General features: G+C 40.3%; 1 long non-coding RNA gene across 1 annotated transcript; it reads left to right on the top strand.

Annotated features, from left to right (window-relative positions):
- Window positions 1–15,971: 15,971 nt before the first annotated feature.
- LOC137223125 (uncharacterized) lies at window positions 15,972–57,794 on the top strand. Its single transcript, XR_010942727.1, has 4 exons — window positions 15,972–16,099; window positions 43,981–44,073; window positions 51,361–51,527; window positions 57,654–57,794. It is a non-coding gene; the product is annotated as an uncharacterized lncRNA (long non-coding RNA).
- The last annotated feature ends 14,295 nt before the right edge of the window (window positions 57,795–72,089 follow it).

The following is a 72,089-nucleotide window of genomic DNA, read 5'->3' as shown; positions in this document are numbered from 1 at the left end:
AATCTGGTCTAAAATGTCAGTGCTGAGGCTGAGACACCCCAGTAAGAAATTTTTACCAGGAGTGAAGGAGAGCCAGAAATAAACCAGCTCTCACAAAGACTGAAGCCCAGCTTCAAATCGCCCAAATCTCTGAAAATCTCTGGTTGGATTTTCAGCCTAAGTTCCTGACAGAAGCAAATCTGAACCCTTCCTGGAGCAGGATAACATAACCCAGAACCTCAAATATATACCGAACACCACACATAATGTGGGAGGGGGGGAAATGTATTGAAGTCAAGGATTCTAAATTTCTTGCATTGTCCACTGGTAAAATGCTCATTTATGTTAGCCTTTAATCAAATAAGGATGCATATGGTAATCTTTAGAGTAACCACTGAAAGAATGATGCTACATATAAAATATATATAATAAATTATATATGTAAATTACATGCATTTAGAATATATATTATATACTGTACATATATAAATATATATATTTAACAGAGGAGGAAATTAAACACTTAATATATCCAAAAGGAAGCAGGAATTCAAAAGCAATAGAAAAAATAACAGTATGGTACAATTAATCCCAACTATATATAGGTAATACATTAAATGAAATTTACTATTCCCGTTAGAAGGCAAAGATGATCAAACTGAGTAAAAGAAACAAAAGACTGATTCTTTTCAAACTTCCTGATTCTGAATAGGAAACTGTCACAGAAGAATACTATTTATAATGGCTAACATTACAATGAGTAATTTCTCTTTAAGCCCTTTATATCTGTTTTGTCATTTAACCCTTGAGGTTGCTCCTATTATTTTCATCTTCTTGTAGATGAGGAAACTGTGGCACACTTGCTTAAGGTCACATGGCTAATACATGACAGGGTGAGGCCCTCTGACCCCAGGACTCATGTTCTTATCAAACTGCTAAAGCAACTGAGATATTAGGACCATTCTGTGTTTTGTAGCATTTCTAGGAGAGTCTCAACTGATGGTATTTTTTCCTCCAAAGAATTAAATGATATTTTTCAGAACATGTTCCCTTATTATTTTGTTCAGATAATATATAATACCTTTCACTGTCCCTATACTTTAAAAAACAACAACAACAACAATAGGATTTATTTCACTCAGAAGTCTACAGACCACCTGGGTAGTCCTGCTGCTCTGGGATGAGCTTAGCTGATCTTGGCTGGACTCACTGGTGGATCCTCAGTCATCAGGAAGGTCAGCCGGCAGTGCCAGTCTAGTGTGGCCTCAGGTAGTATATCTCTTGTCTGATTCTTCGATTAAGCAGACTAGCCCTGCCTCATTCTCCTGGAGCAGGCTGGCATCTAAGAAAGCAAGTGGATGCACCCAAGGCCTCTTGGGGTCCAGGTTCAGAATGGGCACATCCTCACTTCTGCTGCATTTTGTTGGCCAGAGCAAGTCACAAGGCCAGCCCAGTTTCAAGGGTGGGGAAATAGACTCTACCTTTTTATAAGAGATGCTAAAATTTCACATTGACAGGAGACTGTTGATGAAGGGGTCAAAAATCATGTCTTTAGAGCGATCAACCTATCACACCAAAATCTTGGCAGAAGAGACTTGATTCTGTAAGTCAGAAGAACTTGATTAAAGGCAATGTGCTATCCTGGGAGGAAGACAGTGCTTGGTAAGTGGTACCAAAGCAGCTGGCAGATTTATCCTTTTTAGCTACATTTTCACTCTGGATTCTTTGGTTGTAGGCAGCAGAAATGAACTCTTCTTACCTTAAGCAAAAAGGAAATTTGCTGAAAGGGCATGGAAGAATTCAAGTAGTCTCAGGAGTCAAGGTATTTATGGAGGAGGTTGGGGGTATAGAGGTGGCAAGAACAGTGTAACAGTCTTATTTGGAAATTGCACTGGGATGTATGAGCTTCCTTCCTTCCTTCCTTCCTTCCTTCCTTCCTTCCTTCCTTCCTTCCTTCCTTCCTCCCTCCCTCCCTCCCTCCCTCTCTCCCTCCCTCCCTCCCTTCCTTCCTTCCTTCCTTCCTTCCTCCCTCCCTCCCTCTCTCCCTCCCTCCCTCCCTTCCTTCCTTCCTTCCTTCCTTCCTTCCTCCCTTCCTCCCTCCCTTCCTTCCTTCCTTCCTTCCTCTCCTTTCTGTTACTTTATTCTACGCTCAGATTTCAGCAAAGGTGCATCCAAGCGGCCTAACTTGCTCACATTCCCTCCCCAGTGGTTGGGGGAGCATAGGACATTCTAAGTGGAATTTTCACCAGGTATAGTCAATGAAAAGTAATACCTCAAATATAATATAGGCACAATTATCACAGGAAGGTGAAACAGATGCTGGGCAGCCAAGAATAACCCATATATATAATATATATATATATATATAATATATAATATATATATATATAAAATCCAATATGTTCTTTGAAAAAAATTCCAAGTAGCTCTACTATGATTACTGATTTTTTAGGAAAGAAATTTAACAATGGAAGAGTGTATATATAGGGATGAAAAGACTGGGAAGATTTATAAGATATAAATAATTTTCTTTGAGTTGTGGGACAATGGTTGGTTCCATTTTTCTTCTGTTTTTTTTTCCTATAGTGTGCATTTATGATTTTTTTAACTAAAAAATAAGCTTTATATTTTAAGATGAATGAAATGAGGGAGAAGTGTCCCTTCTGATGGTCTGAGGACGTATTCACTAGTTACTCTATATTAATATCAGACCCATATGTTCCTCTTGAAATGCAACAAGGGTCTTATATATTAAACTCTAAACAGAAACAAAAAGGACAACGAAAAGAATCCCACCCAATTTGGAAAGGACTTGCGCTTGTGGGTTGGGTGCAGAAGGAAGTAATTTCCCTCCATTTTCTGCCTGAGCTATCCTTTTGCACTTTGATATTTCTTTCACTAATAAGGTGTTTCATTATTTCTCCCACATAAAGAGCCCATGCTGTTATGAGATGCTGTTGAAGACTCTGGTTTACCCAGATGCATGTCAGTGAAAACAGCCTTTCTGTGAAGAGAATGAGACTTCTGAGGATGAATGGACCTGTGGGAAAAGGAGATCCTTTTGCAGAGTTTAGAAAAAGAAAAAATAAAGCCATTTGCCCTGCAGGGATGACAGAACACTTTCTTTCCTAATCAGTGGGTCACCACCTCTGTGCTATGTTGGGGGAGACATCATCTAATTCTAAGCCTAAGGCTGGGTCATCAGATACACTGTCTTCTCTGGACCCTTCTCTGAGCTTCCTGTACCAGTTTTCATCAACAAATTTCTCTGCTTCCTTGGACCAGCTGAAAAGAAGTTATGAGCTCTCTCCATCATTTGCCAAACTCCTAGGCCTTTCCTCCTTTGAAATCTTCTTATTTGGGGTCTTTTTTCCTTTCCATGTTTCTTCTCCTCTCTCCACAACCTTTTTATCTCTGGAGAGTTCTGTCTGTGCCTCTGGGCCTCTCTCTTTCTATTTAGTTTTCAGAACCCATTCTGGGATTCTATTTTAGTCCATCTATCTCTCCAACTGACCATGGTTGAAACCAGGGAGCGTAATCAGTCCCAGCTGCTGGAGGCGTAGGCTTTGGTTCTGCCCCGCATCATCGCCTCATTGTGGGCTGATATTTTCTGTTTCCCATAATGCTCCAGGAGAACTGCCTGTTCAGAGCTCAGATTGTGCTTTTTCTCCTCCTGCCAAGGAGCCCTGCTTTCAAAACCCAGATTAGAAAAGATGGGACATTAAAAAAAAATGAATTTGTACTATCTCAGCATTTCCATTTCCAATAGCAGAGTTCTCATGCTTTGATAATTCCAGAGTGAGAACACAAATTGTTAAGTGGATTGTGAGGGAGGATTCTAGTTGGAGATAAAGCTTCTCTCCTTTGAGGTCTCTTGCTGTTCCCTGCACCCCCCTCCTAGATTTTCTCACTCTGTACTGATATGGTCTATTTACATGACCCTGTTTCACCCTCCAGTCAGAGGGCTTGGAGGACAGGGACTCTGTCTCTGAGGCTTCCAGCCCCATAGGTGATCAACATGTATATGGATTAAAGATCTTTTTCTCCTCCTGAAGATTTGTCTTCAAGCTGAGCCACCCACTGAATATGTCTTGAGATCCTGGGTGGTTTCAAAGGATTCCAGCTGAGAAGAGCCTTGCTGAGGGGGAGGCAAGCAGAGAAGGAAGATGTAGGAGAGAAGGAGGAGGGCAGCAGAGCGTGGCCCCAGAAGTCAGGACTGGAGTGAATGCTGCTGAAATAGAACCAGAGGGAAGGATCCCTTTAGTCCTCCCATCTCAGAGGACCTGACTGTTTCCTTCAAATCTCCCCATTTTCAGGGATAATAAAATTGATAACGAAGATGATAACAGTGGTGAATAATTGATACTGATACCATCTTGCAGGAACTGTTCTAAATGCTTTACTAACTCATTTTGTCCTCACAATAATCCTAAGATGTGTCCTATTCTTGCTGCCCTTGTTTAAGATGAGGAAATGGAGGCTGAGAAACTTGCCCAAGGTCACATTGCTAGTAAGTGGTGGACCAGAAAACGTGAGTCCAGGTAGGTGGTTCCAGGGCTTGGTCTCGAAACCACCACACTCTCTGATGATTGTGGCGATCATCAGAGAAAAGGTTGATCTCCAAGACGGGCTTGTCTCCTGAGGGTCTACTGACTGCAGCCTCTCTGGGATGACTACATGCTAGGACACTGAGGTCCTATATTTGCACTCCTCTGAGGTCATCTAGAACTGCTCAGGGATGAAAGAGAATGAGGGCCTGGGAAGATGGGGGAAGGAAGGAAGGAATGGGGAGCCCCTTAGTCAAATCTTCTTCTCTTCCTCCCCTACGTCCAGCAAATGGTACCTCCTTGCAACCAACCTAGGAACCAAGGAGCCTGTGAATTTCTTTGTGCCTCCTCTGCCCTCCCTGTATCACCATCACTTGCTCCTCTGGCCTCCTAATGCTACTCACACCCTCCCCTGACACCACCACCCACCTTTGGGCCCACCCATCACTCTCTAGGGCCCCTGCAGCAGCATCCTGATGGATGTCCCTGCCAACTAGACCAGTGTCTAACCCACTGCTTCCCACACTTGTTAAAGCAGAGACTGCTGGGGCCCTGCCCCAACTCTGGTTCACCGGGCCTGAGAATTTGCATTCCCAACAGGTTCTCAGGTATCTATGGTACTGCTGGTTGGAGGCTGACTGCTCTTGGAGAACCATCATGCTAACCTGTTCTCTATACAGCCTCCAGAGAAATCACCTCAAACCAGGGAATGCCCATGCTTTGAAGCTGCCATGGTTCCCCATTGCTTCCAGGAGAAGGTCCAAACTGCCTAGTGCAGGCAACAGACTCCTTACCTCTGCAGCCTCATCCTGCCTGGTGGGTTATTAGGCTGCTTCAGTGAAAAGCTGCTCCTGACACTGCGCCCACACCCCCAAGACTGTGCTGTTCCCCAGTGCCCCCAACCCCATTTCCCACAGCACTGGGAACACAATACATGACAGCTACTGTTCTTGTAGGGTCAGAACTGATGTCTGCAGAGGTGCTATTGCTGGCAGTGTCTGAATCTTCCTTTAGGTTCCAGCCCTGACTGTCCCCTCGCATGGCCTGGCTGCTGCTATTACTCCCACAGGCAGAGTTTGCTCCTTGGTTTCCCCCTCCCCCTTGCCCAGGCTGGGCTAGCCCCCTCTTTCTCCCTGGCCCTTTGCTTTTTGGATCTGACTTTACAAGTGCACATGGGGCCATCTGAGATGGATGACATGCCAGCTTTGTGGTGGGCAGCTTCTTTCCTGGGACTTCTGCTAATGATACTATTGATCCAGCAAGCAATCTTGGCTGGATAGGATCTGTGTCTGCAGCCTGTGTCCCAGCCCCTTCCAGGGGGAGCTCCCTGCTAATTTCCCAAGAGATTATTATTGTCACTCTCTCATGTGCTCTTTTGCTGCCAAACCAGTGGAAGAAGGAAATGCTGAACTGGGAGAAGACTCATGGTGCTTTTGAAGAAACTGCAGTTAATGTGTTGGTTCCTGATTTGCTCTTATCTTAGGATCCAGGTAAATATTCTACACTTTGGAATGGATCTAAAATTCCCAAAGACACCGGGATGGCTCCAGTGATTAAATTCCTCCACCCTCCCTCCAAGCCATTGGGCAAGTCCTAGCATTTCCCCAGAGGCTCCTGTTCCTTCTTCCATGGAATAAGAACTTTGGAGTAATGAACACTAAGGACTTGTCCTTAAAAGTCCTGACTCCTGTCACTGTGGGAATTTTGCCAGTTCCTAATTAACCCTGACCTTGTTCTCCCTGTAGCCTCAGGCTAAGCCTGTGCCTTGAGCTCAAAAGCTCCATGACGCATTAGAGCTGGGTAAGAGGGTGAGGCGTTCTCTCTTAGGAAAATCCGTTTGGATTCAGCAAATATTTGTTGAGCCCCCTACTCTATGCCCACTTCCTGTGCTAGATTCACCTACAGATACACAGGTTCTTCCTCAAATCCTGCCTTGCACCAAGATGGACATGTAAATAAGTAAATTTTTTAAAAAAATGAGATAACAAGATTCCGTTTGTCTTCATGACCCTCCCTAACCTGTTGCTTTCTTTGTTATATTTTAATGGAATTTGCATTTTTGATTTAGTTTTCTTGGGTCTTTGGTTTTCTCTGACCATACAATTTAAGCATTTACTTTTAGATTGAAGACATTTCACTAGATGATCTCTTATTTAAACATCTTAATACGACTCAGGGAAGAGGCCCAAATAACAGAGAATCTAGAATCTACCCACAGAGGCTCAACTCTGGCTGTTGTGAAGCCAGCTGCATGTATGAATTTCTGCTGCAGGAGTAGAGCTCTCCAGGGATACGAACGAGACCCCACACTCTGGTGGCTCATTGTTAGGCAGAAGGACAATGCTCAATAAAGTCCTCTTCACTTTGGGGGTCTTTCTTCTCCACTCAGAGCATCTCCTGGAGAATATAACAGCAAAGCAATCAGCCGCAAATGTAAATGAAACAAACAAAAAACCCAAAACAAAAGGCCAGACAGAATACTCTCCCTAAACCTTCCATCACCTGCCCTGGTCCCCAGCCACTTCTCAGAATCTAAGGGGCTGATTTCCTTCCTTCTTCCCTATTCTATACAGCAGCCTGGCTGGTCCCTCCCACCATGGGTTTGGTGACGGCAGCCGCCCTGTGCTATCTGCCATGACTCTATGTTCCAGGCATCTGTTTGATGTCTCTACTTTTTAAATCATAGACACTTAGGGTTTGAGGAAAGTCCATAAACTTGGAATTATTGTTTGCAACTTTTGGATTCCAATGGGAGTCGACTACAGGAATTCAGGAGTGAGTTATTCAGTAGAATTTAACTTTAATAAAGGATAGGTCTTTGGGCTACTTATTCCTTGCCAATTAAATATTGCCCCAATTCAGCAGAGGAGGCTATTTCCCAAAACTTTCTCTATTACCACTCTCAGTGCCTTCTTGCCAGGGTAGAGGGAAAAAAGAGCTTACAATGAATATGGTGTTTTGTACGTACCAGTGCCCAGAGCACTGTAGGCACTTAATACATGTGAGTTCTCCTAGATATCGTCTTAAAGTATGGTCTTTCTATAGAGTTTCTGAAGCAGAGGTTCTAACCTTAGTCCATGAGCGTGGAAGGAGGAGAACTGTGCCATTATTTCCACTATTTCTAACTGAAATTTACATTACTTGATCTTAAATTTGTGGTTTTGGTAACTGCATTTTAATATAATTGGTTTCTTTTGTAAGCTTATGCATTTTACTTTATGTATTTAAGAACTTTATTTTGAGAAGTGCTCCTTAGGAGTCACCAGACAGCGTTAATCTTGGCACAAAGATTAAGGATTTCTTTTCTGAAGACATTCTTCTGCTGTTTATATGGCTTATACGTTTCTTGTTCTATCCCTTCCTCTTTAATGTTGCGTAGGATACTTAAATACCTCCTTTTCTTTCTCTCTCCGTCTCCCTCCACCCTCTCTCTCTTGGTAAAAATAAAACACGCACATAAAAAGTTTCAGGGAATAGAGAAAAATGCCCATTATTTAAGATGTCAACATCTTGGTGAAATCTGAGAAATATTTACTTTTATGTGTACATTTTTTTTTCTTAACATATTTGTAATCAAATTCCAATTTTGCAATGCGTTTCACTTTTTTTAAACTAGTGAAATATCTTGTACCATCTTAGCTGAGACACCCTCTCCCCTTATTATAGTAGATGATTATATTGTTGCTTATTTGTTCTGAATTACAGCTGACTCTTCTTCGCCTTTTGGAATTAGTTAAGGACACTGTCCTTGGAACATATCAACATTTGGCCTCCTTCAGGTTTGTCTATTCTTGGTTTATATGTAGTTTTGGTTCTTGCATATTTAACATCACTTTCAATAATGTTTTTATCAGTCTAATAGGATAAACTCTGCCAAGAATTGTTATGGGAAATTTGAATCCATCACAGCTTAATTGGAGGGGTCATTAGTTTTTTGGATACATTGTTTGATCCCCTCTCTCAGATAACCAGGCTCCAGGACTCTGATGTTATGGGAATTTAGGTCAGTCATTGGTGTGAGAGGTGGATATAAGGCATCTCTCTCCTGAAACTGTCCTGCATGGAGCTTAGAGATAGAGGTGAAAGGCAGCATTTCAGAGAGATGACAAATCAAAACCAGACAAGCCACTGGCATGAACAAGTGGCTTCGTTCAATCCCCAAGAAGCTAGACCAAGAGGGAAAAGGGGTGGAAAAATCATACACTTTTGAATCCAAAGATTTCACTTAAATCCATTCACTCATTTAGTGACACTGAGAGGGCCAAATTATATGAAGCTCAGTTTTCTCATCCATAAAAAATACAGTCATGTGAGCACCCATCTTTCAGAGTTGGTTATGTGGATCAAATGGGATCATGTACATGCAAGCATTGTGTTGATGTTATTTTATTAAAACTATTAACTGATTGGTTGGTATACAGGTAAATGTGATGGATGTTTGGATAAGATGTTATAAACTAATCAAATAACCCCCTCTTCTATGAAGACTTCTAACCGCCCCTCCCCCCCCCCCCGCCAAGGGATTGGTTGCTCTTTATCTTCTATGTCCTCAGAGTACTTTGTTCATGTCACTGTAGTAGCACTTGCCACACTGTGTTGTCATTTCTGGTCTGTGTATCTCTCTCCCTCTATGAGACTCTGAGATAGGTGTGTGTCTCATTCACTTCTCTAACTCTAGCACCCAGCACAGTACCTGGCACATAATAGGTCCTCAATAAATGGAAGAGTAATGAGGCAAAGTAAAGATGCAGCCGTTTACAACCTGGCAGAGGAGAGAAATTGTACCCAGATACTACTCCAGGAAGGTTGAAGATACTTGGAAAGGCTGATGGCATGGGAGGTCTAAGCAAGGAGAGACTGACTAGAGCTGTAGGGAGAGTTCAGGGAAGCCTTCCTGGAGGAAACAGAATTTGAGCTGAACCTTGAATGTTATTTGCATATCAACTGTGCTATAACATATATAGATACAAGTTTTGCATATATTTTCACAGGAGCCTCAAAATGTCTCTCAATCCAATGTGCATGATATTCAATGTGCATGACTGTGCCTGGTTAAACGAGTCCCAGAGGAGCACTGTTAGGATTGTTATATGGTATTAAGAGACAATGCACATTCTGGAAGCTCTTTATTTCACAAATCCAATCATTGAAAACCCAGCTCTATACACTTGACATGGGAAAAAACCCACCAAAACTCTATTAATTAGGATAAAGGCTAACCTGCTGTCACAAAGATACCCCCAAATACAATGACATAAGGGAGATAAGTTTACTGTACTCTCAATGAACCTTCCCAAGGTGAGCAATCAAGGCTGGGCTGCTCCTCTGTTTCATGTGGCCATTCGTGGACCCAGGTTCCTTTCTTTCATGATAGTGCTCTGCTTTCCTTAGGGCTTCATCCTCATCTGCATGGTCCCTCTGTGATGCAGTTCATGGGACAGGAAATAGAGGATCTGCAGGGCAAGTGGCTCAGAGACAGTGCAGAAGTTCCACGTGTTATTGCCATTGACATCCCATTGGTCTAAACTTAATCATACACTTAGTAGACATAGCTAGCTCTCTGGGAGCCTGGAAGTGTGGTCATACACTGGCAATACCCTGGCTTATATTCTATTCCTACAGAAGAAGGAAGAAATGGATGCTGGTGGATAGCCATCAGTGTCTACTGAGGGATGACTGTACACAAAACGATCAGCTATTTACAAGCATATCCAGGGAATTCTGGCAAACAACGAATCAGTCTTTTACTGCAGGCTAAAGAAATACATATGGTCCAAATTGTCCAGAATCCACAGGGTGGTAGAAGTTCTGATGGCTTCACTAGTCCAATTATATGTGGAAAGTTTTAGTCTTGGTCTCTCAGGACCCATCTGGAGCTTCCTCCTTTTTCTCCCCTCTTCTCCCACACACCCCTTGGCCATTTTCATCCTGTTGCTTCTTTCTTTAAGTTTCCTTCTCCCAGTGTCTTGCCTTTAATTTGTGTTGTTAGGCATCCCCTGCTCCATCTGGTCTCAGTGCTGGGAAGGGGGGCCAGGGTGAGGGACTTCACATCCTACCATGAGAGGTAGGGAGAGGGAAGAGGTCCTCACCAAGGCCTGGCTTCAGGCAGAGGGCCTCTGAAACATTTCACCTCTTGCACTGTGAGGGTCAATTCCTGCTGTGCAGTACACTTAAAGACTTTGTGTGTCTTTCTTCTCTCTGAGGTATAAGGCACAGTCCTCTCTTGCAGACTTAGTCACTGGGGGTAGCAGAGAAAAGGTGATGGAGAAAGGGGAGAAATGTCCACTCCACCACAATGGAAAGAATTGATTAATGAACGAATGAGGGAGTGGATGAATAAATGGAATTTTTTTGCCCCTTGTTCCCCATTGTGCAGGGAGATAGCGGGATGTAAGTCAGATGTGGTCCCTTCTCCCGTGGGGCTTCCAGCCTGGTGCTAAAGAGAGCCCCTGATCAATCGTTCCGAATGGACTGAATTTACAAGGGTAGAAGTACAAGGGGCTTTGACACCTGTAAGGGGTGGCCTAGGTTGGCATGTGAGGTGAGAATAGGCTCATCTTTTAAAGTAAAGGTTCAGCCTATGATTTCACTGACATGGCAGAATTAACTGGATGAGGGGTGAGTGGGTGGGTGGCGTGGAGGATGCACAGGGGAGAAGACCATTCTAGGACCACAGAAAAGAATCTCGAGAATCTTGCGGCCAGAGTGTGGCCCCCTAATGGGACCAAGAGATGGTCACTGTGGCTGGAGAGCAGGAAATGATAGGGTGAGGGAAGAATGGTGCCCTGGCCATGTAATTCTCTCTGAGGAGTTTGAAATGATTCTGAGGGCTAGAGGAAACGATTGAAGAATTTTAAGTAGTCAAGTGACATGAATAGATTTGCACTTTAAAAGAAATCCATCTGGAATCAGTGTGGAGAATAAATTGGTAGACGGAAGGGAAAAGGACAAAGCAGAGGCCATTGCTGTGAACTCAGAGCAAGAGTGGTGTGGGTGGAGAGAATGGGGGGAGGTCCTAGGGTCCCCAGTTTCCATCCAGAGGATGCCTCGGAGGCTAAGGAGATGAAAGAGGGGTTTTCCCAGCAGATCTACTTATGGGGAAGTGCGTTCTGAAGACCCCAACCTCTAGCTTGCACTCTCCCTCTCAACCAGCATCTTGTGAGGACAGGTCTTCTTGTGACAACTGCAATGGGTTGTTACAGATGAAGAAACTGACTCTGTGAGGGGTTAAATAATTAGCTCATCGTCAAATTGTTGGAGATGGCCGATCGGAGCTCAAACCAAGACAGGAGGGCACAAAAAGCCCACGTCCTTCTCCATCACAGCAATGTCTGGGGAGAAGCCCTGGGTCTATGCTGCCTCTGAGTCTGCCATGGGCGCATCCTTCCTTGCACCGTGAAGACCGACTCCTAATGTGTTATGCTTAAGGAGTTTGTGGTTCCTTCTTTGAGTTACAAGCACAGTTCTTCTCTTACAGATTTAGTTTCTGGAGATAGCAGAGGAAGAGTGATGGAAAAGGGAAAATAGTGATGGAAAAGGGAAAATGTGCCCACACCACCAAAATGGAAACTGTGCCCATCCTGGGGTTTGGATAGTGGACAGGAACCAACAAAGAAAAATTAGGAATTGGGGGAATGTAACAAGAGAGATGAGGGGATAAATCTCACCCTGAGTTTAGAGTACCATGACCCTTCCTTTTCCCCACTGCCCCCCATGATCCGACCACATGGAAGAATAGAAAGAGCGGGATTTTGTTTATTTATTTATTTTATTTTTAAGTATTTATTTATTTATTTATTTATTTATCTATCATCAGTGTATACATGTCAATCCCAATCGCCCAATTCATCACACCACCACCCCCCACCCCCCCTCTGCTTTCCCCCCTTGGTGTCCATACATCTGTTCTCTACATCTGTGTCTCAGTTTCTGCCCTGCAAACCAGTTAATCTATACCATTTTTCTATATGCGTTAATATACGATATTTGTTTTTCTCTGACTTACTTCACTCTGTATGACAGTCTCTAGATCCATCCACATCTCAACAAATGACCCAATTTTGTTCCTTTTTATGGCTGAGTAATATTCCATTGTATATATGTACCACATCTTCTTTACCCATTTGTCTGTTGATGGGCATTTAGGTTGCTTAGAAAGAGTAGGATTTTGAATCCCAGTGGTCTAGGATGTGTATCTAGTCTCTACCTATTAGTGGCTCTGAGGTTTTCAGCCTTTTATATAAACTTTCAGAACCTCAATGTCTTCATCTGTAAAATGGGGATAATAGTACCCATATTAAGAGTTTTGAGGTAGATTGACACAGAACATGTATGGAAAGAGCTGGTCAAGACAACTGGTACATGATCAATACTGAGGGCAATGGGTTTCCTCATTTCCAAGGTGACCATTTAATTTATCATCCAATGGGACACTTGTGAGAGTGAAAGGAGATGTTGTAATAATTACAGTAGGACAACAGGTGAAAGCTGGAACTGTTCACACCCACTGTCACCAGAAGCCACTCTAGTCGCTGCTACCCCAATTCTGCCTGGGCCCAGATTTCTGCTCTGGGGCTGTCAGAACTCTTCATTCCTTCAGGTTGTTCATTCATTCATTCATTCAGCAAAATAATGCCAGGTCTGGTGATAAGTACAATGGAGGCAACAGCTAACAAGACCCAGTTCATTGTACTTCTCCTGGAGGAGTTCAAAGTTTGATGGAAGGGCCAGGCAGTGACATCACACTGTGATCACTGCAACCTTAGGGGTGATGGCAGTGTGTCTGGAGGTGGGACATAGATGCTTGGAATTCAGTGTTGGAAGACACCCTTGAGGTTGCATTCCCTTCATTTTATAAGAAAGGATACTGAGCCCCAGAGAGGCAAACCTACTTGATCAAAGTTACCCAGCAAATTAGGGTTCACATGGGAGACTAGAGCCCCAAATTTTATCCTGATGCAGGACACCCAGGATACTGATGACACAACAGCTTTGGCCAACCATACATCCTTCCTGGGCCCTGCCCAGCAACTCCCCATCTCGTCCTCCATTGGGAGCTCTGGACCATCCCTTCTCCTCCTCTACATTCCTCTCCTCTACACGTTCCTCTCTTCCATGCCTTTGGTTGGATACCATGGGGGATGCCGACGTGAGTCAAAGAGCTCCTAGCACTTAAGGAAGATGGATAAATAAATAACAAATGAAAAAAAGCAGAAAGAAGAAATTGTTCACTAGCAGTAAAAGCGATGTGCATTGGTAGTTTAAGGTGATTAATTCTGGTGGAGGGATTGGAGATGACTACTTTTGGAAGGTGACATTGAAACTGAGCCAAGACACTTACTAGAAACTTTTTCCATAGGTGGAGAAATGGAAAGGCAGATCAAGACCAGCATGGATGAAAGCACGGAGAATGAAAACACATTTCCTATTTATGTGGTTATTGGTGTGTGTTGGGGGGCAGGCAGGCAGATACATGAGGTTTGAGGAACAATGAGGTAAATAGGTTGTAGATGGTCTGAGATGCCTTTTGGAAGGGGTATTTCTTTAATACCAATAACTAACACCAAAACAACTGCAATGCTACTAATACTAATACGAATATCAATACAAATACTATTACTTCAGTGCCCTCTACTAGCCATGTTGGCCATTATAGTTGTTTAGATTTAGAACTCGTGATAAATATTTGAGTTGGATGTTATAGTTTCATTTTGCAGATGAGGAACTCTAGGCTCACAGGGGTTACCTGTTCATCTAAGTTCACTGGGATGGTAAATGACAGGCAGATGAGCTATTCAATTCCAGACCTCTTTGCAGTAGGCAGAGGCCTCAGGGAAATGTGGAGTGAGGTGTGGGAATGGCCTTTGTCACCAAAGTGACCTGGGTTAGAATCTTGCTGATACTACCTCCCAACAACGTGATCTTGAATGTGTCACCTCACCTCTCTAAGCTTCAGTTCTCTCATGTCTTAGACAGGCATACTCATCGTGTATATTCCAGGAGTGGTATTAAAAGGATTTAACAACTGGTTGGCATGGCACTGACCAGTCAAGATGGATGCCATCTCTAAACAATCAGGATGGCCATTCTGAGGATCACCTCTGCCCACTTCATTAGGCTGTTGTGGAAACCAAGTGAAATTGTGCTTGTAAAGCATTTAGAACTGTGCTTAGCATATTGGAAGCACTCAATAAATCTTGGCAAATCAGAGAGTTTAGGGTAGAACAAGAATAGAGTTTAAAAAGGAGCGATCAGATGGAAGAGATGACGTGGGGTAGATTCTAAAGGGCCTGACATTTGAGTTACAGCTCCATATAAGGACAAGAAGTTAGGATTTAGGGTCCAACAGATCCAGGCTTAAATTTCGGCTTCCTGCTTGGCAACTAATCTGTGAAGTGACCTGAGACATATTACTCAACCTCTTTGAGCTGGAGTCCTCAAATGTGAACAAGATTAAAAACAAAAAAACACAATTCCTTCCTGTAGAGTGATTGTAAAGACCATGAATTATGGACTGAATGTTTGTGTCCCCTCAAAATTGATATGTTAAGATCCTAACCCCTAATGTAATAGTATTAGGAGATGGGGGTCTTTGGGTGGTAATTAGATCATGAGTATGGCCTCCCCAAGAATGGGATTATAAGAGACAGGAGATCTCTTTCTCTCTCTCTCTATTTCTCTCTCCTCCTCTCTTTTGCTCTCTCTGCTCTCCACCATGTGAAGATATATCAAGAAGATGACATTTGCAAACCAGGAAGAGGACACTCATCAGATATTAGATTGGCCAGCACCTTGATCTTGGAGTCCCCAACCTCCAGGACTGTGAGAAATAAATGTTTGTTGTTTAAGCTACCCAGTCTGTGGTAATTTCTTATAGCAGCCTGAGCTAAAGTACCATGTTAATGCCTAGGAAGGGTCAGCCTTCATGGGTTCACACATAGTCATAGAAAATGACTTCTCTCACCATGGAGTGGCTTACTGTTTATTTACAAGGGGGTTTGATTTGATTGGGATCTTCGTTTTCTCTTCCCCACTGTGTCTGGGAAGATATTTCTTTCCCAGATGGAAGCTTGAAATGACGCTTGAAAATATCTTGATCTATCATAGTAAAGTAGATCATTGTGATATTAAATATATTTTTCCTTAGTTTATTGTGCCCAAGACGGTGGGTGTTAAGTTGGTATTTTCTGTGTATTATTATAAATTGAAACATGTGACAAGCTTAGACCCAGGGAATGTATTTTGTGGCTGCTAATTTGTTTGTTACCTAAAATGGTGCAGAAAAGAACAAAGGTCAATTGGTGGCATTAAGCTTGTGCTTCTTCTTTTATCCAGGGCTGCTGGTTGCCTAGCAAGTTGTGGGTGGGATGCATGTATGCTGAGCTCCCAGGATGGTTAAAACTAGAAGAGACAGATTCTAGTGCGGGAGGTGAGGGGATGTAGGCAGCTGATCTGGGCTGAGTGGGAGCTCTGAAATGAGAGAGATTTCAGGTTGAATCCAGGCTCTGAAAAGTGTGTGTCCTTGGGCAGGTGGCTTTATGTATCTGAGCAACTGATCTTAAACACGGCATGAGGTGAGTGGTGGATGGGAGGAAAGAATGGGGCAGTATTGGAGGAAACATGCTGCCTTAAAGGACCAAAGTCATGTCTACATTTTACCATCATGTTTCAGCATCCCACAGAAAAAAAGAGTCCTTTGTGCCTTCCAAGATGTTTGAACTGGCTTAATCAGCTAGGATTTGAAACTGAGTTTTTCAGGCTCCAAAGCTGAAGTCCTAGGTTTTATTTTCTGAACTAATTTATGCCTTATCATTTTGGCATGTTTATTCATGAGTTTCTTTACTGGGGATGCCTTCATCTTTGCATGTCTAAATCTTACCAATCTTTCAAAACCAGCTCAAATGCTACCTTGTCCAAAAAGCCTCATCTTTTTTCTCTCTTTAAGCACTTGTTTGTTTTTATTTTTTGCTAGATTACACAAATGAGCTCTCCTGCTAAACTATAAACTCCTATGTAAGCTCACCTCTGTGTTTCCATAGCACTTACGGTGGTATAATTCTCATGATAGGTGTTTTATGCTTGTTTGCTGGATTGCTGAATGTTTGCAAAGAGAAAGGCTATTTGTTGAAAGGATTCAGGAAGCAAAGAAATGCCACACAGTGGATAGGAAGACAGTGAAGATCTGAAAAATAGGTTTAAGATGCTGCCCCTCAAAGCATTTGATTATTAAGACTTCTTAGATTACTCATTCTTGTGATGTTTGAAGGGCGAGATCATGCTTCTACATGGTGATTGTATTTGCTTTAATATTTTTTTCACTGCCAAGGCCAAGTGGATCTCCATTATATTTATTTCCTAATAACAAGGCCCTGCTTTGTTATTGGTTTCTCACTGTGGTGATCAGAAACTTCTTATACTTTGAATAATTTGAAATGAAGCAGGCAGGAAAGGAGAGCAGGACCTGCCTAAGAAATATTTGACATGATTCTCTTAAGGATTTTTTTCTTTTGCGTTTGTTATAGTACGAGTAAAATGATTAGAATTCTTAGTGAAAGCAAAGGCCAGAATTAAGAATAAAAGAAAGCAGATTTGGACTGAAACTAAACCTAGATGAGATGAATATTGAAAGTGAAAGTAAAACCCAAAGAGAGGCTATGTTCTGCGGTGTGTATATTTATATTAAGAATAATAGATTCAAGATGCATTACTTGGGGGCAGTCATTAACTCGTGATTTTATTTAATAAAAGCAGTTTTGTTTTTGCAGATATTCTCCTGTTTTTTGTACATACTCATTCCTAAAAACATGCATGTGCTAACCTCACATGTGTCAAAGATACAGACATTCAGGTTAGGGTAGGAGCTCCATTCCAGGGAGCTTAAAACACTATAAAATCCCTAATTACATCTTCACTTTTAGTCACAATCTTCAATAATATGTTATCAATGATATTTTGCACGTTAATCTTTCATTTCTTTTCCTTCACAATTAATCGCATGTCTGGTTGACCCAAGCTAAGTTCATTAAGCATTGAATTGAAGCGAAGCTTTGTTGCTTTGGGTGTGCTTGAAGAGTTCCATCTTAGTTTTCAATGAAACATGTATGAGGCTTATGTTTCCTATTGCTTGTGTCAAGAATTTTATTCTTCCAGTTTATCCTGATTTTTATTTAAAAAATAGGGACAAAATATAATAAAACAGTGGGTTTTTGAAACAAACAAGCAATGGAACTCTTTTTAAATAGCATCTTCCCCAGATCCTAGTCTGTAAAGCATATAGAAGTGAAACAACCTTGTTTAGAATTGGGAGAGTGACACAGGGATCTCAGAGGCACCTCTATGGGCTCCCTGGAACCCTGTTTGGTGTTCTCTGCAACATTATGTTCATATTTATGCATTAAAACCTATTGTACGCCCAAGATGGTGACATTGTCAGAAAGGAACTTGGCAAGTACTACTATTAAATAGTTCAAAGTGTTCATTTGTCAGCTCATAGAGGAAAGTCTTTCTTGGGTATATCTAAGGCAGTTCATGGTGTCAATATGTGTTGTATGAAAATACAGGTCTTCTGAAAGTAGAAGTTTTGGAAGTGGATGACTGAAGCATTTCACTGGTCTGGAACCACTCGTTCAGGTGCAGTGCTGGGACAGCTCTGTCCTCTTCCTTTCTCTGACAGGTGTTCCACCAGCCCCTTGCCCTGATTTCCCATCCTTCCACTCACCTGTTCTTGGCTCTGAGATAGCATTCCTCTGCCCTGTTCCGTCTGGCACCTAAGCAACTTTGTAGGTATGGAATGAAGAGACAGATTTTTGGAAGGATTTCAAGTCCTTAAGGCCTGTGTAGTATGTGACAATTTAGACCTTCAACACCAACCTCGCACCAGTTGTTACGTTGGAATTGCTGTGAGGTCAGTCATTTCCCCGAGTCTTTGCTCATTTGGAAAATGAGTTCTCTGTTCACATCCATTCATATTTTATTCAACACACATTTACTGAATTCCTGACACAGGTAAAGCACTGTGCTAAATGTTGTGGGCCCTCCTCCTCCTCTTTGAAATGCCTGCACAAACAATACCTCCTCTGTGAACTTTTTCTACCTTCATCATGTAAAATTAGGGCTTCTGGCTCTGAGCTGGTACTTTATACATAACTATATGTGGGTATTAATTACAAACTACAATCTAGCTGTTCACAGGACTGTCTCTCCTGGTTGAATATGACCTTCTCGAGGACAGGTGCTTGCCTTAATCATTTTTGTCTCACTTAGCACAGTGTGATTTGGACATATCAGGCCATCTACATATGGAAAGAAGGGAACCTGTTTGTGGTGGACACACCCTAATATGTGTCTATCCCCTCCCTTAGAGTGGAGGCAGAATCTGTGACTTGCTTCTAGACAACAGAAAATGGTAAAAGTGGTGATAGCTATTTCTGTCATTGCCTTGTATTATATAAGGCTCTAAGTAGATGGGAGTGAGAGATACTTCTGCTAGCTTTGAAGAAGTAATTTGCAATTTGTAGGAGGACCTATGGATGGGTCCATGTGGCAAGGAACTGAGGGTGCCCTTTTGGAGCTAAGAGTGGCCGCTGGCTAATAGCAAGTAAGAAATCATGGGCCCAAGTCTCAAACCTGAAACGAAATGAAATCTGACAATAACCCAAGTGGAAGTAGATTCTTCCCCAGTCAAGCCTCCAGATAAGAATGTAGCTCAACGGATGTCTTTTTTTTTTTTTTTTTTTGCAGTACGCGGGCCTCTTACTGTTGTGGCCTCTCCCGTTGCGGAGCACAGGCTGTGGACGCGCAGGCTCAGTGGCCATGGCTCACGGGCCCAGCCGCTCCGCGGCATGTGGGATCTTCCCGGACCGGGGCACGAACCCGTGTCCACTGCATTGGCAGGCGGACTCTCAACCACTGCGCCACCAGGGAAGCCCCTCAACAGATGTCTTGATTGGAGATTTATGAGACCCTGAGTGGAGGACAAAGATAGACTATGCCTGGACTCCTGGTAGAAACTGTAATATAATGAAGGGACATTTTTTTAAGCTGGTAAATTTGTATCATCTGTTATGCAGGAATAGAAAACATATACCCTGGGAGAGGATGTTCAGCAGGACATTTTCCTGTGGCTGCAGAATAGGCCACCAGAGTCCAGAATAGGGGGCAAAGAGGCAGTGTTTTCCTCCATCTAAAGAGAACTTCCAACATTCCCTAAATTTGAGCAAGAGAGACCCTCACCATAACCACTCCTTGGTTCTTCACCCAATCTATATAAGAGAAAACTTGGAGGAAAAAGGAAGAGAGTCTTTGTGGTTATTGTGCTGATGGAATTGTTCAGGTAGGAACTGACTGCCTCATCCCTCTCCACTTCAAGTCAAGTGCTAAGAGCTACCAGAGCATCCCTTGTAAGGTAGGGATCAGCTACAGGAAGCTGTGATGATCATCTTAGTCCTTAGTCACACCTGTACTTAGGTAGTGGATCTGCCTCTTGAATAGAAGAAAAAGGAATGAAAGTGAGTTGGTAAACTTAGGAAAGGCGGGCACTTGGGCAATCAGCACGGTCATCGCTTGGTAAGCCCAGAATTGTGAGTGTTCTGGAGGTTAAGAGGATGCTGAAGAACATACTGGATTTGATCAACTCAGGCTGTTCACTAGGTAGGGAGACTGCAACACCAGTGGGAGCTGAGTGGGAGAGTGAAGAGGCCAATCTAGATTTCCCAAGGAAGGGATCTGTACTTTGGGGAGCCTTCACAGGTCCCTGGAGGAAGCCACACAGGAGAGTCAGCATGTAGATGCTCACCATATAAAGGGCATCTGTGGTCCAAAGCAGTGAATATAAAGCGGGGATTCAAACACATCGAATTGAATAAGGAGACCTTTAAGCCTTTCCCATGCCTCCTATCTCTTCTCTATTCCCAACTGTTGAGGAACAAAGAAGCTGTCTTGAGGGAGAAGATGGGAGGAAGTGAAAAATTAGACCAAACAAACACCTTTCCACTCAAATCCTCTCAAACCACGTGTCCAGCCCATGAGAATGGCGGGGGTGGGGGTGGGGGGGGTTAACTTAGTAGCAGAGATGAAACTGAAGTTTTAAAATAGAAGGACTTTAAATACTGAAGGTAACCATGAAGTTATGTATTCTGCCCAGTTGTCATCAAGGGTTGGGAGAGACAGAATTAAAAGAGTATGCCTGAAAGCAGGGCTTGGGAAAGAGAATGATTGTCTCATGTATGTGACCCCAATGAGTTAAGACTCCTTAATACACTTAGGTTTGCCTTCAGTGAGTTCACAGGTGACCAGGGGAGATATAATAAAGTCAGAAATAACAAATACTAGATAGGATGAGATGAATGTACCACATCAAGCGTTCTGGGAATTTAGAGGATAGATGGACTTTTCTCACTGGGAGACAAAGGAAGGCATCACATGTTGTCCATAAATATTCTTTGATGTCATCTCAACAATGATGATATGTGTTTGAAAGCAAAAAGTTCTCCATGGCTAACATCCCAGAATTATGAAAGATGTTGGACTATCTTTGTTTCATTTATTTTCTACATTGATGGATTTTTACAGGATTGGACTCTGCACAATTGGCTGAGTATCAAGCTGAAACTCCTGAGTTATGCTCTAGCTTTTCTTCCACTGTTAAGTAATAGCCATTTAAAGTAACAGCTTAAACCGTCTTTTCTCTCTCCTTGTCCTCTCCCTTATTGAGGATGGAAAAAGCAGAAATGTAGTATGTTCTGGCTATTACAGTAATTCACGATAATAATGAACTTGATCCTTCTCTATAGCTGTGTTTGAATGCTGGGTCCTGGAAAACAAGAAAATATGCATCAAAGTAAGATAGAAAATTGAGTTGACAAGGATATTAGAATTTATTTAACATAACCTAACTAAGGCAGTGAAAGTGAAAATTGAGAGGAGGGGATGGATTTTTGATTTCTTCAGGACTTGACAGTTAGATGTGGGGGTCAGTAAAGGAGAAGGGAGAATGGGGTAGATACTGAAATTCTACCTTGGGCATCTGGGTATAATCATGGAATCAGGAAATACTGGAGAAGGAGCAAAATTTAGGAAGAAAGTGTTGCATCCTGTTTTAAACTCCCTGTCAAGGTTTGCTAAAATCATGAAAGACTTGTTCTATGAGCTCAGTGGCTGTCTCCCAAGGTTATGGTCACTGAAGTGGGGATGGTTTAGTCTTGGTGGGTTTTTCTGTTTATCAAGCTGAATATCAAACTACCACAAAGTGTGCCAAGGCAAAATGGGCATGGGTGTGGGCATATTCATTCAAAAATAGTCACTGTGTGCCTACTCTGTATCAGGCACTGTTCTGGTACTGAGGAATAGTCTGGTGAAGCAATGCACAAGGTCCTTGCCCTCGTGGAGCTTACATGTGCATGGAGACATCAGAAAATAAACAAATAAATGAACAAGAGAAATATGAGGCTAAAGTCCATTCTAGGCAGAGATGAGAAGGTCCACTGTGCTAGAGAGTAACCAGGGGCTAGTTTGAGCTGGACACTGTGGTGATTGTTTCTGCTCACGTCTTCATAGCCATTCCTTTCCCAGTCCTGGCCTCCCTCCGTGTACTTGCTGACACAATTTCAGTTTTCCTGGGGTGCTTGCCCTCTGGTCATCTTAGGGAACGTGACCCTTTTCCAGATCCCTCCTTAATATCAATCATGGTTATTTCTTCCTTCTTACCAGTGATTAGTTTCAGTAAAGCAGGTCCTGGCCAAAGGGATCTATGAGTTACCAGTTGGGGAACTTCTTTCTGGTAAAGGTTTTTCTACTAAAAAAAGCTGCTTGGAAGGAAATGTCTGTCTTCTTTACAAGACATCATTGTGTCCTCCTGTGATGTCTGGAGCAGTTGCAATCCCCCTGTGACCCTGAAGGGAGCATTGCTGACCTGCTGAAGATGACAGAGTAAAAACTTGGAAAGGACCTGGGTCTTTGCTGAAGTCCTAATGCTGTTGAATTATCCAACATCAGAATTATCCTTCCTCTATGCTATGTGTTGTGTGAGTTACCAAAGCTTTGTTTTAGCTGTTTCTAGTTGGGTCTTCTTTGTTACTTGTTGCTGAAGCCATCTTAACTGGTATGTGTGGGTTGGGGGAGGACATGTCAACATGGTGACTTTCAAGCTGACAGATGAATGTCATGAAGGAGCCAAGTTATGTAAAGAAATGGGGGAAGAGCGCATTCCAGGCAGTGGGATCAGCAAATAGAGATGCCCAGTGGGGGAGCAAGCGTGAAGCGTTTGAGGAAAAAACAGCGGGCCACTAAGGTGGTGTGGCGAGTGACGGGAACATAAATGGAGAGGAGGTCAGACATTACAACCTACATAAGGAGCTGGGATCCTTTTTTATTGTAGCACAATAGAGGAGTTTGGATTTTAATCTAAATACAGTGGAAATCATTGGAGAAGTAGGTCCATCTCTTTCATTTTTTTCATTCCCTAAACCCAACACATAGTTGAACTAAATTGTAGTTTACAGGTTTTCAGTTTGATCAAAATAATTCCAACATTAGAAAGATCATTTGAAAGAGAATATTTTTCTCTAATGCTCCAACGTAAAGAGGTAAACTCCTTGACAACAGTCAAAGGGGTTTCTCACAATTCTTTTTATCAGACACAACTTCAGAAACTAAGTTTACAGGTAAAGAAAGTCAGAAACACATGCAAAACTGCGGAGATGACGACTCTTAATTAGCTGCATCAAATGACTCTTGGCATTCCTAATTTTCACCTTTTTGTAACAATTCAGTTCATTCCAAGGTCTTACCAGAGTAGACAGGCATGAAATGAATTCTCCACAATAGGTTACCAATGGCAAAGAAATTGCAAGCTTTGAAATGGCTGGAAGAAATCACGTGATCTCCGGCTCTTGCTTTTCCCTAAACTGTGAATTCTGTCAACATTAATTCTGCGAAATATGTAGGCTGCATTCTTTGGGAGAAACGAAACATTTTATTTTCTCTAAGCCTTATGTGTATTCCATCTTTTCCCTAAGCCCTGCTCTCATGAGGAGGATATTCTCCGGTGGGCGTGTAGTATAGTGGATGAGAACTGGAAATCAGGGTACCTGGGCGCTAGTGGGTCTGGATGTGTGTAAAAGATAATAATATAGGGGGTTTTAGTAGACTGCATGTTCTCTGTGGATCAGTAGTGCGGTGGGGCTTTCCCCTCTCTCATACTCTAGCATGCCCCGTATGCTAGCCACTTGCTACTATCTGTACTCTCTTGAAGGGTCCACACAATTTCCTCCCGTTGGGTCTTTTGAAAACACCATGCCCTCTTCCCGGAATGTCCTTTCTCCACTCCTCTGTTCTTTAAAACCCAAAGCTTTCTCTGTTAAGCTTTCTGTGTTGGGTATAAACTCTGTGTGCCTTCTCAAATTCCCTTGACCATTCCCCTTTTTTTCATGCTGCTGCACACCACCTTCTGGATAATGCCATCCCCTGCTTTGCCGATATCCTTATGAACTCCGTGAGGCGACTGGGATCCGGAACGAAGCCCTGAATCTGCATTTCCTTCATGCCTCACATGCCGAGCCCCTCAGGCTTTTGAGACTGAGACTTAAAAGTTCTGCTTTGGGATCTGGGATCTGGGTCCTTGACTGGATGCTGAGGGGCTGGAAGATGTAAAGTGTGGAGGAATCAACTTGCTGTGGGTGGCCTTGTACCAATGGAAGTCGGCAGATGAGAGCAGGGAGCCAGGCTGATAAATTCCAACTCTTTTTGCCCTGTTTTGGGTTGCTCAGAAATGTAGTTTCTCTTTGCAAACTTTCCAGAGAAATCTTTCCAGAGGCTGAGTAAACATACCTCGAATCACTGGCTATATCTCTTTGTTGCATACTGTGAAGCGGTAGCTGCTGCATTGCATTGTATTGTTTAGTATCTTTCCTTACTACATTTCCCCCTTTCTCCCTACCCTTATGCCCCTGAGCTTGCACATCGTAAATAATAATTCTTGTCTTGTGACCTTCCTGACTCCTTCCCACTGGGCTTTGTTCATACCTCCTCTGTGGGACAGCAGAAGCTCTCTTAACCCATCTCCTCTTACTGACTCCTAGATAGTCCAATGCTTCCCATTCCTTCTGTAAACCACTACGAATGCTCATCACCAGTAGACTCCTTGCTGTAGTCTCATGTGCCCTTATGCGTCCACCTGAATTGTATGTTTATCCAGAGTGACTTATGTTTCCTCCAATTTTGTGTACACAGTGTTCCCTTATTACTATAACCATATAATGTAATTAAACGTTACCTAAGCCAATACATTATGGATGTGAAAATAATAGAGTTGTTTCTATGAAAATCTAGTTGAATAATTTAGATTTAAGGAAATGCTGCTTTAAAAGGAACTAGAGTCAAATTAGATATGATAAGATAATTGTAAAACTTTGGGGGAAAATTGTAACACCTAGAAGGGTTCTGTAATCATATGGCTTTCCAAGGACATTTAAATTCTTGTTCTACTACTTTAAATAAACCGAAGTTATCAGAGTTGATATATTATTGGTGTGGTTTATGCAAGAAAGACTACACAGAATGCCAATGGTGGACCAACAGTTACAGAAAAGGTCTTGGCTCTACACCAGAAGATTGGCAGCAATAAAAGCTTTACAGCAACTAATGGATGATTTAAGCATAGGACAAAAGCAGGGTACCCAGGCAGTAGGCCCTGGAGGGCCCAAATTACCTACAGATCAATCTGCTGCTTAAAAATTTACAGAGGGGTTAAAATCACTTATCAATAGGAAAAATTTTATTAGAGAATAACTCTCCAATAAGGTTGATATAGTTCTAAATTTTAAGATGTTTTCCAGAAAACTGTGGTGCAAAAGGTAAAGCAAGTACTACATGTAGACACAAAATTCAAACGAGGATTCTCAGCAGCCGCCAATAGCAGTGCAGACGGAATTCCAAATTCTGACTTTTTATTATTGGCAAAAGAAAAAGTCTCCAAGATTTAAGATAAATTGTTTGTTTTTACAAGATAAGTAGTCTTCACAAAAATCAGCATAGACAGACTCTGAATTATTCTATAAATTGAATTTTTCCTGTGAATGTACACATTCTGTGAAGAAACACTTGAAGAAAATAGACACCTAAAAAGCCTACACTTTCTTTATTAATGTTTTTTAAATTATGGGTTTTGACTCTCGGTGGGTCATGAAATAAATGTACTGAGTTGGGGAAAAGGATTTTAAAAAATCAAATGGAGTAGAAAAAAATAGAATAGAAAATATCAGTGTGAATTATATGTTACAATGGTATTTCATGAAAATTTGTCTTATTATGTGTGTGTGGTATGTGTATATGTGATATAAAATTTCTGTGATGTAAAATTTCTCTTACCTTGTATTTCTGGCCAAAACTTTGAAAGCCTTTGATCTAACATATGCTTCTTCATGTTTTAGTTTTGAATAATGTAAAGAAAGTGATTTAAATAAATGTCAGGTTTTTTTTAACATAATGTAACTTCTTTGTTCCAAGTTATGGATCATGGGGTTATAAAATGTTTCAAAGATAATTTTGGAGTTTAATTTCAGAAATAGAGGACATGAATATATACATATATATATATATACACACACACACACACACACATCTGTGTATATATGATACAAACAATCATTAAAAATCATTGACATTAAAGGAGATTTTCCTTTCAGTTTAGTGGGGAGTGAAATTCCCAGTTCGATATTTACTAAATCTCAGAGAAGAGAAAAATGTTGCCTGAGGTTGACAACATTGGAAAAATTCTGAACTACAAGAGGATAATTAAGAACATGGTTTAGTAACTGACCCCAGACAAATTGGAGGTGCCAATGATTTACAGAAAGATGATATATAACAATGAACTAATGATTCCTATTTGTTGCAATATATACTTAGCGTCAGGGATGAAATCCTTCAGGGCATGACAGAAATAAACAACTCAAAAAATGAAGAAGACAGGGAAAAGGAAGTATAATATCAAGTCTAGAGCCCAAATCTTCTCATCATGCAGAAGCTAAAGTTGTCCCAGGTGGAATTTTATTCTATTGAATTGGTAGTCAACTGTGTTATGACACATGAAAAATGCACATGCTTCAAAAATATGTCTCAAGAACTATGTTTCTTTTTCTAAACAACTTCCAAATATTAAATAAATGAATATTTATATATTTTAAATTAAAGCAAAATATTTAAACTTTACATGTATCATTTTCATGATTCTCTGCTTTAACTGACTTTCTATTTATAAAATCAATACTGGTCTTGATGGTTTGCATAAGACTGTTGTTATTGCCTTCTATTGCCAGCGTTTTTCTTTCTGTCTTTCATGCCAGGATCTGGTGTTAGTCAAGTATACAGTTTCTGGATTCAGACCTCTTGGGATGGACTGTAGCTCTTCTGTCACCCACTAATGAGACCCTGGATTTACAATTCAGTCTCTCTGGGCCTGAGTTCTCCCACTGGAAGGATGGAGCTGGGATATCACTTGATTTCATTAGATTAAAACTCAGATAACATATGTAAAGCCCTAAGCATAGGGTCAGATACACAATAAATATTCAACAGTGATAGTTTTCCCCACTCTGATGTCTTAAATTTACCATAAATATAATTTGCATTGTCTTTTCTCATTTCAAAACATTTTTCAGCATATATTTCAGATTGCCTGGCATTTCAACCATTTTCGGTGCTCCCCAAATCTTTAGGAGTTTTCTCAGAATAATAACAGTTAAAATGATAACATTAGCTTATATATTGATGGCATTTTATAATGTTTAAATTTGATGTGAGTGGCCTAATAGGGCTCATTTACCAGGTTTCATAGTTCAGGATTACAGTACTCAGAAACATTAATTTACCCACTCTCGGTCACCCAGCTCATGGATGGGAAGAGAAGACTGACCCATGCTCTCCTGACACTGAGCCCAGTTCTTTCCAACCCCTGTTGTCACATGCACAGTGCTCTGTGTGAGCCAACGTGGATCATACCGCATGGCCAAGCAGCCTTCCCTGAGAACGTGGAAACTGGTCCAACTTGGAGGAATCTCATTAGCACTTTTCAAAGCTTTACCCTGACTGCATTTTAAGTTGTATAATTTTTCTGGATCTGTATCTCGAATGGATGCTGGTTATTGGCAAGTACTATATCTCATTTGGGTGGAATTTTCCCCATAACATGATTCAAACTGTATTAAAAGACTAGAGAAAAAGGAAAAACAAAAACCCTTCAAATAAAAGGCATCCAGAGAGTCTCCTGCTATTTGACTTATAAAAATAATGGCAATGATTCACGAAGTTCATTATCTAATTCCTTCAAGACCCAAGGATTCATGCCATCTGGATCTCTTGGTTGGTCTCTGTTCGGTTTCTCCATGAAGCCTCTTGCCTCTTTTTTTGTCACAGCTGAAATAAATTATTGGGCTTCTCTTACTGTTCATATACATGACAATTCCAGACTTTAAAAAAATATACATAAAAAAGTATTTCAGTAGCTTGGAAATTTGCAATGGTTGTAATGTTTGGTATTTTTGTCTTGATTGTATTTTTAAATTACATCTACACTGTTGGCTGGGGTCAAATCATTCTGCATTTTTGCTGTGTTATTTGCTTTCTCCAGACTTCCTAGATTTAGAAAGCTTAGTTTTATTCCTTTCTCCATTTTATTAGGCTTAAAAGAATCAAAATCTCATCCAGAAACAACTGGCTGACTTCTTCCTAGAATTTATGGTTTTAGGGAGAGCAGCAAACTGATTTAATAAAATAGAAATTCCTTTTTGAAATTTGTTGTTTTGTCCATTTCTGTTCCCATTTTCCATATATGTATATATATTTAATTTGAAAATTTTTTTTAGTTTTTATTTTTCCTCAAACTATAGCATGAACCCAGGTAGACCTGGGTTTGAACCCCAGGTCCTTTTTCATCTTGTGCATTTTTAGGGTCCTAGAAAGACAGATACTTCTAAGAAGAAGTTATCCATGTCCTCCCCATTGCTTAGGGTAGCCTGCATTCCTTCCTCATGTTCTAGAATAATCCTTCACATATGACTATTCTGGGGAGTGGTGAGGGAAAGTCAGGGTCAAGATAAACCTGAGGAGGAAGGAGTGGGAGGATTTGGAAAAGATTATTTCTCTCAACAGCACATAATCATGTTATGCACAAAAGCTAACAAGCGGGATTTGCAGTTGCCTGAAGCCTAGAAGCAGAGAAAGACGCAGAGGTAGAGAATGGACTTGAGGACACGGGGAGGGAGAAGGGTAAGCTGGGACAAAGTGAAGGAATAGTATTGACATACACACTACCAAATGTAAAATAGATAGCTAGTGGGAAGCAGCCGCATAGCACAGGGAGATCAGCTTGGTGCTTTGTGACGACCTAGAGGGGTGGGATAGGGAGGGTGGGATAGGGAGAGTGGGAGGGAGACGCAAGAGGGAGGAGATATGGGGACGTATGTATATGTATAGCTGATTCACTTTGTTATAAAGCAGAAACTAACACACCATTGTAAAGCAATTATACTCCAATAAAGATGTTTTTTAAAAAAAGCTCATGCTTTTATTTTCTAAAAAAAAAAAAACAACACCCCATATCTTAGAGACTTAGGAAGTTTAGAGACCCTAAACCATGCCGGATTCACTTATCTTCAGCTGTAACTTATGAATTAACACCTGTCCTGCAAACACACAAAGCAGTCTTTCCTGGAAAATGAGCTCTTTAGGACTTTTCCTTCTACGGTAGACATGGAGTGCTCTTTTTTACATACAGTGCCTTTGAACATCCTTCATCTACTTGGACAATTCCACTCTGTAAAGTCCATTCCTCCTAAGATAGAAACCAGAAGTCTTTTGCCCAGTCACCCTTACAGCTTTGGTACATTCACGTGAGAAGAGTTTATCTAGAGACAGCTTAGCAGTTAGAAGCTAGTGACACGAAAATTGTGGGGTCCGCAAGAATCCATGCTGTAAGGATGGCACAGACATCCCAGGATCCAGGAGCTGAAGGGGCAGAGGTCCTGGTGGTGTCAGGGGCTGGGAGTCAGCATTGTAAACTCCAGCGCTTTCTCCATGGCTTTACAATTGCTGCGAGCTTACAGGCGATTTGGGTTCATGGGGGTGTCATCCTTACACTTGGTTCCCACATCCATATAAATGGAGCCGCTACCACCGACCTCATGGCATCACTGCTAGGATGAAATGGTAAGGGACATGCAAACACCTAGCACTTGGTCTCACCAATGACTGTGAATGTCAGTTTCTTTCCTTCCTTTCCCTACAGTTTCTGTTTCATTTCTCTCTCCAGGGTCGTGAGTTAATTGTCTCACAAATCCAAGGGAGCTGAGCTGACTGATCATGATTCTAGGGTGTTAAGTCCCCAGGTTCAGAGCAACGCCAAAGAGGGGCGGTACAGCAAGCCTAAGAGATGAGGGGAAAGGGCAGGGGAAGGGACTTCTAGGCAGAGGAAACTACAAGAGCAGAGGACTGGGCTCCAAACCATTTGGCTGCGAGAAACAGGAATAGTCAGTTTGCCTGGAGAATGCAGGGTGAGCTTGCATTTCTGCAGTCAGTTTTGATGTCACATAAACATAATTATTGACACGGAAAGTTGTTCACACTATGCTATTAAGTGATAAAAGCAGATTACAGAGTAGTAAATGCAATATGAAGCCATTTTTGTATGGTATATATGTGTATATGAATGTATGCATATATGTAATATATAGACACACATAAAAATCTAGAAGAGGATACATCAGTTTTTCTTTTCTTTAAACATCTTAATTGGAGTATAATTGCTTTACAATGGTGTGTTACTTTCTGCTGTATAACAAAGTGAATCAGCTATACATAGACATACCCATATCTCCACCTTCTTGCATCTCCCTCCCACTCTCCCTATCCCACCCCTCTAAGTGGTCACAAAGCACGGAGCTGATCTCCCTGTGCTATGCAGCTGCTTCCCACTAACTATCTATTTTACATTTGGTAGTGTATATATGTCCAGGCCACTCTCTCACTTCGTCCCAGCTTACCCTTCCCACTCTCTTTGTCCTCAAGTCCATTCTCTACGTCTGTGTCTTTATTCCTGTCCTGCCCCTAGGTTCTTCAGAACAATGTTTTTTTTTAGATTCCATATTTATATGTTAGCATACGGTATTTGTTTTTCTCTTTCTGACTTACTTCACTCTGTATGACAGGCTCTAGGTCCATCCACCTCACTACAAATAACTCAATTTCATTTCTTTTTATGGCTGAGTAATATTCCATTGTATATATATGCCACATCTTCTTTATCCATTCATGTGTCAATGGACACTTAAGTTGCTTCCATGTCCTAGCTATTGTAAATAGAGCTGCAATGAACACTGTGGTACATGACTCTTTTTGAATTATGGCTTTCTCACAGTGTATGCCCAGTAGTGGGATTGCTTGGTCGTATGGTAGTTCTATTTTTATTTTTTTAAGGAACCTCTATACTGTTCTCCATAGTGGTTGTATAAGTTTACATTCCCACCAACAGTGCAAGAGGGTTCCCTTTTCTCCACCCCCTCTCCAGAATTTAGTGTTTGTAGATATTTTTTTTTATGAGGGCCATTCTGACTGCTGTGAGGTGATACGTCATTGTGGTTTTGATTTGCATTTCTCTAAAGATTAGTGATGTTGAGCATCCTTTCACATGTTTGTTGGCAATCTGTATATCTTCTTTGGAGAAATGTCTATTTAGGTCTTCTGTCGATTTTTGGATTGAATTGTTTGTTTTTTTGATATTGAGCTGCATGAGCTGCTTGTAAATTCTGGAGATTAATCCTTTGTCAGCTGTTTCATTAGCAAATATTTTCTCCCATTCAGAGCGTTGTCTTTTCATCTAGTTTATGGTTTCCTTTGCTGTGCAAAAGCGTTTAAGTTTCATTAGGTCCCATTTGTTTATTTTTGTTTTTATTTCCATTTCTCTAGGTGGTGGGTCAAAAAGGATCTTGCTGTGATTTATGTCATAGAGTGTTCTGCCTATATTTTCCTTTAAGAGTTTGATAGTGTCTGGCCTTACATTTAGGTCTTTAATCCATTTTGAGTTTATTTTTGTGTATAGTGGTAGGGAGTGTTCTAATTTCAGCGTTTTACATGTAGCTATCCAGTTTTCCCAGCACCACTTATTGAAGAGGCTGTCTTTTTCCATTGTATATTCTTGCCTCCTTTATCAAAACTAAGGTGACCATATGTGCGTGAGTTTATCTCTGGGATTTCTATACTGTTCCATTGATCTATATTTCTGTTTTGGTGCCAGCACAATACTCTCTTGATTACTGTAGCTTTGTAGTACAGTCTGAAGTCCAGGAGCCTGATTCCCCCAGCTCCATTTTTCTTTCTCAAGATTGCTTTGGCTATTAGGGGTCTTTTTTGTTTCCGTACAAACTGTAAAATTTTTTGTTCTAGTTCTGTGAAAAATGCCATTGGTAGTTTGATAGGGATTGCATTGAATCTGTAGATTGCTTTGGGTAGTAGAGTCATTTTCACAATGTTGATTCTTCCAATCCAAGAACATGGTATATCTCTCCATCTGTTTGTATCATCTTTAATTTCTTTCATCAGTGTCTTAATAGTTTTCTGCATACAGGTGTTTTTTCTCCTTATGTAGGTTTATTCGTAGGTATTTTATTCTTTTTGTTGCAATGATAAATTGGAGTGTTTCCTTAATTTCTCTTTCAGATTTTTCATCATTTGTGTATAGGAATTCAAGAGATTTCTGTGCATTAATTTTGTATCCTGCTACTTTACCAAATTCATTGATTAGCTCTTGTCATTTTCTGGTAGCATCTTTAGGATCTCTATATACAGTATCATGTCATCTGCACACAGTGACAGCATTACTTCTTCTTTTCTGATTTGGAGTCTTTTATTTCTTTTTCTTCTCTGATTGCTGTGGCTAAAACCTCCAAAACTATGTTGGTTAATAGTCATGAGAGAGGACAGCCTTGTCTTGTTCCTGTTGTCAGAGAAAATGGTTTCAGTTTTTCAGCATTGAGAATGATGTTGGTTGTGGGTTTGACATATATGGCCTTTATTATGTTGAGGTAAGTTCCCTCTATGCCTACTCTCTGGAGGGTTTTTATCATAAGTGGGTGTTAAATTTTGTCAAAAGCTTTTTCTGCATCTACTGAGATGATCATATGGTTTTTCTCCTTCAATTTGTTAATATGGCATATCACATTGATTGATTTGCATGAATTGAAGAATCCTTGCATTCCTGGGATAAACCCACTTGATCATGGTGTGTGATCCTTTTAATGTGCTGTTGGATTCTGTTTGCTAGTATTTTGTGGATGATTTTTGCGTCTATGCTCATTAGTGATATTGGCCTGTAGTTTTCTTTCTTTGTGACATCTTTGTCTGGTTTTGGTATCAGGGTGATGGTGGGCTCGTAGAATGAGTTTGGGAGTGTTCCTCCCTCTGCTATATTTTGGATGAGTTTGAGAAGGTTAGGTGTTAGCTCTTCTCTAAATGTTTGATAGAATTTGCCTGTGAAGCCATCTGGTCCTGGGCTTTTGTTTGTTGGAAAATTTTTAATGAGAGTCTCAATTTCAGTGCTTGTGATTGGTCTGTTTATATTTTCTATTTCTTCCTGGTTCAGTCTTGGAAGGTTGTGCTTTTCTAAGAATTTGTCCACTTCTTCCAGGTTGTCCATTTTATTGGAATACAGTAGCTTGTATTAATCTCTCATGATTCTTTGTATTTCTGCAGTGTCAGTTATTACTTCTCCTTTTTCATTTCTAATTCTATCGATTTGAGTCTTCCCTCTTTTTTTCTTGATGAGTCTGGCTAATGGTTTATCAATTTTGTTTATCTTCTCAAAGAACCAGCTTTTAGTTTTATTGATCTTTGCTGTTGTTTCCTTCATTTCTTTTTCATTTATTTCTGATCTGATCTTTATGATTTCTTTCCTTCTGCTAACTTTGGGGTTTTTCTGTTCTTCATCCTCTAAATGCTTTAGGTGTAAGGTTAGGTTGTTTCTTTGTGATGTTTCTTGTTTCTTGAGGTAAGATTGTATTGCTATAATCTTTCCTCTTAGAACTGCTTTTGCTGCATCCCAAAGGTTTTGGGTCATTGTGTTTTCATTGACATTTGTTTCTAAGTATTTTTTGATTTCCTTTTTGATTTCTTCAGTGATCCCTTGGTTATTTAGTAGCATATTGTTTAGCCTCCATGTGTTTGTATTTTTTACAGTTGTTTTCCTGTAATTGATATCTAGTCTCATAGCATGAGGTCGGAAAAGATACTTGATACAATTTCAATTTTCTCAAATTTACCAAGGCTTGATTTGTGACTCAAGATATGATCTGTCCTGGAGAATGTTCCATGAGCACTTGAGAAGAAAGTGTATTCTGTTGTTTTTGGATAGAATGTCCTATAAATATCAATTAAGTCCATCTTGTTTAGTGTGTCATTTAAAGCTTGTGTTTCCTTATTTATTTTCATTTTGGTTGATCTGTCCATTGGTGAAAGTGGGGTGTTAAAGTCCCCTACTATGATTATGTTACTGTCGATTTCCCCTTTTATGGCTGTTAGCATTTGCCTTATGTACTGAGGTGCTCCTATGTTGGATGCATAAATATTTACAATTGTTATATCTTCTTCTTGGATTGATCCCTTCATCATTATGTAGTGTCCTTCTTTGTCTCTTGTAAAAGTCTTTGTTTTAAAGTCTATTTTGTCTGATATGAGAATTGCTACTCCAGCTTTCTTTTGATTTCCATTGACATGGAATATCTTTCTCTATCCCCTCATTTTCAGCCTGTATGTGTCCCTAGGTCTGAAATGGGTCTCTTGTAGATAGCATATATATGGGTCTTGTTTTTGTATCCATTAAGCCAGTCTATGTCTTTTGGTTGGAGCATTTAATCCATTTACATTTAAGGTAATTATCAATATGTATGTTCCTATCACTATTTTCTTAATTGTTTGGGGTTTGTTATTGTAGTTCTTTTCCTTGTCTTGTGTCTCCTGCCCAGAGAAGTTCCTGTAGCATTTGCTCTAAAGCTGGTTTGGTGGTGCTGAATTCTCTTAGCTTTTGCTTATCTGTAAAGGTTTTAATTTCTCTGATGAATCTGAATGAGATCCTTGCTGGGTAGAGTAATCTTGGTTGTAGTTTTTTCCCTTTCATCCCTCTAAATATGTTCTGCCACTCCCTTTTGGCTTGCAGAGTTTCTGCTGAAAGATCAGCTCTTAACCTTATGGGGATTCCCTTGTATGTTATTTGTTGTTTTTCCTTTGTTGATTTTAATATTTTTTCTTTGTATTTAATTTTTGATAGTTTGATTAATATGTGTCTTGGCATATTTCTCCTTGGATTTATCCTGTATGGGACTCTCTGTGCTTTCTGGCCTTGACTATTTCCTTTCCCATATTAGGGACGTTTTCAACTATAATCTCTTCAAATATTTTCTCAGTCCCTTTCTTTTCCTCTTCTTCTGGGACCTGTATTATTCAAATGTTGCTGTGTTTAATGTTGGCCCAGAGGTCTCTGAGTCTGTTCTCAATTCTTTTCATTCTCTTTTCTTTATTCTGCTCTATGGTAGTTATTTCCACTATTTTATCTTACAGGTCACTTATCCGTTCTTCTGCCTCAGTTATTCTGCTATTGATCCCATCTAGAGTATTTTTCATTTCATTTATTGTGTTGTTCATCATTGTTTGTTTGCTCTTTAGTTCTTCTAGGTCTTTGTTAAACGTTTCTTGTATTTTCTCCATTCTATTTCCAAGATTTTGGATCATCTTTACTATCATGACTCTGAATTCTTTTTCAGGTAGACTGCGTATTTCCCTTCATTTTTTTGGTCTGGTGTTTTTTTCCTTGCTCTTTCATCTGCAGCATATTTCTTTGTCTTCCCATTTTGCTTAACTTACTGTGTTTGGGGTCTCTTTTTCACAGGCTGCAGGTTCATTGTTCCCGTTGTTTTTGGTGTCTGCCCCCAGTGGTGAAAGTTGGTTCAGTGAGTTGTGTAGGCTTCCTGGTGGAGGGGATTGGTGCCTGTGTTCTGGTGGATGAAGCTATATCTTGTCTTTCTGGTGGGCATGACCGCATCTGGTGGTGTGTATTGGGGTGCCTGTGACTTTATTATGATTTTAGGCAGCCTCTCTGCTAGTGGGTGGGGTTGTGTTCCTGTGTTGCTAGTTGTTTGGCATAGGGTGTCCAGCACTGTAAGTTGCTGGTCATTGAGTGGAGCTGGGATGTAGCATTGAGATGGAGATCTCTGGGAGAGCTTTCACCGTTTGATATTACATGGAGCCGGGAGGCCTCTGGTGGACCAATGTCCTGAACTCGGCTCTCCCACCTCAGAGGCAGAGGCCTGACTCCCAGCTGGAGCACCAAGACCCTCTCATCTACATGGCTCAGAAGAAAAAGGAGAAAGAAAGAAAGAAAAAGAAAATAAAATAAAGTTATTAAAATAAAAGTTAAAAAATGATTTAAAATAATAAAAATTAAAAAGTAGTAAAAAAAAAAAAGAAAGGAAGAAAGAAAGAAAGAAAGAAAGAAGTGAGCAACCAGACCAAGAAACAAACCCACCAGTGATAACAAGTGCTAAAAAGTATACAGGAAAAAAAAAAAAAATGGACAGAAAGAACCCTAGGACAAATGGTAAAAGCAAAGCTATACAGACAAAATCACACAAAGAAGCATACAAATACTCACAAAAAGAGAAAAAGGAAAGAAATATATATATATCTATATATATAAAAAAAGGAACAGAGCAACCAAATCAATAAACAAATCTACCAATGATAATAAACTCTAAATACTAAACTAAGATAAATGGAAAACCAGAAACAAATTAGATGCAGAAAGCAAACCCCAAGTCTACAGTTGCTCCCAAAGTCCACCGCATCAATTTTGGGATGATTTGTTGTCCATTTAGGTATTCCAGAGATGCAGTGTATACCAAGTTGATTGTGGAGATTTAATCCGATGCTCCTGAGGCTGCTGGGAGAGATTTCCCTTTCTCTTCTTTGTTCGCACAGCTCCTGGGTTCGGCTTTGGATTTGGCCTCGCCTCTGTGTGTAGGTCGCGTGTCTATTCCCCACCCATACAGGATGGGGTTAAAGGAGCAGCTGATTAGGTGGCTCTGGCTCACTCAGGCTGGGGGGAGGGAGGGGTATGGAATGCGGGGCAAGCCTGCATCGGCAGAGGCAAGTGTGATGTTGTAACAGCCTGAGGTGCGCCATGTGTTCTCTTGGGGAACTTGTCCCTGGATCGCGGAACCCTGGCTGTGGCGGGCTGCACAGGCTCCCAGGATGGGAGGTGTGGATGGTGACCTGTGCTTGCACACAGGCTTCTTGGTGGTTGCAGCAGCAGCCTTAGCGTCTCATGCCTATCTCTGGTGTCTGCTCTGATAGCTGCGCTCGTGCCTGTCTCTGCAGCTCTTTTAGGCAGTGCTCTGAATCCCTTCTCCTGGCACTCCCCAAAACAATGGTCTCTTGCCTCTTAGGCAGTTCCAGACTTTCTCCTGGACTCCTCCCGGCTAGCTGTGGCGCACTAGCCGCCTTCAGGCTGTGTTCACGCAGCCAACCCCAGTCCTCTCCCTGGGATCTGACCTCCGAAGCCCGAGCCTCAGCTCCCAGCCCCACCTGCCCCAGTGGGTGAACAGACAAGCCTCTCAGGCTGGTGAGTGCTGGTCGGCCCTGATCCTCCGTGCGCGAATCTCACCGCTTTGCTCTCTGCACCCCTGTTGCTGCGCTCTCCTCCGTGGCTCCGAAGCTTCCCCTCCGCCCACCTCCTATCTCCACCAGTGAAGGGGCTTCCTAGTGTGTGGAAACATTTCCTCCTTCACAGCTCCCTCCCAGAGGTGCAGGTCCTGTCCCTATTTTTTTGTCTCTGTTTTTCCTTTTTACTTTTGCCCTACCCAGGTACGTGGAGAGTTTCTTGCCTTGTGGGAGTCTGAGGTCTTCTGCCGGCATACAGTAGGTGTTCTGCAGGAGTTGTTCCACATGTAGATGTATTTCTCATGTATTTGTGGGGAGGAAGGTGATCTCCACGTCTTACTCCTCCGCCACCTTGTAGGTCTCCTGATACATCAGTTTTAACAATACCTAATTCTAGGTTGTGAGATAATGGGTAATGTATTTTAAAAAATCTTTTTAATTACCTGTATTTGATTTTTTTCAAATGAACATGTATTATTTTTGTAATAAAAATAAAGATTAAAAAAGAGAAAAAACATTGTGTCACTAACACATAGTCTTCTAACACATGACAATTTATTTCACTAATTAATCTAGGTGGTTTCCAGTTTTTCCCTATTATAAAAATGCTGCATTGAATCAGGTAGAGTTTTGTTTATTTGGTTTTTTCTTAGAAAGGCATCTTTGACTATTTGAGTGACTCAGTGTGGTCGTTTTTAATTTTGTGTTTGTCTTTCCTTTTCAATATATTTTAAAGGAAGGAATGTTCACATTCCCTCTTTTCTACCTCTTTATAAAATGTCCTTGTATTTCCAGAATAGATTGAGCTCTAAGGCAAATTGGAATTCTGATTTTCTGGACATTCATGAAATGAGATAATCATGCCAAATTGCAAATGGATTGCAGGTGGTGTTGCAAGCGCTCTCCATCCTTAAGAGGACAGTTCATACAAAAGCTAAAGGTGAACTACCCAAACTGAAAATGCTCTTTAAAATATCAGACATTTTACATTTTCTCACTTGACCATCAAAACAAAACCAAACTAAATCAGAAAGAACATTTCTTTACTGCACATTCAGTGTGCCAACACATTCCTTTATATTAAAAATGAAAAGACCTTAAAATACCCTAACAGATAGCAAAGCCTTAGAGAGCAAGTTTACATGCAGGGCTGGAGATATTCATTAAAATTGTAATTAGACTCACGACTAAATTCATTCACAGTAGAAACTTTGCTTGTAAGTGTTGCTACAGGAAGAAACCTCCAGTCTGAAAATTAGTTCAGCAGTCCGAGCGATTTTAATTATGCAGAGTTGATTATCTCTAGAGAAGGAAACCTTTATTGCAGCAACAGAATGAAAATCTTTTTTCCCCTTTTTTGGTTTCCTGAGCTAATATGAGGTGCATATTTTGATAACCAAATGTTTCTCTAGGCAAGGAAAATGTGAGAAAATGTGCACAGCAGGAGAGCAGAAGTTATTAAATGGCCACCCAGAAGATAAGATACACAATGCCCAGCTCAGCATGTTTCTTTCATTTCAGTGGATCCCTTTATTTGGATAAAGGCAAAGGGAGTGAAATGGCATTTATTTAACATCTACTATGTGCAATCGCTTGTGATAAGCGGTTTCTTTTTTCCAGGTCTCCCTTTGTATCACTATTTCCATTTTATAGATGAAGAAACTGGTAATCAGGGAAGTTAAATGACTCTCATAAAAAGGGGGCTAAATGCTCAGTGTGACCCCAAAGCCTGCCTCTTTTCACTCTTGTCATTAGGAAGAAGAAATCCAACAGGGACTTTCAAAGTTGCTCTTACTCATTCAAGTGTATGCTCTCACACTATGTGCTTCCTTTTGTGCTGTCACACACTCTTTTGGCGAAGGCTTGCACCCTACCCAACCCTGCCTCAAACCAGCCAGTCTAAGTGCAGCTGAGGGCAAAGCCTCTACAGATCTGGCTCCATTTCCGCCTATGGTCAAAAGCTCAGAAGCTGCGGAGCTGTTGGGTGCTGCGCTAGTGGAAAGGGGCTGGATGTGTAGTCGGGAAACCTGATTTCTGCTCCCAGATCACAGACCTATGAGCTGTGGGATTTGGGGAAAATCGTTTTGCCTCTCTGGAGTTACATTTCTCCTCTGTCAGAGGAGCAGGAGGTGGGCTTGATGATGGGAGAGGTTCTCACAGCAGAAATGTTCCAGGATGCCCTGAGGCTCTCATTGTGTTTTCAAAGCAACCAAGGAAGGGCAGTCTCCCTGGAACCCTTGGGCTTCCTCTTCTCCAGAGCCCAAAGCCATGCTGAGCATACATTTTAAAAAAATAATTAGAACAAATGTCAAACAGTAGAGAGAAGAATATAATGAACTCTCATATACTCATCATGTAGATTTAACAATTGTTTACATTTTCCACATTGATTGTATGTCTATCTTTGTCCTGAAATTTAAAGCAAATTACAGACACGATGTCATATCAGCCATGAAAACTTCAGCATACATATCTAAAAAGTAAAGGCCATTTTCCTATATAAAATCACATAATTTTCACAGCTAATCCAAATAATAGTTTCTTCAAATAGTCAAATAAGGGCTTCCCTGGTGGCGCAGTGGTTGAGAGTCCGCCTGCGGATGCAGGGAACACAGGTTCGTGCCCCGGTCCGGGAGGATCCCACGTGCTGCGGAGCGGCTGGGCCCGTGAGCCTTGGCCGCTGAGCCTGCGCCGGAGCCTGTGCTCCGCGGCAGGAGAGGCCACAACAGTGAGAGGCCCGAGTACCGCAAAAAAAAAAAAAAAAAAAAAAAACCAAACAAATAGTCAAATAACCAGTTCATGCTCAAATTTCTCCAGCCGCCCCCCTAATATTACAGTTGGGTTGTCTAAAGCAGGATCCAATCACTGTCCATACATCACATGTGGTTATGTCTCTTAAATCTTTTTAAATCTCATACAGTCTCTCTCTATTTTTTTTAAATGGCATTGACTTGTTGAAGATTTCAGAGAAACTGGGGCTTACTGTTCTGTCCAAAGTCTCTCTTTCTGAATTTTCTGATTGCTCCTTCATGGTGTTAGTTTTTTTGTTCCTAAGTCCTACATAAACTGAAAATTAGATCTACACATTTGAATAGATCCAAGGTAAATGTTTCCTCAAGAACACTTCATGGATGACACTGTGTCCTTCGTATTTAATCACTTTGGGAGGCAATTAGGTAGTGGCACTTGATCCCGCCCCTGTGAAGTGACCGTCCCCTTGTGACCAGCATGTAGGCTGTGGGTGATATATCGCCATCAGGTCAACATCCAGTTCACCATCAACCTTTCACCTAAGGGTCTTAGTATCAGTGATAATCTCTGCCTAAATCAATTATTTCATTAGTAGCTGAGAAATGAATTTGTAATTTGACATTTCCTTCTCTATTTACTAGCTGACATTCTTGTATAGAGAAGAACTTACCAAGGGCTCATCTTGACAAAGGCAGGGTCTATGTCCCCAAGGTTGGACTCCTTGACTTCTTGCATTTAATCTCGTACCAGGTTTTTCCTTAATTGACTTGAATTTGGATTTGAGAAGGGTGTTTTTCTCAGCATTGCCGGATTCAGGATTCCCTTTTCAATTAGCCATGGCTTCTGAGGAAAACAAAGGCAAACCTCACTCATAAAATTGGAAAGATTTCCTTTTTGTCTTAAATGCCAATGAATCTCACTAGGAAACAAGCAATGCAATGCCTCTAGGATATCTTGAAAGTATACATTTTTCCACAAGGCTTACACAGAAGATAAAGCATTATCTTCCCCCAGAACAACTTCCTTTTCACAGATTAAACATTTAACTTCTGACGTATCAATTGCAGGCATGCTAGCAAGATTCCTAGTAGACATAGGCTAGGTCAGCTTGTTGCTGCTGCCTTTGCTGTTACCTGGGAGATGTCTTCTTGTTTTCTCCTTGTGGGTTATAGGCATCTTGCTACACTCTTCTCAAAAGGTCCAAAAGATGTGAACATTTACAGATGACTACAGTTTGAGTCTCTGGTCAATGATGATGTGAATTCCAACAGTTTAGAGCTTCCACGTAACCATTAGGGGAGAAAGTGAAGAGCCCTGTAAAATAATGCACAGGCAGGATATCTTCATGAGATGGCTCCTCTTAATTGATGATGTATAAGCAAGAAATCACTAAGAACATTTATCCTCTAAAATAGAGATAGATACCATATAATCTAGCAATCCCACTCCTGGGTATATATCTGGAGAAAATCATAATTCAAAAAGATACATGTACCCTAATGTCCATTGCAGCACTATTTAGAATAGCCAAGACATGGAAGCAACCTAAATGTGCACTGACAGATGAATGGATAAGAAGCTGTGGTATATATATATAAATGGAATATTATTCAGCCTTTAAAAAGAATGGAATATTATTCAGCCATAAAAAGAATGAAATAATGCCATTTGCAGCAACATGGATGGACCTAGAGATTATCATACCAAGTGAAGTAAGCCAGATAAAGAAAGACAAATATCATATGATATTGCTTATATGTGGAATCTAAGAAAATGATACAAATGAACTTATATACAAAACAGAAATAGACCCACAGACATAGAAAACAAAATTATGGTTACCAAAGGGGAAAGGGGAGGAGAGGGATAAATTAGGAGTTTGGGATTAATATATACACAATACTATTTATAAAATAGATAACCAACAAGAACCCACTGTATAGCACAGAGAACTATACTAAATATTTTGTAATAACCTAAAAAGGAAAAGAATATATATGTATCTGAATCACTTTGCTATACACCTGAAACTAACACAACATTGTAAATCAACTATATTTCAATAATAATAATAATAAAGAACATGTCCTGAAGTATCTGGACTTCAGGCCTCCAAATCTTAAATGGAGAACCTAGATTAAGCCCTGAGATGTACCCTGACCATCAGAAATAAAATAAGAGGGCTTGTACTTTGATAAAACTAAAGGTTCTTTGCAGGGGTACCACATGGGCTGTGCTTAATGAGTTCTCTGAGATGGTGTAACTGGGAGTTAGGTAGACTCCAATTTCAACCACAACCTTTACCAGCCGGGTCAATTTATTAACCTTTTTGAAGCTCAGGTGTCTTATTCGTATATAGCTGGAGTCCCGTGTGAGCAGAAGTTGGCATTCATCGATGTCTTTGTGATCTGATGAATCCATGGACCTATCCTGCTAGGAGTCACTTGGCATGAGGGATTTTGGTCCAAGGAGAATGGGAGCAGAGGTTTTTGCAGGTGCCCGAGTGTGGGGAGGGAAAGGTGAGGCTTATATGGGGCCTGTGTTGGATGATGGCTTTTAAGCGTCAGGTCTCAGTCTCAAGGCTGTATCTAAACTGCAGGTAATGGTGACCAGAATTTGAGGGGATGTTTTCATATGGCCCTGAAGATGAACCTTTGGGGCTCAGGAGTCAAAATGAGATGCATAGTGGGTGGACATTCCCCATACTCCTGTGTGGAGCTTAGCATGGCTGTGGTATAGTGAGTACAGCAGCAAACAAGGCCTACTTTGGCCACTTAAGAGCTGATAATTTTTGGAGTTTCATAGGGTGAGATGCTTGGCAGAAACACCAGTTTTCTCCCAAGGGCAGCCAGTAGAGGGGACCTGAGGTGAGGTGCTGACTTCAAATGTTTTCATGGGCAACAGGCCTCCTGGAGTGCCCAGAGCTTGAGAAGGATGCTGTGAGATGAGAAGAAACACTCCAGCATCCTAAAGATCCAGTAGAAAGGGCACAGAAGGGCATGCATGGTTTACATTATAAGTATTAATATTGGTTTGAGCCTATTTGCATTTACAGACTTGTGTGATACTCTTGCTAGGGATAGATTTACAGGAGTTTGGCCAAATGCAAAGAATTGCCTTGGGATTAAATAAAGCAAGGAAAGAATCTAACCCAATACTTTGCACAAAGCAGCAGTTTAACAGTCATTAGCTCCCTCGTGTTTTATTTTTATCTCCATCTCCATGGAGATATATGAGGTCTTCTTCTGAGGTCTAATGCTTTGGTTAAGCGTTACCATTATTATGTTCATATTTATTTAGTTTGCTGAGTTTTCTATACAAGAACACATTTTCTTATTGCCCTTTTGAGCCCTTTCCATTCTTAGAAACAATGGCAATAACAACTAAATATGGGTGGCCTTCCATTAAAATCCGACGACGGTAAATGGAACTAGGTAAAAAAATTTGTCCAGATTAAAGCAATAAATGTACTCCCATATTCTTGTTAATGGACAGATACCCAACCTTCATGACTTTCTCTTCCAGTCGTGCAAGAGGCAAAGGTAATTTAGAAACACTCTCGCTGTCTTTGTCACGCTGTTGACAAAAGGCTCAGAGAAAAAACCTAATACGCCTTCATTGACAATAAACATGAAAAAGCCCTAAGACGTGCAAAGCAAGGTCTATAATTTAGTGCAAATTTTTTAACCTGAATATATCATGCCTGTTAATTTTCTTAGTGCCAAAGAAAGGCTAGGCTGTTCCTGGAATAGGATGACTCTTTCTACCTGTTTCCCAAAGGGCTTTGATGATGTTAGGAAGTAGTGCTCTCTGATAAGGTCAGGCAGAAATTGTCCAGTGAATACTAATGATGGGAAAGGATAATTTCTTTTGGATCTGAATCCAGGTCTGGTCATTTGGCTTGAAGAATCCAACTGAGTCCACTGAAAGCACGCTGCAAGTACATTTTCTAAATTATAGTAAGAACTCTCTCATTAAGGCTCTCTCTTGTGCTTTCTTTCCCTCTCAGGTGAACTCCTGCTTCCCTTTAAGTGCAAATTCAATCCTCTCCCACCATCTCCATGGAGCTGACCATCCATCTTCCATGATGCTTCTGCATGCTGTAAGTACCTCTGTTAGGGCACCTGTCATGCATATTATAGATTTTTGTTTTCATGTCTGTATCCCTCACTGGAGACTTACCTCCCTGATAGGAGGGCTTCATTTTACTATTATTTTATTCCCAAAACTGAACTCTGTTTTTACCTGCAGAGTACTGTGTGTTAAATATTTGCTGAAGTGACCTCATAGAATCTCAGGTTTGGAAGGAAACTTTTTCATCATTCTAGGAAACATAAAATAGTGGAGTAGATAACATCTGAGCACCACCTCCCCTCATTTAGTAGAGAGGGTTACAAGGCTGGGTCAGGATCGCAAAGTGAGCTAACGGCAAGCAGAGGCCAGAATAACTGTTGAATGTTATCAGTTGCTTTGAGAAAAGAGTGGGTTGTATCTTCCAGTTAGTTGGCCAGGTTTCTTCATTGCAAAACTTTCTTGTGAAGTTCCAAAACTGAGTTATGATATGCAGCATGTCCCAAACATATTTCCCCATGGAACCCTTTCCTCATATCATCTCATTGAACTGGTGTTCCCCAAAACACACTTTGGAAAACATAGTTGTGGTAGACAGAATAATGACCCCCTCTCAAATGTTCAAGTTACAGTCCCCAGAACCTGTAAATATGTTACAGGACAAAGGGGGAATTAACATGTTGGATGGAATTAAATTCGATAATCAGATGACATTAAAATACGAAGATTATCCTGGATTATGTTGAGTGGGCCCAATGTAATCAGGTCCTTGAAAGTGGAAGAAGGAGGCAGAAGAGGAGTTAGAGTGATGCAATGTGGGAAGAACTCAACCCACTACTGTGGGCTTTGAAGAAGGAAGGGGCCACAAACCAAGGAATGCAGGTGGCCTTCAGAAGCTGGAAAGGGCATGGAAATGGATTATTTCCTAGAGTCTTGAGAAAGGAAATGTAGCCATGCCCATGTCCTGATTAGAGCCCAGTGATAACTGTGTCAGACTTCTGACCTCCAGAACTGTAATATAATAAATTTATGTTGTTTTAAGCTACTAAGTTTGTGGTAATTTGTTATATTAGCAAAAGACAATTCATAAAAAGTTCTAGTGTCACAAGGTGCATGTTTACTGTGCTCCCCCATAAGCCTGGGAATTATCAGTAATCATGATTATATTATTTGTATTCATGTCTCTATGGTGAGGTGGAATGATTCTCCTAAATGGTTGCAAACTGACGCCTGAAAACCATATTTTCTTCTATTTTTATAACTTTTGCTGAATTCCATTCTTTAGAAGCAAGTCACTAGATCCAGCCCACACTCTAAGTGGGGAGATTCCACAAGGACATGGGTACCAGAAGACAGGGATCATTGGGAGACATTATGGAAGCTGCTTACCATAGACAGAAAGGAATTCGTGAAGTTTTTTCTAATTTTTATATTTCTACTTTTACCATTGTTTTTGAAAGCCTCTTGAAATTCTACCAAAGGTAAGGTGACCATATAGTTTATCATCCAAGCCAGAACTCTTTTGAGATAATGAAATGGGGGGTGCTATAAATAAGTACAAAAGGGGCAACAAGTATAAAACAGACTGCCCCTGGAAACCCAGATGTATGGTCACCCCAGTCAAAGGTCATATTTCTGGATGTCTTTCTCAGCCACTAGCACAATGCCAATATATAACAAATATTTAATATATACCTACACATGGAACAGCAAAATGATTCTAAGATACACAGAGGTACTTGGGCCTCTAAATGTTTGGTTCTCAAGCATCTTTCATCCATCATAGTCTAACTAGGGAGGCTAAGAAACCCAACTACCACATTTAATCCTACTTTTCAGTAAGAAGGTAAATCTATGACAACACAGAGATTTCACTTTAGGAATAAATTCCAACAGAAGAGTGTGTTGAATTACATAGTCATTGGCTTTGGCATTTGATCTCATAAACACAAGGCCATGTGGTGTATGATGAAGAGCTAGCTGGGTTTCTGGCATGGGAGAAATCCTGGGCTCTAATCCTAATTCTGAAATTTAGTAGGCATGTTAGTTTGGGCAAATAACCTGACCCTTCTAAACCTTAGATTGCTTGTTTAGAAATGGCATTTAATTGAATGTGACAGTATTCACAAAACAGTACATTTATTCAACACATCAACAAATATTTGAGCATTTACTATGTGCCAACACATAGCTCCTGGAAACTAGAGTCCTGGAATATTCTTTTTTTTTTAATTTCAGTTTTATTGAGATACAGTTGACATACAGCACTGTATAAGTTTAAGGTATACAGCATACAGCATGTCCCATACAAGATTTGGGATGTACTTATGCTAAAAATTATTCAGTCAGTATTTATCTGAAATTTAATTTTACCTGGGTGACCTATTTTTTAATTTTTAGTTTTAATTTTAGTAAAAGATGCATAGCATAAAGTTTACCATCTTTACCATTTTTAAGTGTATAATTCAATAGTGTTAAGTATATTCACATTGTTATGCAACCAATCTGCAAACTTTTTCATACCACAAAACTGAAAGTCTATACTCATTAAACAGAAAACTTCCATTCCCTCCTCCTCCTAGCCTCTGGAAACCACCAGTCTTTCTGTTTCTATGAATTTGACTACACTAGATTATCTCATATAAGTGGAATCATAAAGTTATATTTGTTTTTCTGTGACTGTTTCATTTCACTCTATGTTGTAGCATGTGTCATAATTTCCTTCCTTTTTAAGGCTGAAAAACATTTCATTGTATGTATACAGCACATTTGTTTATCCAGTTATCCACTGATGGACACTTGAGTTGCTTCCACTTCTTAGCTATTGTAAATAGCTGCTATGAACATGGGTGTGCAAATATCATTTCAAGATCCATACATTTTTACACCCAGAAGTGGGATTGCTGGATCATATAGTGATTCTATTTTTATTTTTTTGAGGAACCTCTATATCGTTTTCCATAGTGGCTTTATGATTTTACATGTCTACCAACAATCCACAAGGGTTCCTATTTCTCTACATCCTCACCAACACCTTTTTTTCTGGTAGTCATCCTAATAAGTGTGAGGTGATATAGTAGTTTTGATTTTGCATTTCCCTAATGATTAGTGATGTTGAGCATCTTTTCATGTGCTTTTTGGCCATTTGTATATCCTCTTTAGAGAAATGTCTAAAGTCCTTTGCCCTTTCATGAATTGGGTCATTTGCATTGTTTGGTTGTTGTTTTAGGAGTTCTTTATATATCCTGGGTATTAACTCCAGATAAGATGTGATTTATAAATGTTTTCTCTGATTCTGTAGATTGCTTTTTCCCCCTTTTGATTGTGTCCTTTGATTCACAGAAGTTTTGAGTTTTGATGTAGTCCGGTTGATCTATTTTTACTTTTATTGCATGTGCTTTTGGTGTCATTTCCAAGAAATCTTTGGAAATTCTAATGTCATGAAGCCTTTCCCCTACGTTTTCTTCTAAGAGTTTTGTTATTTAGCTCATACATTTAGGTCCTTGATCCACTTTGAGTTAATTTTTTTGTACATGGCATAAGGTAAGAGTCCGACTTAACTCTTTTGCATGTGGATATCCAGTTTTCTCAACATCACTTGTTGAAAAGACTGTCCTTTTCCCATTGAGTGGTCTTGGCATCCTTGCTAAAGATTATTTGATTATATACATGAAGATTTATTTCTTGGCTCTCTATTCTATCCCATTGGTCTATATATCTGTCTTTATGCCAGTACCACACTGTTTTGATTACTGTAGCTTTGTAATAAGATTTGAAGTTAGGAAGTGTGATACCTCTAACTTTGTTCTTTTCTTACAAGATTGTTTGGCTAGTCTCTTGAGACTCAATGTAAATTTTAACATAAAATTTTTTATTTTTGATGAAATTTATCTATTTCTGCAAAAAATACCACTGGGAAGTGATAGGCATTGCATTAAGTATGTAGATAGCTTTGTGTAGTAGAGACATTTAACAATATTAAATCTTCCAGTTCAGGAATGTGGATGTCTTACTATTTATTTGTGTCTTTTAAAATTCTTTCAGCAATGTTCCACAGTTTTTAGTGAACAAGTCTTTCACCTTGGTTAATTTTATTCACAGGAATTTTATTCTTTTCGGTGCTATTGTAAATGAAATTGTTTTCTTAATTTAATTTCCAAATTGCTCATTGTCAGTGGATAGAAACATAACTGATTTTTTGTTGTTGTTGATTATGTATCCAGATTTTCATGGAATCTTTAGGGTTTTCTACACATAAGATTATGCCATCTACAGAGATTGTTTTACTTCTTCCTTTTTGTTTTGTTTTTGTTTTTGGGTTTTTTTGCGGTATGTGGGCCTCTCACTGTTGTGGTGTCTCCCGTTGCGGAGCACAGCCTCCGGACGTGCAGGCTCAGCGACCATGGCTCACGGGCCCAGCAGCTCTGCGGCATGTGTGATCCTCCTGGACCGGGGCACGAACCCGTGTCCCCTGCATCGGCAGGCGGACTCTCAACCACTGTGCCACCAGGGAAGCCCTACTTCTTCCCTTTTAATTTGGATGCTTTTTATTACCTTTTCTTGCCTAACAGCTCTGGCTATGACTTCCAATAATATGTTGAATAGAAGGAGCAAAAGGGGCTTCCATGTTTTGTTCCTCATCTTAGAGAAAAAGATTTTATTTTGAGTATGATGTTAGCTGTGAATTTTTCATATACGATCTTTATAATGTTAGGGTAGTTTCCTTCTATTACTAGTTTGTTGAGTGTTTTTTTTTTTAATCATGGAAAGGTGTTGAATTTTGTAAAATACTTTTTCTGTATCAATTGATATGATCACTTGTCACCCCCCACTCTTTATTCTGTTAATGTAGTATATTACACTGATTAATTTTTTTTTCTTTTTTTTTTGTGGTACGTGGGCCGCTCACTGCTGTGGCCTCTCTCGTTGTGGAGCACAGGCTCCGGACGCGCAGGCTCAGCGGCCATGGCTCATGGGCCCAGCCGCTCCGCGGCATGTGGGATCTTCCTGGACCTGGGTATGAAACCATGTCCCCTGCATCGGCAGGCGGACTCTCAACCACTGTGCCACCAGGGAAGCCCACACACTGATTAATTTTTATACATTGAACCATCTTTGCATTCCAATAATAAATCCCATTTAATCATGGTGTAAAATCCTTGTAATGTGCTATTGAATATGATTTACCAGTATTTTGTTGAGTAATTTGGCATTAACATTCATCGGGGATATTGGTCTATAGTTTGTTTGTTTTTTTTCTCTTGTAGTATTTTTGACTTTAGTATCAGGGTAATGCTGGCCTCAAAGGGTGAGTTTGGAAGCATTTGCTCCCCTTCAATTTTTTGGAAGAGTTTGAGGAGGATGTTAAATCTTCTTTAAATTTTTGGTAGAATTCACCGGTGAAACCATATGGTCCCAGGCTTTCTTTGGAGTATCTGATTACTAGTTTAATCTCCTTACTAGTTATACATCTGTTCATATTTTGTATTTCTTCATGATTCAGTCTAGTAGGTTGTGTGTTTTTAGGACTTTGTTTCATTTAGTTATCGGAATTATTGGTGTATAATTGTTCATGGCATTCTCTTATAATCCTTTTTATTTTAGTAAAATTGGTTGAGATGTCCCCTCTTTCATTTCTGATTTGAGGCTTTTCTCTTTTTGTATTAGTTAATCTAGCTAAAGCTTTGTCACTTTTGTTAATCTTCTGAAAGAATCAACCACTGTTTTTTGTTGATTTTCTTTATTGTTTTTCTATTTTCTATTCCATTGATTTCTGCTCTAATCTTTATTATTTCTTTCCTTCTGCTAGCTTTGGATTTAGTTATTTCTTTCTTTTCTAGTTCTGAGATCTTTATTTTAACGTACATATTTACAGCTATAAATTTTTGCTCTTAGCACTGCTTTGGGTGACATGAATTTTTATTTGCTAAATGTGGCAACCCTACCTATAAACGTTTGTGACTTTTGACTTATATCTTCTCTTGTGCCTTCTCACTTTCTTACTCTGGTGAAACCAGCTGCCATGCTGTGAGTTGCTCTCTAAAGGTCAAAAAAACAGAGGTCTTAGCCCAACACTTAATGAGGAACTGACTCTTGTGAAAAACTGCCTGAAGGAACTTTAAAGTGGATCAACTTCTGGTTGAGTTTTAAGATGAATGCAGGCCTGGTCCACATCTTGGTTGAAGTTCTATGAGAGATCAGAGCCAAAGGATGCTGCTGAGCCATGGTTGGATTCCTGACTCACAGAAACTGAGATAATACATGTTTGTTGCTTTAAGCCACTAAATTTTGGGGTAATTTGTTATGAGTCAATAGGTAACTAACTGACACTGTGTCTTAACATTTTCTTTGTGTGTACTAGTACACTTTACATGGCTTTTACTTCTGTACATATTTTTCACAATCGTGAGAAATGTCCCTTGAGCATATATTTGATATGTGGGTTACTTAGGGACATGAATTAGAGAATCTGGCATAAAATTAGGTTATTTAAATGACAGTATAGATGCAATAAAGAATGCCTTGTGATTAGGCATTTTATTGGTAATAAAACAAATACATTTATAAGAATTTTCTTGGAACTGCTGGAGAACTTACTTCTGAGAGATTCAGCAGCAGAAAATAAAAATGAATCATACAATATTTATGGTGTTTAAAATGTGCTTTTTTCAACTTAGTGAACATAATAAAGAACAATGTAACATAATTTTTAAATCCTTGTATATATTGATTACACTAATTATGATGTAGTAATCAATCAAAGACTCCACAGTCATTCAAGATGAGGTCCACACATAGAGAACAGGCTTGTGGTTGCCAAGGGGGAGAAGGTTGGGGGAAGGAGGGAGTGGGAAGTTGGGGTTAGCAGATGTGAGCTATTGTATATAGAATGGATAAACAACAAGGTCCTACTGTATAGCACAGGGAACTATATTCAATATCCTATGATAAACAATAATGGAAAAGAATATAAAAAAGTAATGTATATATGTATAACTGAATCACTTGGCTATACAGCAGAAATTAACACAACATTGTAAATCAACTATGCTTCAATTTAAATAAATAAATAAATAAATAAATAGAAAGGTGAGGTCCACAAATATATCTACAGACGCAGAGATTTGTTCACAGTAAAGTGCTAGGTGAAAAAGGCAGGTTGATTGCAAAGTTTTGCTATCATAAACACTACTGTGATGAACATCTTTGTAGCAAAATTTTTGCACACATCCATGATTTTATTAGTCTTGGTTTTCCAGAGAAACAGAACCAACATGAGAGATACTTATTGTAAGGAATTTGCTCACATGATTTACAGAGGCTGAGAAGTCCATGGTCTGCCGGTGGCAAGCTGAAGACCCAGGAGAGTGAATGACATCATCCAGTATGAGTCCAAAGGTCTCAGAACCAGGAGAGCCAAGAGTGCCCCAGTCCAACTCTGAGTGCGAAGGCAGAAGACTGATGTCCCAGCTCAAAGACAGTCAGGTACAGAGAAAGAATTCTTTCCTACTCAGCCTTTTATTCTATTCAGGCTTTCAGTGGATCAGATAAAGTTTACCCACATTGGGGAGGGCAATCTGCTTTACTTAGTCTACGAATTCAAATGTTAATCTCATCCAGAAACATACTCACAGACACACCCAGAAATAATGTTTAACCAAATATCTGCGCACCCTGGGGTTCAGTCAGGTCAACACAAAAAAAGGCGTCAGGTGGTTATTTACTTAGAATGAATTCTTGGAAGTAAAATTGCAGGGTCCAGTGTATGCCACTTTTCAAGGGTTATGTCTTGGTTTAATCCATTTCTGACCATTCCGGGTGACCACGATAATGAATTTTATCCTTGTCTCCAGTGTCGGCTTGAACCTTTGCAAATCACTAACGCAGGCCTCATAGGAGGGTTTCATCAAACCTCTTGCCTCCAGCCTCTCTACCCTCTTTTCTAATGGAGTGGTTGGCTGGCTAAGTCTGCATCATTCTGCTTCTCTGCTAAATCTACTGCTAGGCAGTACTTTTTTTTTTTTTTTTTAACATTATATTGCTGACAGGTTCTGCATCAAATATATGTTTACCAGAGAGTATTCTTTGGTTAAAATACACCAGTTTTTCCCTGAGCGTGTGTTAAACAGAACACAACTGTTTATATTCAGGGGGAAACTAACCTGACTTTATCTGTAACTTAATTACCATGGAGTCCCATGTGTGGTCTGCAGAGCTGCATGAATTAATAATGCTGTAATTGCAGAGTTCACATACCAGGGATCGTTACAGCCCTTCTCTAGAGAGCCAGGCTAGCAAACAGGCTTTGCATTAACATATATTCTCTGAGTGGACTTTTTTTTTCTCCCTGAGGCATTTCCCACCTCCACCCCCCCAACCCCCTTTTTTATGTCCCTTTTACTCTCCTTGGAAGCAGCCTGTGGCATTCTTATAACTACTGTTTCTCCTCTGGGTGCCTGTTGAAATATCCCCCTAATATTTCTCCATTATAATGCGAGCCGTCATGAGCACAATGTCTTGTTGGTCTGCCTTTGCAGGACGAAGTGCAGAGCTATTCCATTACTCTGGCGTCCATCAGGACAATAAGCCACGAATCTTTTTCAGTGCAGCTCCAGACGGGGCCGCCTTTGTGCTGGAAGGCAGGGAGAGGCAGAAATGTTTCCCCAGTGTGGAGAGAAATCACACGCGGATCCTCAGGTTTCTTCCGCATGTGCCCTTTGAAATGAGTCATTGCCTCACTTTTAACGAGAGGCCGTGATTGGAAGGAAGGGAAGTTTTCTTTGGTGAAATGATTTAGTCGGAGAGATTGCCCAAGTCCATTAGGGAAAAGATTCCAATATGTGCTTAATTTTCTTTGGAGGATTTGCTAATGATTGGTGGGAGCCCCTGTTCTTATTTATTACTTACTTTTCTTAATAATGAAAAAGAGACCATATGTTGGGTGTGCTGCTTGCTGATAACTCACTTGCAGTAATGACTGGCACGTATGTATATTTTGTATGCTGTGCTATTACGGGGGAAATCCTAAACTCTATTAAGAAATTTGCAGCCTTTGAAGCTGGTACCACTTGGCCTTCAAGGTTTATGCTAATATCAGCTAAACATGTGAGGTGTTAAGTGTTTTATTATATTTTAGAAGAATTTTGAACACTTCTTACCTCACTAGAAACATCAAAATAAATTCCAGATGGATTAAAGAGTTAAACATTTAAAAACCTTAACTATTAGAAAATCTGGAAGAAAATAGATGTGAATATTTATCAAACCTCCTGAGGGGGAGAATTTTCTAAGCTTAGAATTGATGGAATAAATCACTAAGTATATGATTGATAGATCTGACTTCATAAAAATTTAAAACTTATATACATCAAAAAAAAATCACCAAGATTAAAAAGGAATCAACAAAACTGAGATAATGTTGCAGGAAGTTTAACAAAGGGTAACTTTTTAATAAATATAAATTTGGGAATACAAATACCAGGACCCCAGCAGATACGTGGAAAAGGACATAAATAGGTAAAAGACAAATGTGAAATATGTTGATAAATAACTGTGGAAATTTAAAAAAAAATTTCCTAGGTAACCAAATAAATGTAGATGAAACAAGAGTGAGGGGTTATTTTCCCCTTCCAAACTTTCCCTATCAAATTGTCTGATATTTAAAATGAAATAATAATATCTGGTGTTGATGAGGGTGTAGTGAAATGATCACTCTCATTCATTGATTAGGAGAAAGTTAACAGATAACATCCACTTTAAAAAATTTCCTTTAAAATAAAAATGAATTGAAAACAATTTTATATCACGGAACTTTAGAATGGTTTAAAAAATGTTCTTAAGTAAAATTTTTTTCTTCTAATTTTTTTCTAGTTTTTCTAAATTCTCTATAATAATCATGTATTACTTTTAACCTGAGGTAAATCCAAGTCTCAGCAACTTCAGCTGTATGGTGCCGCGGAGTCCTCAGTCACCTTTATTTCTTTTCTCTTTTTTTTTTTTTGCTAATGTCAGTTCTCATGCAGATACAGTTTTCTCTTTCTTGGAATCCAAGCCCTGAAGCTTCTACACATAGTCTTATAACCCCCTTTCCTGCCATTAGTATGTGAGTCTTTTCTGACAAGTTTAAGTCCTTTTTTTTGGCCTATGGCTCTACTTTCTCCTTCAAATTTGAATGTTTTCCCCATAAATCTACTTTTAACCCCAGCTTCTTTTTTATTAACTTTTGCACCTTTACGCCAAATGCTTACTTTCTCTGAACCTCAGTTTCCTCATCTACTCACTGTGCACAATAACCATATCTACCGGTCAGGGTAATCATGAGAATTTACAAAAATGAGAAAACATAAGTAAACGTCCTTTGCTAGCCTTGTGCTGTACGCCAATTTCACTGCTGTTCTGAATACTATCGTTTACCCCGTCTGTATTTGAATCTCAGTGGCCCCAAATGTAGCTGAGTATTTTCTATACGGGGTCCTGATGAACTGTTTCATTTGCACACCCAGCACCACTGGTAGAAGGACAACTTGGCTTTTGTCTTCATTTGGGAAAGCCTGGAGAGGAGAAGGATGTTTCACCTCTGCAGTTTTGGGGAGAGCGTGGTAGAATGTTCCATGCCCTGGAGTCGCTCCTGTTGGTGCAGATGGAAGGGGTTGTTGCAGATAGAAGAAGATGGTGCAGGACTGGAGCACAGTTAGCGGGGAGTGATGATTCTTGGGCCTTAGGGCAGAAGGTTGGAGAGTTTTGCCTTTGCTTCTTCGTCTCTTTATTTGTCCTGGGTCAGAATGACCTTGCTGCAGAGGGTCAGTTCATCTTCTCATGGAGTGATAGATTGGTGGATTGCCCTTGACTGAGTGCCCGCCATGATTCACTGGGCACCCCTAGTGCCAGGTCAGAGGTCAGAGACCAGGAAGGCAGGACTGCCCTTCAGGAACCTATAGACCAAGGGAGGAACATTGACCTGTATTAACCTATGGTTACCATCAATGTGGCTCCTGCTGCACGTGTGGTCAAGTGCACAGAAGAGCTGGCTGCCAAGTCTGACCAGGGTGCAGGAGAGGCAGAGACAAGGACAGGCTAGGGATGGCTTTACAGAGGAAAAAGCCCTCAGAATGAGCTTTGAAAGGTGCAGAGTATTATTCTAGATAAAGAGGTGAGTTAGACAGATATTCCATTCAGTGGGGAAAGTTCATGCAGAGCCATAGTAGGGTGCAAAACTGTAGCATAAGGTGATGGTGAGGACTCAGTGTGTCTGGAATACAGCGTGGTGGGACAGATGGGTGTAAGGTGGCAGAGGGTGAGGTTGGCAAGGGCTCACCACTGGGGACAATGTTTATCTTGAAAAGAAACTATAAATCCACAATCTGTTATCCAAAATCCTTGGGGTCAGATGTGCTTTTGGAGTTAGAATTTTTCCGAATTTAGAATGTAATATGGTAATTATATGTATATATCATACATATCCCCAGTGGGGCCTGGGGCAGCACCCTGTAATAATCCTATTAGTTATTCTGACACTGAATAGTCACATCCAAGAAAGAAAGAAAATAAAGAGCCTTACCTTAGTTTAGATCAAGTTTCGCTACCAAATATGTATGAATAAACTTTGAATTTCAGAGATTATTGAATTTTGAAATCAAGGGTAAGGAGCTTAGTAGGTTTTTCTTTTTTAAAAAAACTGAGGGCAATAGGTGGTCATTAAAAGACTCTGCACAGGGAAGTGTTATAATATTAATTGAGTGATAGAAAAATGTATGTGCAGCCTTTGTAGAGGGTGAATTGGAGGAGAAGCCCAACAGAATCTGTGATTTTCCCCTGCTTTCTTCTCCTGACCCTGTTTCTTTCTTCGAACCTCGTTTCGACACTTCCTTTGATCACTTCCTGGTGCTCTCCCTCCAGATCCGTGTCTCACACTCTGTATGTCGACTCCTCACATGTTAGTCCTCCTTCCTGGGGAGAGTAAGTTTCCATTCATCTTAAACCCCATCTGCCCCAGGGTCTTCCCCTGCTTGTATTGGAAGCCCCTGTCCTTTCTTCCTCAGAGTCCACTTGTCTTTCATTTGCCAATCATCTTCCCTTAGCATTCAGAACTCTGGCATTCCCTAAGGGATCTAAGAGGGCATTTGTAGGTAAGGAAATAGGGGCCCAGAGCGGGATGGAACAGAGCAAAATGGCATTCAAGGTGGTTCTAGAGCCCAACTGCTATGGACTGAATGTTTGTGTCCCTTCAAAATCCATACGTTGAAGCCTAGTCTCCAATGTGATGGGATTTGGAGGTGGGGCCTTTGGACAGTAATTAGGTCATGGGGGTGGAACTCTCATGAATGGGGTTAGTGTCCTTATAAGAAGAGATGTGAGAGAGATGATTACTCTCTCTCCCTTGTGAGGAAGACAGCCATCTACAAATCAGGAAGAGGGATCTCATGAGAACCAACCATGCTGGCACCCTGATCTCAGACTTCCAGCTTCCACCACCATGAGAAATAATGTCTGCTGTTTAAGCCACCCATTCTATGGTATTTGTTATAGCAGCCTGAACTCACTAACACACCAGTTGTCCTTGACCCTATTCCACAGTCCTTTCCTCTTCACTGTGCTGTTGGTGAGTTGTAGCATTCTAAGACTTTAGTGTGTACCTGAGCTGACTGTTATTTTTGAGGGACAATTTGAAGGCAGTGTTTGGTGGTTTCTTTTTTATTTTATTCTTCATGATGCTTGACAAGATACCAAAGAAATTGTGGTTTAGATTCTAAGTTAACCTTTTATACTTGATCTTTCTAGCATTTATGAGCTGGAGTCACTATTTCATTCTTAACCAATGATGTTTTGATATACAACAGTATAGTTATTGTTTCTGAATGATTATTTTACAACTTTTAGTTGCATTTTACTAGCTAAAGAGAAGACAGTTTGGCATGATAAGAACTGACCACAGAAGAAATGCTATAGAGATCTTCATTATGATGCTGAATCTTCCTTTCCTTTAACGATGAAAAGGAGAGGGTAGGAAGGAAGCTTGTGGAATACTTCTAAAATAACACATCAATTAAAGACTATTATGTAAATAAAATATTGCCTTTTGGCACATAATTTAATGAACATTCAGTTACTAGATAGAAATGTTAAAAAGAGAAGAGGAAAGAGAAAAATGTTAATCTATAAGCAGATTTCAAATGCCCTAAGCAATGTATTTTTTTCAGCTATTTTATTTTCCTTTGCCTATTGAATTTTCCCTAGCCATTGGAAAAGGAATTACTCCCACAATACTTTGCGATAGGCACATATGAACTATCCTTAAACATATTTCAGGTTATCTATAAATAGCTCACCAGAACAGCACTGTGCTCTTCTTGGGAGTCAGAAAAGCAAGGCAAAAGCCTGAGATCAGCAAAGCCTGTCAGAATATTTCAGGAGAAGAAGTTTCACACGTTTAGGTCTGGTAATCTCATTTTGGGTCTGATTGTTGGGGGTTTTCTGGTCTGGTTGTTGGAGCTTGTTGGGTGCCTGACGGATGACCGCAGATAGTTCCTCTATCAAGAACTCAAGAGAAGAGCTTGATCTTAGTTCTGCCACTTGCTAGCCTTGTGACCTTGGGCATGTAACTTTTTCTTCTAGCCACAGTTTCATCATATGGCAAACTGATACACCTGCCTCAAAAGACTGTTGCAGAGTCTCAAGAAGATAATATGGAAATATATAGTGTTGCACTCAGCACAGAGAAGATGCTCAACAGATGTTGGTCTAATAAGGCCTCGTGACATAGTGAGAAAAGTATGGTTTTTGGACTCATGGGCCCTGGGTGCAAAGCCTGCTCCCCCATTTACCCAAGGGGTAAATTAGAGTTAAGTTCCTTAAATTTTCCAAGACTCAGTTTCCTCATCTACAAAATCATGATAACAAATTGATGAGATAATGATGCTAAGGGTTCAACATTATTATTAAACAAGATTTATTAAGTTCCTATTGTCAACTAGCACTGTTCTGAGCACTGGGGATAGAATAGTACATGAGACTTATTTCTTGCCCTTATGTGCTCAGATCCTAATTCTGGAGATGGATAATTGAACAGACAGTTATATTAGAGTGTGATAAGTACCATATGGGTCATGACAAGGCTCAAGTGTGAACAACCATTAGGGAACCCAATCCAGAATTGGGGAGTTACAGAGAGATTTTTAAAAGAAGTGATTGCTCAGATGGAACCTGAAAAAAATTCATGAGTTGGCTGGTTGAAGTGTGACTGGAAAGAGTTTGTTATGCAAAAGCATTATCTACAATGCTTTATATTTCTCGCTTAATCCTCATGATGATCCTAAGAAGATGGTTTTATTATTACCCCAATTTTATAGATGAGGAAACTAACGATTAGAGAGCCATGTCCAGATTGACTCTAGAAGGTCCCTTGTGAAGTTTTTGTACAGCTCATGACAACTCTCTTTCTTTTATGAACGCCTTCCCTTCCCTTCCCCACGATGGGGTCGCTAGCAGTGGGTTTCTGCCTTATATAACCATTCCTATCTATGGTTGATTAGATCAAGGATGAACATCTGACCAAGGCTTGACTACATACATTATCTTACCATTCTATGATGCAAATGCTATTTATGCTGAAATTGTTTAAGTAAGGAAACATAGAGGTTAACTTTAAATATAACCTCAGAAAAATAATACACTCAAAATACCATGCACAGTGCCTGGAACATAATAGATAAGAATGAATGTTAGGTTTATTTCCCCTTATATCCCTTGTTCAGTAGAGTCACAAACAACATGCTGAATTCAACCTAACACCAGCATGGTCAACATATGAGGATCATGTTTTTCCTCACTTATGTTCCCAATTCAGATGTTAACTCTACATTCCAAATTATCGTCAAAAGGTGATTTCTCCTTTATTCAATACCTATTCACTAAAAACTATTTCATTAACTGACAGCTTCTAGAATTTTCCATCGATGGCAATAGAAGCTCCAGGTGATCATATCTTTTCCATTTCCTTGTGAAGCTAAGAAAGGGTGAGAAAGAAATTTACTTTACCAAGAAAATAACAGTGCTCTCAGCAATGCAAATTGAAGAAAACTAAATTACACTTGAACTAAATTAATCTGTATGAATTAGACTGACATTTAAATTGTTTTCTTTGTATGAATTTTATTATAGTCACCCCAAACATCCTGCTGTATGGGGTGTTAAGTGGTCCATGAATAAAGCCAAAATGCCAAAATTAATAATAGCACAGCTGTGCACAGAGCAAAATTTGAGCTTTAACTCCATTATGATTTTCCTTTTTACAGACTGAATATTGTCACACATATCTTAAGTTTGGGCAAAGGATTTGAGAAGGATGAACCTTCAGACATAGAGCAAGTCATGGATTAGGTACCAAGGTAAGATTAGAACGGATGGGGGCAAGTTATCAGCTTCCTGATGGCATAGAAACCACCTTTCCTTCACAGCTCACTCAGCCCCAATGCTCTGAGCATGCTCTGTCACATCTTGTTATTGGTAAAGCTGCATGTTAACTTCAAACTCCCAGATACAGCCATGCAGCTGGCTCTGCAGTCTCTACTCTAGATTCCTTAATAGTCCTAAGACATCTGGGTTAGTCCATGTTAGAATGACCACAGCCCAGCCCAAATGAAGCAAGATAATCATTCACTCTCTTAAGTGGACTTGATACAGCAAAACTTCCACAAATCCGTGAATGGGCTTCCAACCATTGGAGAGCTGTGTGCAAAGCCCATAGGACCATCCCTCCCAGGTCCACATCTTGTACTCCCCCCAGAATAATAATGCAATAGCCTCTTCCCCTACTGGGAGACATGAATAAGGTTCATATCATTTTATGAAAGCTGTCTGCAGCACTCACAATGTGCAAATTAGTAGAACAGCCAATATCCCTTCTTATCCTATCTTGAATTACCCCAGAACCTTGAGGTTTACTCTGGAGAGAAAATGTGGCAACCTATAAACCCATTCTCAGCCCCTGTTTTCTTCTATCATTACTTTTGTAGCTGTCACATGGCTTTCAGTTTGAAAACAGAAGATCATCGTGTGTCCTCCAGGCATCACACCTTTCTTCCTGAATGCCCTGTGCTGCTCTGGGCAACAGGCCATTCCATCTGGTGATAGAACATATGGAAGGGGAAAGGGAAACTCTTTCCTGAGTGTCACCTCTGGGTTCCTGCGTTCCAAGTAATTTAACAGGATACTGGACAAAGCCCTTTCTAGTGTTTGTGGAAGGACCTTTCTGCCTCCTCAGAGTTACATCAGCCAAGGACTCTCTGAGTCAACACTGACATAGACTCTGACATTATAACCCTTGGTCCTCTCACATGACAGCACCACCTTGTCCCCAGGATGCTGTGTAATAATCAGGTTCTAGAGCCCATGACCTCAGGGACCCTGAAACTATTCCCTTTCTACCTTCACATTTCTGCCCTGGAAGCAATGTCTTAGAAGTCCTTTGTCCTCTCTGTTTCAAGTCCCCATCCATTTCCTGCCACAGAATGAATAATACTGCTTTTGAGTTAAACACTGTTCAATCACATACCAATAGCAATGAAAAGAATGATCCCAAACATAGTGGTCCATGCATAAGGAAGGTATGAGGTAGGTTTTCTTAGTGTAATTTTATAGTAGAGGACACGGAGACCTAGAAACGTTGACTTGCTCAAGGACACACAGCTGAACCAGAGATAGACCCTGGGTCTGTCTGATTCCCAAACAATGACCCTGTAGTTTTGAGCATTATTTTGGGCATCATCATCCACTGAAACAAGGACAGGAAGGAATGAATCTGAGTGCACAGACTGTGATACCAGAGACCACATCAAGGCTAACCCAGAAGGCCCCAGGAAAAATCCATCCAGAGCAGCTGATGGAGATGCATCCTCTCAGAATGTCTCTTTAGGTCTCTTTAGGGCCTGACATTTACTTCCTCTTTCCCTTCGCCTCCTGTCACTCATACAACCAAGATTTCAAGTCCTGGTGATATGCTAGGTGGTATCGTCATTCTTCTAGGTGTCACCATTGATTGGACCACGAGGGTCAGAATGAGAACTTCCTGAGAGTCCAGGGCTTAGTAGGCACTGGTCCAGTATAGTCTCTTAGTTGATGTTCATTGTATGGATGTTCACTACACATGCTCATCGCAGCACCTGCCATTCACCACCACCTTCAAAAGGCGTCAGTCCCACCCACAAGTGACCCCTAAATATTTCCTTGAATAAGGAATTGTTTCTTATGGGATTTGTAGTAAATATTTGATCTGAGGGCTGCCAATTCGTAGGCTGGCCATTAGGTCACAATAAAGATGAGCCTGAAAAGTAAGGGTGATAGTAATTAACAAGACCAGCTAGACTTTCTCCCTTTGAAACATCACTCGGAATACACAGAAGATAAACCAGTTTGTCAGATATGAGGAACAAGAAGACATAAATAGAAGGAGAGAACCAATGGCAAAGTCCCAGGATTGGTGAGGCTTTGAACTTTAGACAACAAACTGGCTTCCTTTGTGACCCAGTCTCTTGTGCTGACTGTGCATCCTGACAATAAATGCTTAGTATCTGAGATAGCTTAACAGAGTCTCTGTTTCTAGCAAAATGAAAAGAAGTAAGGACCTGGCCCTGCTTTGGGAGTGCTGACTTCTTACTGATAGACAACCCACCCCTCCTGCCCATGCCTGGCCTGGCTCTGTGCTTGGTTCTGGATCCAGTTGGAATCTTTTCTTTCTGGATCCCCCAGTGCTGTTCTTGGCCTCTTTCTATGTGATAGGTAGCTCTGTGGCCTTCCTCAACACTGGGGCCTGCCAGGTCCTAACATAGGGACCCCAGGCTCCAAGGGTGGGTGCTGCATCATTGGATAGTGGGGAATAGTAAGAGGCACCTCCTACTCCCATCACCATCTGTCTTACGGTTTTGTCTTCACACTGCTTCTTCTGACAGCCTGAGCTTGCTGCTTCCTCCTGGGGTGGCAGCTCTGGACAAGAAGCGACCTGTGTCTCTTGGGTCTGGCTCCCTCTTGTTTGTTTAGTGCTTCTCTGGGTCTCAGCTGGCTTCAGGTTTTTTTGTGGCATCCTTTGGTTTTTCCAAGATCTCCCCAGGGGGAACCAGACACATACGCAAAAGGAAAATGGAGTGAGCAGTGAGATTGACTTCCAAAACAGCATGTTGAAGGAGGTTTGCAAATCTAGTGCATTTTAGAAGACTACATTCCCAGAGAATGGTTTAACTCTCTGGTTAATTTAAAAACAAAACAGGGGATAAAGACTATTTTCTAGAGCAATCTGTTCTTCATGGATGAAGAAACTGAGGATCAGAAAGGCCAAGCCCTTTGCCTAACATCACATAGGAGGGTAGTTTCAAATCCACTAAAGAACTCTGAAATCCTGACCCCTGTGACATTTCTTCTCAACCAAAGACCCTCCATGAATGTTTTATTGAAGGTATAAGCTATGAAATTAGTAGGTCTGTAAGTGAGGTCTCTAGGGAAGGAGTGAGGGGATGAATTGTGAGTTTGTACAAATTGTGGGTCACATGTCTTATAGCTATACTATATAGGGTGATCATTTAATCATTCCATGAGATGTTTATTATTGTATCCAGTTAATAAACAGTAACACTAAGGCTCAAGGGGATTAAATAATAATGAAAGTGATGACAGTCATCACTTACTAAGCTCTTGTTACATCCCAGTTCCTAGTTATTTGCATGTTTCAACTCAATCCTTCTCCCACTAACTCTATCAGGTAGATACTATTACTAAGTTAATTCCCTAAGGGCACACAGGCGTGGTTTGAATCAGGTCCTACAACCCCTGCCTTGGAGCTGAAGCAGATGTTCTTAGGAAAAATCAAATTTCTATGTAAAAATGTGTGGAAATTTTACTGAACCAGTATCAAGCATGGAAACAAGTTTATTCCATTTGTGTCCCAGATAAACAAACAAGACTCCCTGAGAGGTGGATGAACAAGGTTTATTTCATGTTTGTCTCCCTAGACCACTTAGTATGGTAGGGCTTAGCAAGTGTTATTGAATGGATAAGTGAATGAATAAGTATATTTTCATTACTCTGCCATTAATTGTGTTTGTGACCTTGAGAAATGACTCGATCTCCCTGAGCCTTTACTTTCCACCTGTAAAATACAGAGGAAAAAAGGAAGGTGACATGAAGTCTTAAACACTCAGATTAACTTCTGTACTGATTTGGGGGGGAGGGCAGGGGTTAAACCACTGTCCTGGGGCTTCCAGAGGGCTGGAAGAACAATGCAAGGCCTGAACTACTTCAGCATAATTTTCCCTTTCACACCAGGTCCAGTTGGGAATCACCTCTTAGGAGGAAAGCTAGTCTTAACAAGATGGAAGCCATGATCTTTACTCCCTGGTATTAAAGCTGTGAATATGTTATAATCACATAGTAAAGGGGACTTTGAAGTTGGAAGTAAAGTTGCTAATCACCTGACCTTAAAATTGAGATATTGTTCTGGATTATTTGGATGGGCCAAATATAATTCCATGGACCTTTGCAATCAGAGGAGGAAGACGAAAGAGTCAGTGAGAGAGATATGGCAAAAGAAGAGGAGGCAGAAGAGATAGAAAAGATGCAACATCATAAGGACTTGTCCCACTGTTGCTGGTTCAAAGATGAAAGAAGTGGCCATGAGTCAAGGAATGTAGGCAGCCTCTAGAAGTTGAGAGCGGTCCCCAGATAACAGCCAGCAAGGAAATGAGAACCTTTGTTCTACTACTGCATGGAACTAAATTCTGCCAATAACCTGAGTGTCACCAAACTTGGACAACTCAAGGACAGATCATTTGAAATTAGGCAGTTAGAGGAACAAAAAGAAAAAAGGATGAAAAAACCTGTGTGAATTATGGGACACCACTAAGTAAACAAACATTTGCATCATGGGAGACCCAGAAGGAGAAGAAAAAGAAAGGGGGAAGAAAATTTATTTAAAGAAATAATAGCTGACAACATCCCAAATCTTGGGAGACATACAGACATCCATGTACAGGAAATTCAAAGGATTCAAGCAACATCAACCCAAAGAAGATTATGCCAAGACACATTATAATCAAAATGTTAAAAGAAAGCATCAAGAAAAAGATGCTTAAAGAAAAACCCCCTTAGGGTTATCAGTAGATGTCTCTGGAGAAATCTTAGAGACCAGGAGGGAGTGGGATGATATATTCAAAGTTCTGGGGGGGAAAAAAAAGAGCGAAAGAACCCTGCAAACCAAGAATACTATGCCCAGAAAAACTGTTCTTCAGAAATGAAGGAGAATAAAGATATTTCCAGACAAACAAAAGTTAAGAATATTCATCACTATTAGATCTACCTTACAAGAAATACTATAGGGAGTTCTTCAAGTTGAAATGAATGGAAGCTAAAGAACAACATGAAAACATATAAAAGTATGAAACTCACTGGGCAAAGGTAAATATATAGTCAAATTCAGAACTTTTAACTAGACTAACCAAGAAAAATAGAGGACTCAAAATTATAAATTAAAAAGGAAATTTTACGACTGATATCACAGAAATACAAATAATCATTAGAGGTTACTATGAACAATTATATGTCAATAAATTGGACAACCTATAAGAAATGGATAAATTCCTAGAAATATACCACTTAAAGACTGAATCATGAAGAAATAGAAAACCTGATCAGACCAATAATGACTAAGGAGATTAGAGCAGTAATCAAAACCCTCCCAACAAAGAAAAGCCCAGGTCCAGATGTTTTCACTGATGAACTCCACCAAGCACTGAAAGAAGAACTAATGCCAATCCTTCTCAAACTTTTCCAAAAAAATTGAAGAGGAGGTTACATTTCCAAACTCTTTTTACAAGGCCAGTCTACCCTGATACCAAAGTCATATAAGGATACTACAAGAAGAGAAAGCTACAGGCCAATACTCCTGATAAATATAGTTGCAAAAATTTCAACACAATACTAGCAAACTGAATTCAACAACACATTAAAAGGCCAATACACCATGATCAGTGCAATTTATCCTTTGCATCCTATGCAAATATGGTTACACACGTGCAAATCAATAGGTGTCATACACCACATGGATAGTCTTCTGAGACTTACTTTTTTTTAAACTTGGTCTTCTATTTCCAGGAAAACACATTGTTGTATGCAGCTGCATTTCATCCCTGTTCCATGCTATCCAATATTCAGTTGAGTACCATAGTCGTTTATCCATTACCTTGCTGATGAAATTATCCCAGTCTTTTTCATTTTGAACAGTGCTGCCATGAGTTGAGCCTGTAGATCCATGGAATTCATGATTATCTTTTAAAGAAATTAAGCTTTATTGAGGGAATAGCAAACCAATATAAGTAAAGGTATTGATAAGATACTATATGTTTTCTGATGTGCAAGAAAGGAAGTACATTAAATGATTAAGTTGTAAATAATATTTTATAATGTAAACATCAAATATTGATTTAACCCAAATTGTGATATAACACACAAAATTGTGATAGGATGGGGATGAAACATGCATGTTGGTATGTGTGTTGTTGTTGTTGTTTACAAGGGTAAAATACCCTTCTTCCAAAATAGGAAAATGTGGAAGAAACTGATTGTTGCCCATCAACATATGTTCTTTTCTTACATAGTAAGAGGATTTTAGCAAACAGTGTGGTTACCTAGAATAAAGACCCGGGTTTCCAGCCTTCCTTGTGGAGGCCATGACACCAAGTTCTGGACAATGGATATAAATGAAATTGATATGTACATTTTCTGGGTTGTTCCTTTAAGGGGTAGAAACATATGCTTCCCATTCCCTTCTACCCTGTCCCACTGGATGAAATACGGTCATGGTGACAAGCTATCTTGGATCAGGTGAATAAAAGTCTTTCTAACTTGATGCTCTGCATTTATAAGAAAAAAATAAGCTTCTATTTTAATGCACTGCCATTTTAGTCTCTGTCACAGCATTCAAACCTATATCTTAACTCAGAAACCAAAAGATAATGTCTGAAGTTGAACAATCAAGAATGAGTGCTATAAAGATGTTATTTAGAAATATTAAATCAAATACCAGAAGAAACTGCTAAGAGACTTAAAAGATGTTGTCACTGGGAATCTTGAATTTATAGAGGATGGTGGAGTAAGAGACCACTGTTTGGCCTTTTAAATTGTGTACATCGTTAATCCTGTTAAAATTACACTAAAGTAAGTCTCATGCACACGCACACACAAGTTTATAATTTGTGATTGCTGTCACCTTGAGTAAAATATATTTTCATGCAGGAGGTTGTGATTTAAGGTATTAGAGAAAACTCTTAGATACTGAGTCTTATTTGAAACCACACAACCGCTGACAAAAGTTTGAGCAATGACATCACTCTCATGTTTGTAACCCCATAGCATAAATATGTTATAAGACTGGAGGATGGTTTCAAAACAGCCAAACTATTACATGACAGTCAAGGAATTTAAAAGGAAAAAAAAAAGGGTTTCGATGAGACCATGGACCACCATTTCAGGGGTAAATGAAGCAATTACTGCCAAGGACATTGTAAAGCTATAAACCTACCTTCCTGAATCATGATTGTGATTTAAGAAAAATATATGTGATCCACTTGTGATGTGGAATGAAAAATGCTGCACTAACCTCAGCGATGGTGTAAGAGATGAGAATGCTAACAAAACAGTTCACTAATGTTACTGTTTGGAATTCCCAGGGCTAGTGACAGAGTCTCCTTGTGTCTTGTTTTTATTGAACAATATGGGTCCACAGTTTTTTATGAGCTTATAGATGAACAGGACATTTAAGAGTTCAAAAATTATCAAGGCAATTGTGGACAAATGAGTTGGTTTTGTGTCAGAGAAGCTGGGAATCTCGCTATATTAGATTTGGAAGGGCCCCTATGGGTCATTTTCCTGCACCTATATCACTTTGGGGAGAAAAGTGAGACCCTGTGAAGGTTGCTAATGGCCCAGAGTCACCATGTGACTTAAAGATATCTCAGATGAAGGGAGTGAAACACATGAAGGGAGAAGCCACAGAAAGAGGAGAACAAAGTAAAGAAAGAGGAGAAGACCACGCTTGTCTCCCTCCTTTGCTGTAGATCCTTGGTCCATGGGTCAGGACCCATCTTAGGAAGGGTTGGTGAGAGGGGATGGGGTGAGGGGAGGGGAATAAGACTGAAACTGGGTGAGAGATTGAAGCTGCGATTTTAAAAAGACTGGACTTTAAAGTGAGGCCCAGAGAACTCAAGGTGGTCATTCTTGTAACTGAAAGTGGTCCATAGACACGTAATATGCTTGAAGTGCCGTCTGAGAAAGAGCAAAGGTGGGACGTTTGACCAGGAATGGTTGATTTCAGTGATGATGCAGAAATAAAACCATCATCTAATTCTACCCTCAATGAGTGAAGCCAGTTCAACAAGTTATATCTGTCTACACCCCATCTCACCCCCGCCTCTTGGAGACTGGGTGGTTGATCCTGGCTTTCAGGGAGGTGAGAAGGACGAGAGGAGGGGAGAGTAGTAGAGAGAGCTGAGTTCAGTTTGCTGATGTTGAGTTGGAGGGACTCATGGAATATTCACACATAGCTGATGAGTAGGAAGTACATTCTGATTTTTTTTAAGTCTGAAGCTTAGGAGAAAGATCTGGAATAGAGACAGAATTTGAGATATTAGATTTCAGATGGTAATTGAAATAAGAAGGTGATAACGTTTTCCAAGGAGAAGCAAGAAGAGAAGAGAAGAGACCAAAGGTACAGCCCTCAGGGACACAAACATTTGGAGGATGAGTTGAGAAAGAGGAGTCCACAAATGAAAATGGGAAGGCATGGCCAGAGATAGAAGGAAAACTGGAAAGACAAATGTCATGGAAGCTGAGGAGAGTATTTTCAGAAGGAGAGATTGTCAATAGTGTCAAAAGGAGCAAAGAAATCAAAACTAGATTTCTTTGGCTAGAATTGTCTACTGGATTTAGTAAAATGAATGTCATTTGTGACCTTCGTAAGAGAATTTTAGATAAGTAGTGAGGGTGGAAACATAATATTGAAGATACATCTTCTTTTTTAAGATGAGAGACTTGAGCATGGTTAAAGCTACTGGGAAGGGACTATAGACAGGAAGAGATTATATAGAAAGTAAGGGGGGGTGGTAGCTGATGGTGTGAAATCCTTGGAAAGGTAGAATGAGATGGAATTAGGAGTTGAAGGGAGGGATTGATATTAAACAGTGGGGAGAATATCTCTTTTTAAAACAGGAAATGGGGAAAGAGTGGGTGTGATCATGATACATAATAATAATTTAGGGACTACTAGAAAAGTTGATGCACTTGGGCTTTATTAACAGAGGTATAGCATTAATATCAAAGGTAGTGACAGCCCTTCTGAATTGTGATCTGGTCAGATGTTCGAGGTCAATGCCATGGGCAGTCCTGGGTGGCACATCTTAAGTGAGAGATTGACTACCTGGAGAGCATGCTTAGAAGAGTTAAAGCCTGATGATGGTGTCCGAAGATGACTGAAGAATAGGGAAATCTTAGGCTGGAGAAATACAGATTTGACAGAGAAGTTACCACAGTTTCTAAATATCTGGAAGAGCAAAGCAGAATAGGGTTATTCTGTTTTGGTATTAGAGGGCAGACACAGGCAACTAGAGGAAGTTATGAGAAACAAATATGTTTTGGTAATATAATATGACTTGAATTTGAATGTGTACTGACTTTTGTTAAGAAAAATTAGGAAAAGTGGTTCATGGGGAAAGATCTGCCTAGCCAAGGTTTTCCAGAGAGTTTAGGACTACATAAATGTTTCATTCAAAAAGTATTGAATTTTTATCATGTGCCAGATACTATGTTGGGCTCTGGCCACACAATCTGAATCAGGCAATTAGCCTGGAATCAAGAGTGGGAAACAGACATATAAAAAGATACTTACAATACAACCAGCTGCACTTGGCATAGAACTCACCATTCTAGAAGATAGTCATAGCTATTAATACAATATTAATGTGTTCTATTTATTTATTCATATATTTCATTGCAAGCAAAATTAAGAATCTCATTATTCTCAGATAGAACGTTTTATGACACCAGTGATAGAACTCTTTAAAGAAAAACATGGCTGTCCATACCTAATGCCAGGTTTTAAAAGGTAGAAGCAGAATTACGTCAAAAGTTTCTGTTTTGCTGTAACAGAGCAGGACCCTATGGGGCCTTCCTAGGACAGAGCTGCCCCCACCATATCCTCTACCTGCCTCTCATCTGTAGAAAAACCAGTCAAAGAATACAATAAGTCCCCTATATACAAACTCTCAAGTTGCGAACTTTCAAAGATGTGAACGTGCTTTCACATGTCCAGTCACATAAGTTAGTTCACATGACTGGTGTACATTGTCACATGCGTGCATCCTCTACAAGTGTTTGTGATTTTGTGTACTTTACTGTACAGTACTGTATAGAGTACAGTAATACAGTATCTTTATTTCAAGCTACATCTGCAAGAAGACGTCTTCATTGAACTCCTTGCTGTGCAACCCGAGGAGCTGACTAATGAAGACGTGATGGAATTGGAGACCCAGAGAAAGGACGAAGAGAGACAAGAGGAAGAAGTAACTGAAGAACCAAAGAGATTCACAATGCAGGAAATGGCAAGGAGATTTTCTTTATTTGAGGAGGCATTGTTCGTTTTTTAGGCACAGGACCTGAACGTAGAACGGTACACGAAGGTTGCAGCAGCCGTTCAGAATACAATCTAGTGCTACCGTGTCATCTATGATGAGAAAAAAAGAGCTACTACATAGACATCTCTGAATCATTTTTCCAAGTGGGTAGATAGACTTGAAACCAGCAAGGAACCAGAACCTGTGCCGTGAACATCAGACATGAGTGAAACAGCAGCTTGCCCTCCATCTCCTATTGCTGAAGATCCTTCAGCTCTACCATCTCCCACGTCCTCTCCCTCCTCCAGTCAGTAACTCTTCTTGCCTGTTCACTCGATGCCAGTCCCTGTATGCCAGCTGTTGTACTGTACTACTGTACTTTTCAAGGTACTGTACTGTGAGATTAAAAATGTTTTCTTTACTTTTTGTGCTTGTTTGTTTTTTATGTATTATTTGTGTGAAAAGTATTATAAACCTATTACAGTACAGTACTATATAGCTGATTGTGTTGGTTGGGTGCCTAGGCTAACTTTGTTGGACTTAAGAACAAATTAGACTTATGAACGTGCTCTCAGAACAGAACTCGTTTGTATGCAGGGAACTTACTGTAAATTTAATCAGAGAAATGAAAAAAATACAGAAACAAAGGAAAGTAGTCAAGCAAGACAATAATAGTTTGGCCATTAAGCAAAATCAAGGACCTTCAGTTCCTCCTCATGGGCTGTAGGTAATATTTTCAGGCATATCCTTGGAGGTGTTTTGTAGATACTGAAACCCTCACCAGGTGGAAGAAGTTAACTACATGATGACCAGACTGTAGCCATGACATTAAATGCCACAATTCTGAGGACTGTCTTCAAGGAAATGGGAGCAAACCGACCCTGGCATTGAAGACTAACTGTACTTAAAATGATCAAGATGACACTGATCAGACCACGACATGACCAATTAATTTCAAGATGACTGACAGATCTAACCGTGCTATTCTGCACGTAGCCCCCTCCATCCACCGTTGCACCCCTGAAATTCCCCTTTAAAAGCTCTTGTCCCCTGACTGGCAATGGGAAGTTGGTTCTTTGGGACTTGAGTCTACCTCCTCCCAATGATTGCCAGCTTCCTCAATAAAGCTATTTTTCCTTTTACCCAACACCTTTATCTCAGTATTGGATTCTTGAGTTCCATCTCCTCTGAGAGGACCAGAAAGAGCACAGGTGCAGTGTATTCAAAATAATCCATGAAGTTAAAAAAGAAGAGTAATTGATGCACAAAGGTTGTCTAAACATTCCCTAACTACCTGTCATCTATTTGTGTCAATATTTGTAAGTTAGCAGACACGATTTTCACATGATGCCTGCATATTCATCAGTTAAATGATTGGGAGAAACTGAGCCCAACTGACTCTGGGAAACCCATATAAATGTTTTATATAATGTATCAGAGTTTAGTGCAGGGATAATGATGGAATCCTGGGAACAAGAAAACAGAGTAGAGATTCCTAATCCAGGGTGTAGGGTGTGGAATGTGAAGGGAAGGGTAGAAGTCACAGGAGGTAACAGTGGCATGGAATGGAACCAGCCAGAGAGGTGGGAAGGAGAGTCAGCCAAGGCAGACTCCAAAATAAAGTCGCACATGGGTGAACTGCCATGGAGTGTGTGCGTGTGTGTGTGTGTGCATGCATATTCTCACAGTGTGAGCAGTTCAGTACTATAGAGGAAAGAAATGAAATGGGGTGCCAGGGGTGGGATAGAGAAAAAGACCTCTAGGGCATGGCTGAAAAAGTTGAGAGCAGTGTGGAGATGTCAGAGTGGGCCAGACTGGAACACAGGGACACCCCCAGAGCATGCAGCTGGCATCCAGAAAGAAGTAACATGACTCTGCACCGTTGCAATGGGCCCAAGGTGGGGGAGGAGATATCTTTGAAGCATCCCTAAACTTTGTTTTAAAGATGATGTGAGATTTTGTCCACTGCAGTAGAGGAAAGAGCCTTGATCAGAAATTTGGGAAATAAATATGAATATCATTCTTCCTCTGCCCTATTGGCCATGTGTATACCTTTGGCAACTTGGCAGGCCTTAGTTTCCATGTCTGCAAAATGGGCAGCAGAAGGAGATGATGGCAAAGTTTCCTCCAAGCACGACAGCTCATGATTCTCTTGTTTTCAGCCCAGGATGAGCAGAGAGTAACAATATTGTCATTCATACATTCAAGACATATTTGGGACTGACGAGGTGGCAGACAGTGTGCAGTAACATTTTCCTTCCCTCAGAGGGGAGGATTAGGTCCTGGTCCCCAGAACAAGCTTATTCTCCTCCCTGCTGGAGAGGAGATTTTCACCTTCATTCTTATTCTCCTAGGAACCAAGTCCATTAAGCATGATTAAAAACAGGTCTTATCTGGAGTTGAA

Source organism: Pseudorca crassidens, chromosome 4, assembly GCF_039906515.1.
Source record: "Pseudorca crassidens isolate mPseCra1 chromosome 4, mPseCra1.hap1, whole genome shotgun sequence".
Taxonomy (NCBI): Eukaryota; Metazoa; Chordata; class Mammalia; order Artiodactyla; family Delphinidae; genus Pseudorca; species Pseudorca crassidens.
This window is presented reverse-complemented; position numbering and strand designations above follow the sequence as displayed.